A 72089-nucleotide genomic window follows, 5' to 3' on the forward strand; every position below is an offset into this window, starting at 1 on the left:
TCTTCCCTCACTCAGGCCCTGCTACCAGCCTGCTTATTTGTCCCCTTCAATTGAGTGTTGAGAGTCACTATAGCTGGCACAGAACAGCAGTCATGAGTGAAAGAAGAAAACGCCCCTCTGGAGCAGCATTCAGAAAAAGAAAGAAAAGAAAAGCATCAGAGTCTCTTTACTGGCAAAATGTTTTGAAACGGCTCATTGCCATTGTGAGAATGCTTGCTACCCAAAACCTAGCACTGCATGGCACTTCAGATCAGCTGTATGTGCCAAACAATGAAAACTTCCTTAAAATTGTGGAGCTGATGGCTGACTTTGATGCTGTATTCCAGGAGCATCTAAGAAGAGTCACCACCTAAGAAATGTGCACACACCACTACCTTGGAAAAACAATTCAAAATGAGATCATACAGTTACTGGCAACAAAAGTCAAATAGAAGATTGTGGCAGATCTGAAGTCATCAAGATATTACTCTGTTATTCTGGACTGCACACGTGACATCAGCCATACGGAACAAATGACTTTAATGGTGCGTTTTGTAATAACAACAGAACCTAGTGAAAATGTCCCTGCAGTGGTGACTGTCAGAGAGCATTTTCTAGAATTTATTGACGTTGATGATACTACAGGAGCTGGTATGACAAATGTGCTTCTTAAAAAGCTGGAAGATATGGGAATTGCGATAGCTGACATGAGAAGTCAGGGCTACGATAATGGTGCCAACATTAGAGGAAAGAACAGAGGAGTGCAGACACGGATCTGGGAGTTAAACCCTCGAGCTTCTTTTGTCCCATGCAGTTCTCATTCATTGAACTTGGTGATCAGTGATGCAGCATCAGCTTCTAGTGAGGCTGCTGAATATTTTAATGTAATTCAAAGCATCGATGTATTTTTCTCTGCATCAACTCATCGATGGCAAATTTTGAAGCAACATCTGGGAACATCCTCTCTGACACTGAAACCACTGAGTGCCACATGATGGGAAAGTTGAGTGGAGGCAATAAAGCCTATCAAATACCAAACTGGGAAGATAGATGATGCCATAGTTGCCATTATGGAAGATAATGCTATGATCTGAAGTGTTTGTGGGAGGACAGTGGCAGAGGGAAATGGAATCACCAGAAACATACAAAACTTCAAATTTCTGTGTGGCTTAATGTTGTGGCATGACCTACTGTTTGAAATAAATGTTGTAAGCAAGAGACTCGAAGGTATTGACCTTGATATATCTGGAGCAATGGAACAACTGGACAAAGCAAAGTCATACCTACAGTCTGACCGGTCAGATGAGGGATTTTAAAACTTTCTGAAGAGTGCACAGAAGTTGGCAGAGGAACTTCACACTGAAGCTATTTTCCTACCCATTCAAGAGTACAAGAGTCACCGAAGAAGAAGAAATTTTGATTACGAGGCATGGGATAATCCCATAAGAGACCCCAAACAACAATTCAAAGTTGAATACTTTAACCAGGTGCTAGAGTGTGTGATACAGTCCAGTTGAAAGACGTTTCATGCAGCTCAAGGAACACAGCAGTATATTTGGGATGTTGTATGATATTCCAAAACTCCTCACTACACCTGAAGAAGACCTACACCAGCAATACAGGGCACTAGAGACAGTGTTGACACATGATGACATGTGCAATATTGATGCGAGTGATTTAGGTGATGAACTGAAAGACCTTTCAAGATACATTTCAGCAGGATCAAGTCCAAAGGCTGTTCTGGAATATATGTGCACATATAAGATGACCACCCTCTTTCCAAATGCTTTCGTTGCTCTGCGCATAGTTCTAACAGTTCCTTTAACAGTTGCCAGTGAAGAATGCAGCTCCTCCAAGCTGAAGTTAATAAAACACATCTACGCTCCACAATGACACAGGAGAGGCTGGTTGGCCTTGCAACCATCTTAATAGAGCATGAGCTGGCCCAGACTGTGGACCTTCAGGAATCAGTTCAAATCTTTGCAATCAAGAAGGCATGGAAATCACCACTTTGATTATTCAAACAGATAAAAATGCCAGTGTTTACTATGCAGACAAGAAAAGTAACATTAACTTTCAAATGCCTGAACAGCAAAGTGTTACTTAAAATTTTTGAATAAGGCATTTTAAGTTGTTAGTTCTCCTTTACTGGGAGAACTAACTTTACTGGGGTAGGTAGCAGAGCAGTACCATGAGAGGAGTAGAAAAGGAAGAAGGCAGAATTGAGACCTTTCAAAGTTTTGGCCCAAGCGAGGGGACATGGGGGCATCATTTGAGCTCCCTGCCTCAGGTACCAAAGTGTTGTGGGCCGGCTCTGGTCCAGACTGAGACAGGGATCCAGTTTGAAAAGGAATATAACTGGAACTCTGAACCACAGAAACTTTGCAAACTGCCTGCAACAATATCTAAGTTGAGAAATACTATTTGTAACCAGTTTCTTTAGTGAAACTAGCTTAGTTTGCATGTTTTGTTTCATTTGCTTAGTAATCTACTTTGTTCTGTTTGTTACTGCTTTTGCCACTTAAAATCTGCCTTTTATAATTAATAAAATTTGTTTTGTTTATTATTAAACCCAGTTTCTATAATTTCTAACTGGGGAGGTAAGAAGTGTGCACACCTCTCTCCACATTGAGAGAGGGGGCGAATTTCATAATATATCTTTGAGTCTGCACTCCAAGGGAGGTGGACATCTGAGTGCTGGAGCAAATCCCTTAGGCTGAGTCTTCCAAGAGCTGATCTGCAGTTGGGTGTGGCCCTGCCTGTGTGTGTGTTAGCGGAGGCTTTAATAGCCTGGCTCAGCAAGACAGGTTAAAGGGGGCCCATGCTGGCAGAGCAGGTAGACTCAGTGGTATCTCAGCACATTCGGTGGCTTCCCAAGGGGTCCAACTCAACACAGCATGTCAATAGGACACTACACTGCTAAAAATCGGAGTGCAGATGGGGCGGCACAGCTTGGGCAAGTAGAGAGTTGGGTAGGCTATGTACCTGAGTACATACCCACGCTCTTCAGGTGTCTCTTTACTTGCCTAAGCTATGCCTCCCCACTACATTGCTACTTATACCTGTGCTATGTACACTACAAGCTGTTGAAAGAAGCATGCAGTATAGATGCACCCATAAATAAATGGAGGAGAGTTCAGACAAGGGCACCAAAAATGATTAAGGTGCTGCAGTGATTCTTATATGATTAAAAACTAAAAGACCTAGACTTACTTAAACTGGATAAGCCACAACTTTGTACAAGCATTGGAAACACCAGGAAAGGAGAGAAAATGTTCATCAGTGAAGAAGGTATTGTAACTAGATGTGACGGTCCTTGCATGGGTGTTGGTTGGTAGGGTAGTGTCACTAGTGGTCAGGGCTTAGGCCCATGCTTTGCAGGGGGGTTGTTGATAGGGAAACTCAAGCCCTCCCTGCTATGACCCTTCCCAGAGGCTCCCACGGCTTGCTGCTGCTGCCTGGGGTGAATCTTCCTCCTCTCCTCTCCTCCACCTCATCCCCTTCCCGCCTTGGAGATCCCTGCAGCTGCCAGCCAGGTCTCTCCTCATCCCTTCCTCCCCACAGGGAGTGGCCGATTTGAAGACTGAGTTGAGACCTCTAAAAATCTGGTGCTCAGTGTCTCCTCTACATTTTTTTGTTAACCGAGTAATGCTTTCTGTAATGAAGAAACTAAAATTTACATGCCTGATAATTGCTTTGCTGAAAGGAAAAGGCTTTGGAGAGTTAAAATGGAGGTCAAATATAATAGAAGTTACCAAAGGATGGGATAAAAGGCAGCTATGCTGTCAGAATGCACCACTTCTTCCTTGAAAAATATGCTCATCACCAATATTTAATGCAACTACACCTTACAATTCAAGTGCCCTAGTCACATGGTAACTAAAAGGTAGTAAGATCTGCTTTTACTCCTCCTCAGAAACCTAGCAGACTCTGATTTTTTTTACTTTTATGTCAAACTGGACATTTTCTTTTGATAAATCAATGCTTATGAGTTGGTGGGTTGAATGCAATGCCTTTGAGTGTTTTAGCACATTTCTCAAAAGGATCACCAAGCAATGATGCATTAATTCATTACGCTGATGATTTCTTCCTCAAAGGTCCATTATATTCAGATATGTGTTTAAGGACTCAGAACATTTTCAGGCAAAGACCTCACACATTATTAGTTCCAATACCTGAAGATAGAACTAAGGCTCAGCCATATTCTTGTTGATATGGGAAGGTGTGCAAAGTGATCTGATTCCAAATTTCCAACCCCTGTAGCTTCACATCACTGCAGGATTTGGGTTTTTTTTAAGACTTCTGTTGACTTCAGTAGAGTTGCATAGCTAATGCCCTGTGCAATCTTTGACAAGGTATAGGTGTCTGATTACTCTGTTTTATTAGCTTAAAGAGTCATTGTGTCCCGTGAGTGCAGAGCTGTTTTCATTCTGCTATATGAGCATCGGGACTGGTGGAATCTGGATTGGGGCTTCCTTCCTTCTGATCACAGAAAGGTGATTTCAGAATTGGTGTGGGGAGAGATAGAGGTGTTGCCACTGAAACCATAAGTATATAGATCCACTGTCCATTCTTATGACAGGGGAGTGTAGCGACCACAAGAGGTACTTGACAGCAATGAGGAAGTGGCTTAACTGTCATTCTAGGGAGCTAAGGAATAATTTCTTTTCACATACTTCTCAGTAGAGCGGGGTGGGAAATGGTTTTCCTGTCCCACAACAGTTTTTGAGATTTTCAAATTTTTTCCCATCCTAAATCAGGATGAAAAATCAAAATCTTGAACATTTTCGCCAACTGATAATCTGAAAACAAAAAATCAGATTGGTCAATTGAAATGTTTTGTTTCAATTATTTCAAAATGTTCAATTATTGACCTTTTTCTATTTGTAATCTTTCTTTTGGTATAAATTAAAATTTCAGAACAGAAGATCATTTTGAACTGAAAGACGAAATGTTTCATTTTGAAAATGTCAAAACTTCCCATTACAACAATTTTGAATTTTTTTTCAAATATATTTTGAATTGAGAGATTCATTGAACAGTTTCTCTATTTTCTGAGCAAAAAAATCCCATAACATTTTGTTGGAAAATTCTCAACCAGTTCCACTCACCACATGTCCAGTTACTTGCCAATGTGCTGAAATGAATACTTGCCCTTCAATGTTACCCCTAAAGACTCTGAATGAGTTTTACTCTTTTACAGTTCCCTTACCACTGAATTTGAAGTTGTGCTCTTCGCAAGGATTTTGTGAAAACGTGAGCCATTTTTAATTCTAACACTAAAAATATAGTCCTGCTTTACATTGCTCACCATGCATTTAATGGAGTAACTGGGTTGCAAGTGATAAAATCTGTTTAGTAAAATAAGAAACTGCTAAACTGGTGGATCTAGTTGAATAATGTTATTCAGTTTCTCCTCAAGTGTCAGTAGTAGTTTATAGTAAGAGATTAACAGAGAATGAAATGGCATTTTACTGTAACAGTATAAATCTACTCATATTAAAGAAGATTATGGGGTTGTTTGCTATATTGCCCGCAACCAAAGGCCATTTACAGAAAAGAAAATGGGAAAACATTAAAGTGTTAGATTGCATATTCTTTGGTATTATTTCATAGTTCCTGTTTATGAACGTTGGCATATGAAGGTGAATGATACCCTGTAGATGCACTTGAATCTCTAGAGTTTCTGTGAAGACTGGGACTAAAGGAGTCAAAATGACAGATCTGCTGAAATATTTGATTTTATAATCTTTTCCTATTAGGGTTAATAGGATATTGCTATCTATCTATCTATCTATCTATCTATCTATCTATCTATCTAATCAGTTAAGGTTTGCTGGGCCGAAAAAGTGGGGACACATATAATCCCCACTTCCAATCTATAAATGTGTGAAAGAAAGTCATGCCTCTTTATAATTCTTCAGAAGCTGTAATATGTGAATGCATATATTTTTAATATTTCAATTTCAATATTCTGGTAAAATTAATAAATGCAATTATTAGTTAGGTTTGATAGACTATTCAATTTCCTGATATTTACAGCAATAACTCAGCATCACTAATCTGTTTGAATAAGAGAAGTTTTGGCAATGTAGTATGAAGTAAACTCTTCTCTTGATCCATGAAATCCTTGTAGGATTATTATAGTTTCAATCTAATGTACTGGAGACAGACACCTCTTTCTACACATGGACTGAAAACCATTAACTTAGGTTCCTTGGTGTAATAGTTCTTGGGAAATCAATGACCATCTTGGGCATAATCCATACCAAATTCTCCATTTAGTCTTGTATGAGATGAACAACTATTAATTTTCCAAATCACCACAATAGGTAGTTGTAGGTCAGTTATATATAAACTGCATCCCTATCCCACCGGTAAACAAAGAACAATGGTAATAATAAATATAAAAGATGTCATAGCTCTGCTGGTTGGCCTTCTGTTTTGATTTGCAATTAAGGAATATTTATTTGAAATGTCTGTCTGCATTTGTGAGCAATCTGGGTATTTAGAATGCCAGAAAAAAATTGCATTTCTGATGCTAAGTATAGGTGAAATTGTGATTTCTCAGATACCACTGTGAAATAAATGTTAACAGTGACCCAAGGACATAATGGCTTGGTTACTTCTAAAATGATGAAATTATTCTGTATGAGCAAGTTTACATACAGTACATATGTATGATCAAATCCTACTCATTTTATTCATATAGTTAGTCCAGGGAATCATAGTGAACAGCAGAAGTGGTCCGTAATTTTCCATCTAAATATCTTGAAACTTTTGATTTTGCTTGAAACATTTCAGTGTGTTAAATCAAATCGAAACAATTTCTTTTAGGTCAGTTTGATATTAATCTGTGTCCGCCTGAGCTGCCATGGTGCCTCACGGAAGCTGTATTTCGGGTGCCTCATGTCCTCATTCTTCCCTGCTCACTGGGCTGTCTCATTGAACTACAGTGACAGTTTTTTTGTTGACTTCAATGGGCTTTGGATCAGGCTCATACATTCTGAGGTCCAGCGTGCAACTTCAGACTGCATTGGGATTTAACATGCAAATACTCTGTTCTCAAGCAACCACCTGACTGCAAAGGGAATCTGCATGTGCTGCTTATGGGAAGAGTCCTGAATGACCGGTTTGATACCAAGTTCAGGGTGGAGGAGCACTGGATGGTGGGATAAATTATTTCTCTAAAAGTTCTGCAGTGTAAGGGACTGATGCTAAAATAGCCTTAACTGAGGCTGCACAATGCTTCACAAAGAGGTACTCATCACCTTATAATGTAGGAGCAGGTACTACATCCTGGAATTTAGTTATGAAAGTCCATGGTGTGAATTATTTATATAAGCAATTAACTTTCCCTTGATGCAGAAATGTTTCATGTGTCACAAATTAAAGAAGTATTGTATTGTATATATGAAAGTAATATTAACCATGTTGATTTAAAAGAAAAATGCAAAGGTTTATGAAGTTCAATCTTATTCAGGATTGATACCAGGACACAAGCTTACCTGGACTTGTATTACAAAAGCTAACATAAATTTGCTTCTTCCTTTAAAAAATGTAATATTGAATTCATTCTGATAAGCTTAGCATTTCTACATAAATTTTCAGTCTGGCTAGGAATAATTTTTTTTTAGGATTATATGAATAATACCTCAGAATCAAAGTTAGAATGAATTTCTCATTATAAAAGAAATAGAAAGTATTTTGCAGGGTAAACATAACTGTCCTGCTTTCCTTCTGAGTAGCGAAGGATTAGGTATATTTGAGTTGATGATTTATTCTTTAATATTCATTTCAATCTACTGTTGATTTCTCAGAACTGCAAAATACTTTTTTTCATTTTCATTTTTTGTTGATTCATGATCTTTCAGATAAATGTGTCTAAATTTCTTTGTCCACAGACAAGATTCAGTAGATGCCCCAAAGCTGCACTGGTTTCTGGATGGAGTACACTGTCTGAGCAGAACAAAAATGGACCACAGAGTACATAAAATTGGTTTTGAGGGATATGTATATAATCTATTAGAGTTACATTTAGGGTGTACAAAAATACTTTATTTAGCACTTCAAACGGATGGTGTAGTGCTGACATTATGCAAGTGCTGACCCTTATTATGCAAGAAAGAGCCCTCATACCTTCCATGATTCCACAAATCACGCTGCTCCCCTCTGCACTAGTGTAGATGACTTTGAATGCAACAAAAAGCAAGGTAACTTTACCTTATAGTAACTGGAGTTCTTCAAAATGGGTGGTCCCTGTGGGTATTCATCATGGTGTGACACACTTCATGAGCCTGTCACTAGAAATTCTTCAGTAGCAGTGTCCATTGGTCTGCTCGTGCATTCTGCATCTCATCCTGCTTCTATCCAAGGACCTAAAGAGTGGCATGGATCACTCATCCCCCAGTTCTGATTCTATCATGAGACAGGTTGACCTCAGCACAGGGGAAGGAGGGCACATTGTGAATACCCATAGGGATTGCACACCTCATAGAACCCCTGTTACTATAGGGTAAATAACCTTTTTTTCATCTTCAAGTGCTGGTCCCTATGGATATTAACAGTGAGTGACTCCCAAGCACTGCTCACTGGAAGGAAGTACGCTGTACACCAGATTGGAGAACTGCTGAGCTAAAGGACACATCTGCAGCCAAAGCGTGCACCAGATTATAATGTCCGGTGAAAGTGTTCACACAGCCCCATGTGGCTGCTCTGCAAATGTCCAAGAGGGGTATTCCCTACCAAGAAGCTACCGAGATCATCTGAGTTTTTGTAGAAGGGCCCTGACCATTTCAGGATGAGGGGCTTTCATAATGTCTTAGCAGAGGGATATGCAAGAGGATATCCACTTAGAGAGTCTTTCAAAAGAACCAGCATTCCCTTTCATTCTTATGGTGATAGCAACCAACAACCTTGGAGGCTTCTAAAAGGATGCCATTCTGTGCAGATAGAAGGCAAGAACCTTGGACAAGGGAATGGAGTTTGCCTCCTCCAAGCTTTGGTAAGGTTTAGTATAAAACACTGGCAGGTGTACAGATTGGGCAAGTTGAGACTCAGAAGGTATCTTAAGTATGAATAGAGCCCTACCTTCACGGTCCATTTTGGTGAATTTCACAGTTATGGGATTTTAAAAAGAGTACATTTCATGATTCAGCTATTTAAATCTGAAATTTCATGGTGTTGTAGGAGCCCTGACCCAAAAAGGAGCTGTTGGGGGTCGCAAGGTTATTGTAGGGGGGGTTGCGGTACTGCCACCCTTACTTCTGTGCTGCTGGTGGTCGTGGTGCTGCCTGCAGATCTGGGCAGCTGGAGAGTGGTGGCTGCTAGCCACCGGCAGCAGCACCATAGAAGTAAGGATTCTATTCTCTAATGGAACACGTACTCGGGAACATATTTGTTTCAAAAGACAGTTAGGATATCAAGACAATTTTAAATTTAATTATGAATCAATATGTATTAAGATATTCAATAGTGAGTGTTGTTTAGCATTTTAAAAAAGTAATATTCAGTAAATATTAATAAGTTTAAAGAGGTTCAAATAGGAAATCTTCATTTCTAAAATGCAAGGCATCATTTCTGCTTAGCAAAACTGACAGCCTCTCTGGTTTAGTGATCAAGACTAATCTTGTTTAGACAGACTTTGTTTTCTACTGTTTTCAAAATGACTAAACTGAAGGACAAAGTGAATCCTTTCTCATACCATAAACTCTGATTGCAAGAGTGTTCTATACCAGAATATTTTATTATCTATGTCTCTGAACCACTTAAAACTGTTACTGACTTGGTAACACTTGAGATTGTAATGGATCCTTCTTTGTAAAAGATACTGCAGGAGAGATTTAATGTCTGAAGTTTGAAAAGAAGCTTTAACTTCTGCCAATAATATAACGGGGCTCAAAAGGGAGCTAGATAGATTCATGGAGGATAAATAAATTGGTTAGTCTCTAAGGTGCCACAAGTACTCCTTTTCTTTTCATGGAGGATAGGTCCATCAATGGCTATTAGCCAGGATAGGCAGGGATGGTGTCCCTACCTCTGTTTGCCAGAAGCTGGGACTGGGTGACAGGGCATGGATCACTTTATGATAACCTGTCTGTTCATTCCCTTTGGGGCACCTGCCATTGGCCACTGTCAGAGGACAGGATACTGGGCTTGATGGACCTGTGGTCTAACCCAGTATGGCCGTTCTTATGCTCTTAAGTACTTCGCTGATTTAATATGCTGGATACGACAGGCAATGTTTACTGGGCTTGATTCTCCCCTGACCTATGTAACTCCTACCTGCAGCACCCCACATAGGTTACATAACTGCATACAGTTAAATGAGGAGGAACTCCAATAAAGTAAATGGCATTACACTTTTATAACTGAGAGAAAAATTACCCCTATTCTCAATGGTACTTGGCTGTACATTGCCATGCCAACAGAGCAGCTTTACCTATTCAGGGGCCTATCTTCTATCTAGCTCAGGTATTTATATCACCCCCATTATCAAAGTATCTGAGCATCTCATAATTTTTAATGTATTTGTCCTGAGACACAGAGAGACAAAACGACATGCCCAGGATCACACAGGAAGCCTGTGGCAGAGCCAGGGATTGAACTTGTGTCTCTAAATACAAGGACAGAGCCCTAACTAGACCAGCAGTTCTTAACCAGGGTCCAGGGATCCTAGGGTGCCATAAGTAGGTTTCAGGGCCCAGGATCTTATAAGCAGGGCTGGCATTAAACTCACTGGGGTCCAGGGCAGAAAGCAAAGCTATGCTGAAGCCTGGGGCCCCGAGCCTCACCACCCAGGGCTGAAGCCAAAGCCTGAGCAACTTAACTTCCCGGGGCCCCTTGTGGCATGGGACCAGACACTAAAAAACAACTTTCAAATCTGAGGACAGGGACATGAATGAGCTGAGCCACAGTATTTGTTTCATATGTCTTTCAAGGCTGATAAATAAGGACTTCTTTATAAATAACTGGAGGAAGAAACGTTATTAGATGAGAACTAACATGTACTTTACATTTGAAAGATTATCTTCTGGAGTTTAATCTACAGTACTTACATTGCCCCATTCACTATAGTATCTGAGTGCCTCTTGGTCTATAATGCATTTATCCTTACAACACCTCTCTGAGATAGCAAAGTATTATCCTCTTTTAATAGATGGGAAAGCGAAAAGTTAGATACCTCGGCAAAGTAACACAGTCTGTGACAGAGCAGAGACGTGAACTCAGGTCCTGGAGGATCAAAACCAGTGCTCTACCACCAGAACAGCCTTCCTCTCAGTTCCTTCTGCTACAAAAGCTTTGGGCTCATGAATTGGACCCTGGAAGCTTCTAAGTTCTAAATTCAAATTTAAGCCCCAAACTTTGAATGAGATCCATGCAGCTAGACTTCTGTGCCCTTGTGGAGTTCTGGATGGGTGCAAGGGTTTGTTAACTTGGGTCTTGTTTAAGAATTGGGGTTTTACAGGGAAAAGGTCAGTTGCAATGGTTGAAAAATACGTTCAGAATAGAGAAAAAGAATAGGTTGTCCAAAAGATGAGACTTAGAACACAAACATAAACTGGAAGACAAGTGTAAGAAATGAGAGGAATGCAAATATTGCTGATTGAAATAAATACATAACAAACCATAACTAAATAGCAGAATTTTTCAGGCTGAGTTACTAAATACAGCAGGATGGGAAAGCCCAGTTCTTGCTAAATCAAATCATCATACTTAATTTTTTGTAAAAATTTTTCCATGGTTTGTAGAGATTGTTCATCCACACCTTTCTAGCTTGTCTGTCTAGGATAGATGCTCAGCCACTAACAGGTATAGTGAGTACACTCGTGTGTCTGACCCAGTTTTATGAGCATTTGACCACTATCAAGTACATTTTTGTTCTCATCTGTTAGATGAGAAGAAACTTTTGTTCCTTCACTGATCTATCAAGAATTCTTTCTTCATCAGCCCCAAGTGCAACATAATAAAGGTAACAAAGAAACAAGGTCTACATGCTTAGAAAAAATATAAAGGGCAAATGTATATTGTACAATCTGATTCTACATTCTGATTCCAGATATGGCTTATTATATATTCTGTGTGTGTGTGTGTTTATGTATTTAGATTTATAAAAGCCCACATCAAAGAATACCTATCCAGACCTCTGAGCCTGGATATATTAACACATAAAAAGGAGTTAGTCTTATAAAATAAAATCAATTAAAGCAACAGCCTTTCTCCTCTTCCCCACTCCCCCTGAAGACATCTCACACTAATCAAGACAGCATATCTGGTATGGCTTAACCCTCCTACCTCAGCCTTTCCCAGAAATCACAAACCCCACTGAGTTTCTACTCAAACAGATGGGCTTTGCAGCATGCTCAGAAGGAAGGTCAGGAGTTTCCTGCTATTTCGCACTGGAATGTGTGTGTGGGAGGGGAGATGTAACATCACAAAGCAAAAGGACCCTAACAGGTAATGGTGTGCTGACAGGCTCCTCTCTGCTATACGAAGGAGTTCCAGTTGAAGTACACCCACTAATGTCCGCTGCATTAGTACAGCATGTAAAGAGAATCCATAAATGGTTTGATAGTTGGTAGTCTGTATTACAGTAATCTTTCCTTAGCAATTAAAGAAAGAGAGGGGACAGCATCCCCTCCCTGGCTAAAAGCAGAGGGAGAGCTCCCCCACCTCCTTGGCTAGTGCAGACTGAGCTCCCCCTTTTTTTAACCTACTTTAACCACTTATAATTTAATAACCATTCTAATAATCTTTTTTACACCACAGCTGTTTAATTCAATGTTTGCAACAATGAACTATCAGGGGCTAATTTTATCTCAAAACAGTCAGTAACTTCTGCTTGTACTTGCATATCTGAAGACAGAATTGGTCCATTTTCTTAAACAAGGTGACAGAATTCAGACTCTCAAAGCCATGTTGTGAGCCTTCATCCACTGGCTGTTTTGGAGGTGGCGAAGAGGTGCGCAAGACAGAGTCAACGTCCTTCCACCTCTGCAAACACTTTTTGAGGTTCTTTCTCATGAGACGCCAGCTACACTCCTTTTCCCATGTGTAGTTTCACACATTTCCGCATGGGCTGCACCTAGTGGGACACATAGCTGCATCGTTTATTGGTTGGAGTTTATATTCTTAAAGGACTCATAGAAAAAATACATCATTAATCTCTTTAATGGGAAAATCCTTGCTCCACTGGAGGTGCATACTGACCTGCCACAGCCAGTGGAACAGTTGTAGCTCTGTTGTGCTGAAAGGGGAAGCTGAATTTAGTAAAGCCTTACGGGGTTTGTTCAGTGGCATTTGTCCAAAACAACCTACTATTTGGTGTCTGTGCAAGATTTGTCCCTGGAGAGAACTGAGCATTTGAAGACTATGCATTTATTTCTATAGAAGCCCACCTCACCCCACCATCCCAACCTGCATTATCCTCAAGCCAAACCAAGACAATGAAAATCATTGTGTGCACATGAGTAGCTCCTTGTACTTCAATGGGATTGGTCACATGAGAAAAATGAGAAGGCTATTGTCCCTATCGTTCCACTTAAAGTCCCTCCCTGTGATTTGTATAGCTAGCTCAATCAGTTCTCAAGCCAACAAAAGTTTTTCTAACTGCTGACACTTCCAGAGCAACCTGGGGTCTTAAAATCAAACTATGCTCTTTCTGCTTCAAACATCATCTCCAGCAATAAAGATTCTGGAATCAGAACTTAACTGGCAAATCTGCTGATGATGGATGAGACAGAATAGAACACAGCTTGCCCATCTGCAACTATATTGGCTCTACATTTGCTGACAGGAAGATAAATGTGTTTTTGTCAGTAAACTGGACACGCATGACTCAGAAGATGCATAAGGAGCAAGTATTTGCAGTACCTAAGCAACAGTTTAAACAGACACTTTTTCTGACTATAGGCTTACTGCAGTCTATGTCTAGGGACTTATCAAATATGTGTGTGTGTGTGTGTATTATTACTGAAGTGTACCCCAGGAGAGTATTTTTATATTAACCTTTTACTAACTTTTCTATTGATATATTTGCATATAATAAGGAAAGATATTGTCAACCTAGTTATTTTTTCTGTAAACCTAAGGAGCTATCACATTCACAACATTAGATGTTATTTTTATAATTACAGGGGATAGGAAAGTCTGATTGCCACAGGGTGTATCAGGGTCAAACACTTATCAAAAGCAAACACATAATGGGATAAATTCAAAAATAGAGGTGCAAAGAGAGTATAAATTAAGCGCACACATATATTTAGGGCCTGATCCAGCAAAGCACTTAACTATATAACTTTAAGCATGTCAGCTGTCTAATTAAATTTAAAGAGACTATTCATGTGCTTACAGTGGTTTGCTGGATTGGGGCCTTAGTCATGTTTCAGGGTATAAATGCAAGGTGGGATTTTGTAAGCAAAAGGAGGGCACAGATCTGCAAATCCTTGCTCACATAAGTAGTTCTTACTTACACCATTAGCCCAGTCAAAGTCTCTGGGGCCCCTCATGTGAGTATACATACAGGACTAGGTAATAAGTGAGCTGTAGATTTCAGGAGCAGTGGGGGAATGGGTAGGAACAGTGTGATTGATGTGCTAGGATTGTTACACAAACCAGTGTGCAGAGGTTTTCACAGTCACAGCAGAGAGGGCTTATGACAGGCAGGAAGTGAAAGGTAAAGGAATCAGAGTAGAGAAAGTTAAAAAAACCTTTGAAGGTGCTAATTCCGTCACATGAAGGAACCACATTGAGAGTCACAAAGATTGTTCAGAACATAACTGCTGCTGTACGGAAGAAAAATGTTGAATGATGATTCTGCTCAGTCTTCAGTGGAATTACTCCATGGTGACTCTGGTGAAAGCTCTGAACATTGTGTTTGAAATAATATAACACTGGATCAATTTTATAATACGTAAAGAAATATAAGGAATATAGGTCCTTTATTACTGACAATACCTATACCAATGATAGAATTTTTTACATGAAGATATTATATGTATAATATATTGCTGATATATGAACCTGTTTAACATATGTTCAGTATGGGCCTAATTCTGAACCATTAAAATAAATGAGAATATAGTAATTCTCTTTAGTGGGAGCAGAATCGGATCTATACTCCTTATATTTCTTTACGTATAGGGGGCCTCCTATGCCTCCTATTCTGCAGTGCCTGAGGCAAGGGGAAAGTACAGGCCAAGAGAAGGGAAATAACTGGTCACATTCCTACAGTATATATAAAAATCTCACACTAATTTTACACTGGTGTTAATGTCATGAACTTGGGTGAAGTTACTCCTATTTTAAACTGGTAAAAATTTCGTATTTTTTTAAACAGGAAATCAAGTTCACTGGGCCAAATTCTGCTCAGCTGAGGGGTTTATGTAAATGACAAAAATAATACACAATCTTGTGCTGCACAGGAGTGAATTTCACCTCAGTGGGTGTAATATATGTAGCTCCGCTGACATGAGCTGAATGGATTTACACAAGCTGAGGATCTGTCTCTGGCAAGTACACATAATGTTCACTACACTAATTCTGAATTTCTGTTAATCTCACTCTATGTGCTGGGTGCACAAGGAGTGCAATTTCATATATATATATATATGTTTAGTACCTTGGGAATTATTTGGCTTGGCTTGGCAATTTCATATATATATATATATGTTTAGTACCTTGGGAATTATTTGGCTTGGCTTGGCTTGGGTGGAAAAGAGGTCATTTTTCTTTGAGGCTTGGGTGAAATTGTATCATTAATATTGTGTACTGATGATTTTTTATGAATACAATAAAGAAATCATTAAAAGCAAATACAAAAATATTTTGTTTCTGTTTAAACTTCTCATACTAACTGTTAAGCTACAATTTCCTGAAATGAATATGAACCATTCCCCTTCTTTGATCTTCTTAGTATTAATATTTTCATTCATTTCTCTTTAAATTATACTATCTATAACCCATGCTTAAAAGTAATTTGTATCTGACTGAAATTGAGAGGAGTAGATTGGAAAAGATTTAAATCAGATAAAAAACAAAACAAAAAAGAAAACCTCAGGTGAATTATGAACACTACAATTTCATTCAGTGTGATGACAATAAATCTCTTTCTTAAATGAAGCCAACCATGTAGGTATCTGTTCTACTTTAAGTGAAAAGAATGTGATATAACAAAATACATGTTGGAAAATAAACTTGCATGAGACCAAAATAGCCAAACAAACAAGTACAAGAGAATATCAAAGTAAAAAACAGTTTACAGCAGGTATAATTGGAATGAATGACAAGTTCTAAACAATACACTCTGCTGCTTATTGTGCAGAATTTAAATTGCTCCAGCAGAGGAAACATTCTCTGTCTTTTCTGTAGTAATTAGGAGGATCTCTGTGGCTGTTTTCTAAGAAGGATCTTTGGGCCAGATTTGCTGATATGCTCTAACTGCTTTGTGAAGCCCAGGTAACTCAAAGAACCTGTAAACTCCATTTAAGCAGTCAGTTAAGGCTGCTGTTTTGCTTCATAGGAACAGCTGAAAGCCTAACCCTAATATCTGACAATCTTGTTATCCATATCATAGAATATTAGGGTTGGAGGAGACCTCAGGAGGTCATCTAGTCCAATCCCCTGCTCAAAGAAGGACCAACACCAACTAAATCATCCCAGCCAAGGCTTTGTCAAGCCAGGCCTTAAAAACCTCTAAGGATGGAGATTCCACCGCCTTGCTCGGTAACCCATTACAGTGCTTCACCACCCTCCTAGTGAAATAGTGTTTCTGAATATCCAACCCAGACCTTCCCCACTGCAACTTGAGACCATTGCTCCTTGTTCTGTCATCTGTCACCACTGAGAACAGCCCAGCTCCATCCTCTTTGGAACCCCCCTTCAAGTAACTGAATGCTGCTATCAAATCCCCCCTCACTCTTCTCTTCTGAAGACTAAATAACCCCAGTTCCCCCAGCCTCTCCTTGTAAGTCATGGGCTCCAGCCCCCTAATAATTTTTGTTGCCCTCTGCTGGACTCTCTCCAATTTGTCCACATCCCTTCTGTAGTGGGGGGGGGACCAAAACTGGACACAATACTCCAGGTGTGGCCTCCCCAGTGCCAAATAGAGGGGAATAATCACTTCCCTCGATCTGCTGGCAATGCTCCTACTAATACAGCCCAATATGCCATTTGCCTTCTTGGCAACCAGGGCACACTGCTGACTCATATCCAGCTTCTTGTCCACTGTAATCCCCAGGTCCTTTTCTGCAGCTGTTTAGCCAGTCGGTCCCCAGCCTGTAGCAGTGCATTGGATTCTTCCTTCCTAAGTGCAGAACTCTGCACTTGTCCTTGTTGAACCTCATCAGATTTCTTTTGGCCCAATCCTCCAATTTGTCTAGGTCAGTCTGGACCCTATCCCTACCCTCCAGCGTATCTACCTCTCTCCTCAGCTTAATGTCATCCTCAGACTTGCTGAGGGTGCAATCCACACCACCATCCAGATCATTAATAAAGATGTTGAACAAAACCGGCCCCAGGACCAACGCCTGGGGCACTCCACTTGATACCGGCTGCCAACTAGACATCAAGCCGTTGATCACTACCCATTGAGCCGACAATCTAGCCAGCTTTCTATCCACCTTACAGTCCATATCTAGATCATCTTTCCAAAGAAGTAAAATTAGAAATTCTGGAGCAAGAAGATATTGTGACTATATGCAGATTTAGGGCCCTGATCCTACTCAGATGTTGCAATGAAAGTCTCTCTAAATGGAGGATGTTCTTCTCAGCTTCAACTTAAATATTGCCTTAAAGATCTATTTGTGCATAAATAAACTGGTGCAATTTCCTTTTGGGATTTTTCTTCACAAAGGTTGAGTTCTCTTCTTGTCTATGTTTCTGTCCACATTTCCCTGCACCCCAAAAGATAATTCAGTTGTTGTGATCCCGATCTTCAAAACTCTCTGTGCAAGGAATTCTCATGGTATTTAATGCAGGATTTGGCCTTCCCTGGAGCATTTCAAATCTTCTAACAGTCTTCTCTTCCAGTAGAATAAAGAAGAAGGCTGACATGAAAATGGCACCTCTTTGCTCTTTAACAAAAACTGAAGAGTGAAATAGGGTAGGGTAAACCCCATTTCTCATACTCCCTGGAGACACTGTAAGGAGCAAGATTGTTTTCTTGATTTTAAATTCACTGGAAGCTGATCTTATTTTTTTAAAAGTGTGAGTCACATTGATTATAATCTCATTGGACGTCTAATTTTCTCACAGGCTTGTTCCTTCTCCACTGAAATCAGTGGCAAAACTCCCAAGAATCAGGCCCATACTTTGGAGCTTCAATTGTTACATCATTCTTCAACAGTTTGAGGGGATAAAGTCATCCCCAGCTCAGTGGATGAAAAGGTCCCCATAACGCTGCAAGGTGGAAGCAGTTAGCTTTTGTGAGGACTGCATAGCAGCATGCCAAAAGTGGGGTGAAAGGATTCCGCAGTGCACTGTTTCTCTGGTCATCCACCCTGCACCAGAAAGCTATCAAAACAGCTAAGGCTACTTAAGCTATTGAGCTAATGTGACCACTGTGGAAAAAGAAAGAAAGAAAGAAAGAAAGAAAGAAAGAAAGAAAGAAAGAAAGAAAGAAAGAAAGAAAGAAAGAAAGAAAGAAAGAAAGAAAGAAAGAAAGAAAGAAAGAAAGAAAGAAAGAAAGAAAGATCTTATTATAAACTTCACCCCACAGATTCCTATTTTAAAGTAATTCTTTCAAATTGGAATTTGTTTTCCTGTCTGGAACAAAAGCCCACACATTTTCTGTGACCTCAACTAAGGAGATCATTAAAACTATCTCATCATCACTGCAAGGTTATATAAATTACAAAAGGGATTATAACATATTGAAAATCAGAATGGGAAAAAGAATTAAAGTGAATAAAATGATCTTAATCGGGGCAGTTTCCGTGATATTTACTGAACCATGAACAGCATCTGCAGTGTTTCAGATCCTATCAGAATCACTTCAAAAGGGCTCAAAGCCTTACATAAACAAGGCTTAACTCCAGAAATGACAATCCTAGAACTATCCTTTTTTCATGCCAGGAAGGCATTATGGAATCAATTTTTATGAGTTCTCTCCTGAATCATTCTGATTTTCTTCTTTGTCTACACTATGTCTACACTAGCTCTTTTGTCGGTATAACTTATGTCACTCAGGGGTGTGAAGAAACATCCCTTTGAGCAACATAAGTTATACCGACAGAAGCATTCGTATGGACCGGGCTATGTCCATGGGACATGCTCTCCTGCCAACATAACTACTGCCACTTGTTGGAGGTGATTTAATTATGACTACGAGAAAGCTCTCTTCAGTCGGCATAGAGTGGTTATGCGAGATCTTACAGCAGCACGGTTGCATCAATACAGCAGTGCCGCTGTAAGCTCACTAACATAGACGTGGCCTTAGTGAAGCTCTTAAGTAGAAAATTCATTTAAGTTAGAAATGTCTGTAAAGTATAATATGTGGGGATGAAAGCCATCCACACGAGAGTGTGAATATAGGCCGGAAGGAGTGAATACAAATAATGACTGATTCTTCAGAAAAGTAGTAATTTGTTGGGATTTGTGTTTCCAAACTAAAATCTGTCATTAGTGTTGTATTAGTCTGAACCACCTGTGAAAATAGTAAGTTCAAAAAGACCCAGGAAAACTTAAAAGTCTTGTCCTACCAACAGCAAACTTCAAAGGGGTTAATGGAAGAGATAACTCTAAAAAAACCTATATATCAGTGCAAGGCAAGACTCGCTGGCCTTACAATGTGGAGAATAGTACAGTGCTTTACTCACTCAAGTTATCTCAATGTACAATAGGGACATACCACACATGGAGGGCATGGAACCTCTGCTGCAATAACTATGTAAATTAAACAGTAGAACTAGATAATCATTCACACACAAGGGGTCACAACCCTGGGACTAGAAACTGCTCTATTAAAAGACACCCAAGGTGGGTGAGGTAATATCTTTTATTGGACCAATTTCTGTTGGTGAGAGAGTCAAGCTTTTGAGCTTACACAGAGCACTTCTTCATGACTGGGAAACTTACTCAAACCATGTCTACACTACAAAATTAAATTGACCTAACTTACATCAGCATACAGCCACCAGAGTAATTACATTGCTTGTGCATGTCTGCACTTTGCTCCTTGTGTTGGCAGTGCACATCCTCCCCAGGAGCGCTTGTATCAACGATACTGGCAGCGTGGGACATTGTGGGATGCCTCCTGAAAGCCAGTAATAGTTGACCCAAGCAACACAGTGTCTACACTGACACTGTGTCAGCCTAACTACATCGATCTTGATTCTACACGGTTCAAGAGGTGGAGTTATTAAGTCGGTGTAGCAGGGCAGTTACATCAGCGGGAGTGAAATTTAAGGATAGACACTTCCATACTTAGGTTGACATAAGCAGCTTTGCATCGACTTAACTCTATACAGTAGACCAGATCTCAGAATGTCACAGCTAAATACAGGATGGAGCAGATTGTTTAGCATAAGTAGTTAACACATATTTCAAGGGATCATTCAAGGTGAAGTGGCCTATTAACACCCCTCCAGGGGAGGGGGGAGCAGCTGGGGGTGTTGGTGAGTTAGAGAGTGTTGTAATAAGCCATAAATCCAGTGTCTCTATTCAGTCCATGATATTCAGTGTCTAGAAAAGTTATGAATTTAAACTCAATTTAGGCTCAACTTTTGAAAGTGGTATGCAGGTTTCCTTTAAGGATGAGGACTTATAGGTCACATATAGTGATTGCTTTGTGAAAAGTGTTAACTCAAAGGTGTTGTGGTGTTTTTGTTTTTTATCATTTTCCTGTGTGAGTTTATTCAAGGTTGTAGTGATTGTTTGGTTTCACCCACATAGTAGCTATTGGGGAATTTAGTGCACTGGATGATGTACACTACATGTTGTGATAGGCAGGTGTAAGTCCCATTGATCTTGACAGACGTGTTGTGGGGGGTGTTGATCTTTGTAGCAGTGGAGATATGTCTGCAGGTTTTGCAGCTGTTCTTCTGGCAGATTCTGGTGCTGCTTTGAATTGGTGTGTCCTAGTCCCTGGGGAACTTGCTTCTGATGATGAGCTTGGAGAGCATTGGGAGGTTGTTTAAAGACCAGAAGAGGGGGTTCAGGAAAGATTTCTTTCAGAATGGGGTCCCCATCAAGTATGGGTTGTAGTTATTTGGTGATACCCTATATGGGTTCTAGTGTGGGGTGGTAGGGGACAACTAGGGATGTGCGGTCAGAGGTGCTTTTATTTTTTAATTGAAGCAGGTTCTCTTGGGGGTTTTGGGTGGCCCGTTCCATGATGCAACCCACTTCTCTGGTGGAGTGTCCTTGTTTGGTGAAGGCTGTTTTGAATGTGTTAAGATGTATACCCAGACTTTCTCCTCATAGCATATTCTGTGGTATCTGAGTGTCTGGCTGTAGATAACAGATTTCTGGGTGTTTTGGGGGTAGTTTTTGGATCTATGAAGTAAGGTATGGTGATTCATTGGTTTCTTGTACATAGTTGTTTGTAGGGTTACATTGTTGCAGCTGATTGTGGTGTCCAAGAATCTGATGCTGGTTTGGGAAATGTTCCAAAGAGAGCTTAATGGACATGTGGTGGTTTATATCCTTTATGGTGTATAATTTACATATAGTAGATCCAAAATAAATGTAACCTATAATATAGAGAATATGGAAAATCATGTGTGTGCCCTTTATAGATGTATGGTTTACTCCATCACTAGTTTGCAACCAATGCATGGTAATTACCATGTAATTAAACGGTCAATAGATACAATATAAATGAAGGAGCAATTTTGCATTTTTATATTTGACACCCCCCCATACACACCTCCTTCTAGCTTCCAAGTATTTTAGGAAGGGTATCATTGCAATTCATTCCAAAATGAAATAATTTAGTGCTGCTTGATAATAAGAGATCATCTGGCTTCAGCAAGGCTCGCGTGATGGAGTTTAATAAAACATTTGATGAAATCCTGATTAAACCACACAATGCTTGGTATTTGGGAAACATCAAGTGTGATTTGGGCTTTTATATAGTTCTAACCCTAATGTCCCTTGTGCTGAATGAAATAATCAGCTTAAATGCATGTACACTAATGATGTGTTTGTCATGAAAACACAGTACACAATTCCTTCATCAATGTCACAGGGAAGTACAATTGATTGATTTAATTCACTGCTAGTTACTAAATATTTTTGTGATGGGATGCTTTAAGAGCCCAGATACATTTGAAAAGCTCTTTTATGTATAATTTGTATAGACTGTGGATGCTCTGCAGGGTTTTGCCCTTAATACCTTTGTTATTCTTTGTTTTATATTTCAGAGAGGAGATAAAGAATACATAATTAGCTTTAATAAGCAAAGGCCTGTGTGGTTATAAAAAATGGTGTAAGCTCATAATTACTGTGGCCAGCAGTGCTCTATCTCACCAGTCAGTAGCCATGTATTGCAATATTGCGGTACATGTATTTTTATGATATGATGAAATATTAGCACGGGCTAAGTCTGTTCCACATCAAGTCAGGGTACCCTTGACATCCATGGGAGTAAAATTAGGCCACTTTGAAAATTTGACCCTTAGATATTAAACTGTTTACCTAAAAGATGTGTTAACAAATGTTATAATTAGAGCAGGTTGAAAACTTTCCTACAGAATAATCTTCCATTGGAAAATTCCATTTAGTCAAAATCTAAAATGCCTGCAGAATGTCAATTTTAATGACATTTCATTGAAAAAAATTAAAGTGAAGCATTTCAATAACATGAAAATTTTCCATTTGGCTTTATCAGAATGGAATGTTTTCATTTTTCATTTCAAAATGACTTCTTTCAAGATTTATTTTTATTTTATAATATAATATAATATAATATAATATAATATAATATAATATAATATAAAAAAGTCAAAATCAGAATCAAATAGTTTGAATTTATTGGGGAACAAAAAAACAAAAACATTCTGATTAACCCAAACCAAAATGTTTTCAAAAATTTCATTTCTCAGGAAATTTCAAAAATATTGGTTATCATTTGGAATAAAATGAACATTTCAGTTTGGAACAAAAAATAATTAAAACTGTCAGAATTTCCTGAAGAATGGAACGTCTGACTTTTGACAAGCTCTAATTATAATCTATTTCCAATCTCTTTAGATGATTTTAGTGATTTTTTTCTTTTGTACAATATATTGTTTATACTCTCTCAGTATTTGCTTTTTTTCATATTAACAATAGAATAAATTGATTGATTGATTTAGTATCTCATCCCATCTGGCTCTTTGGGTCCTATTAGAATATTTTATAGTGCTCATACTTAGGATAAAAAAAATAAAGATCGAGGAAAACAGAGATGATACCAGTCTCAGAAAACTTGACATTTTCTGTGGAAAGAATCTGAATTTCATGTAAGGCTAGTAAGGACAAACCCATACTCTCTCATATGGTCTTAATGCTTTTATGGTCTTAATGCCTTTTTCAGCAGTTCATAGTCTTCCTGATCTTTGCCCTAAATGGTTCAGGCCCTGTCTCCTCTCATTTGGTTCTTTGGCAGTTGCAATTAATTGAAAGTCATGAATGAATATCTTCCCTGTTTAAACAGGGAATAATTGGTAGAAGAGTTTTTTCCGTGACGGTGTCTTGACTGTGAAATTTACTTTCTTCTTGATTGGAAAATCTGGACTTGTAGACTTTCTGAGTACATATCAAGGCCTGTTTTCTCAATATTTTCGTGGGTGGGGAGATTTAGTGCTGGGGAAATGAACGAATCTAAGGGAGATGTGTATTATTTATTTAATGAAAAGCTCTTATGGTTGGTAGGTGGTTTAAGGGAAAATATTTTTGATGGGAGCGAAATTTGTGTGTGTAAACTTGCATGTGCTAAATATGTTGTTAAATATATGAAGTATCATATACATTAAACCTAAGTGGGAGCTTCTGAACCCTTAGTTTTTTTAATTTAAAAATGTTTTTTGGTCCAATTCCTTATATTCTGATAATTCTATGAGGTCTCCTCATGTTCTGGTGATAGGGTCCAGCAACAGATGGCTCTTATTTGCCAGCTACTAGGAAGCAGCCAACCTACTCTTCTCTATTGTCTCAAGATGGGTTTCCAGAGCTAAGTATTGTTTTTGGCTGGTCCCTTCCCCATTCAAATGCTGAATATTGTTATTTATAAGGTGTGAGCTCCTGGACTTCAAGTTCTTCTCATTAAACATCTTAACTTTTGTAGGTCAATGTGATGAGGATTGTATCATGTCATCATAATGTTTAATTGGGAAGATTGACCTAGAGAGCAAAATGCTTCTTGTCATTACAACAATAGTTGCTACTGAAAATTCAGTTTTTACCATGTTAGGATAATTTACTTTATCAAGAACAGGAAATACAGCAAATGCTTCAGTAAAGTAAAATACATTGGGAAGGTAATTATTGAGGATCTGGGATCTGATCCAGTGGCCACTGAAGTCAACGAGAGTGCTTCAATTGACTTCAATGAGATTGGATCAAGCCTTCAGTGACAACCCCTATATAACTGCTAAATTGAACTTGCAATATTAGGATACTGTTTGTATTGAAGCACAATCAGATCTCCAGCTGAACCGTTCAACCAGTACTAATACAAATATATATACATGAAAAAGAGGCTGTGGTAATATACTTTGTAAAATATAAAAGAAAGAGTAAGTTTGTCCATTTTAAGATTTATTATAGTGGGTAGAGTAGATTCTGGAAACCACTGAAGCACTGCTGAACTGCAATATGTATGCATCTATGTATGTATGTATTAATATTAATTTTCTCTTTTTATTCGACAATACCAACATTTTCTTGCTGTGGAATACCATAAAATGCCAAATAATTTATTTTTGCTGTATTCCTAGAATTATAACATTGTTTAGGGAAAAAAAAACATTGTTGGATTATTTTTGCTGTGATTGTTGTTCACTATTTGGAGGAATTCACCTGTGCTGGCAAAAGACATATGCCCCATAGCTGTAAATGGTCAAAATATAATAAAAATCCTAAGTATCACTTTCAAAAGGTCTCAATGTCCCACTGAAGTTGGTAGGAGCATTGACTTCAGTGGGAGCAGTGATAGGCTAATACCGAATACTTTTGAAAAATGCCGCCCCAAAAGTCTAAGGGTTAGATTTTGCTCCTATTGAAGTCAATGGCAAAACCCGTAATGGCTTCAGTGAGAGCTGAGTCAGGCACTAAATACCAAGATGAAGATTTTACAAAATGGATGCCTAACATTAAGCTCCCAAGCCCTTAACTAGCACCCAGATTTTCAAAATTTCTGAACACCCAGCAATGCCAACTGAAACACTTTTTAAGAGGTTCACAGTTCCACTTAGTTTCTCCATTCCTAGTGGCTATGGTTTTTGGTTATAATTCACAATTACTTTTGAAAACAAATAACGTAAATGAGAGCATTTGATTACCAAAAGTCATGAATTAGATTCATATTCATATCGGTAATGGCTCTAGAGTGTTTGAACAGAAAACGTAAAACTGACAGCTTTGCAAAATTAATTGTTAGCTGTATTCAAAGGACCAAAGGTGAATGTATCTTTTGACCTACTCTTGATCCCACCAATGCTAGCACTATTACTTAATTGAAGAGTAACGCTTTGCCATTTTACATATGCATCAACATGCTGCCAAATGTGATACAGGATTTGGATATAGCGTACCACAATCCAAGAAGAGACCAAGTCACACAGCTAGTACAAGCCAAAGTGCTATGATTTCGTTCTGTTTTCAATGTGTATACACTGTGAAATGTTATTTGGAAACTTGTCTATTAAATAAAAACATTATTTTCCTGCTGACAGCACCCGCAAGTGGAGAAATAGTATCAAGTATCTTGCTGAAAGTGACAGTTTGTGACATTGTGGCAGCCTGATGAAAGCGTTTGTAAACAAATTTAACATCAAAATTTGCTGTGTAAACCTGAAGATCTCTATTGTGGCTGTTAAGATATAGCTAATAGTTAGATGGGATTTGTAGGTGCACCATTCTGGCGCAAACTCCCGAATGCCCCCTACACAGGCATTTTTTGAGGATTCATGTACAACACTGACCTCGTACTCTGACACCTCTGAAACACTGCCCAACGTGGAGTTTCTCTTATAATGATATGTTCCTCTTAGGCCACTATTGTTGTAATTTGAGAACCTCAGTAATATTGGAAATTAGCCTGGTGTGTTTGTTTGGCTCCCATCACCACAGTAACTGAGTACCGAGTGAAGACTGTAATCTTACAATATGCTCAGAGTGAGCAGGGCATAGGTGCATGGCCTCAGGAACAGAGACAGGTCCTTTCTTCCCTCTTGCTCTGTAGGGAAGAAAGCTGCACTAGGCCCTTTCCTGGTAGATCTTACTTTCCTTGCCTTACTGGGTTAGATGCACTGGCCAGTTTTATTGGGAAGGACCTAAGGCTCTATCTATTCCCCTCTCCTCTCTACCCATTCCCCTGTCACATGCATGGAAGGGAGAGAAGTGTCCCCTGGGCAGTGATGGCTTTCCAGTACACACTGTTCCCCGCAATATGGGTAACGAGCTCAGGAGAGTGTGTGGGTTCCTTATGCAATATTACTCTGCTGCTTGACACACAGCAAGAGTCACCACTTGGCCTCTGCAGAGTGAGGAGCAGAATGCTGGAATTCTGCTAATAAAATAACCCTCAAACCTCTATCTCCATGTGCGTGACACTACAACAGGCGATAAGTTTGCTGAGAAAAGGAAAAGACAAAACAGATGCAAAGAGTAAATAAAGTGAAGAAGAAAGAAAACACAAACTCAGAGGTCCCACAAATCTGCACCCAGACAGCGCTACTCCCAAAGAATAGGATGCCTCAACCTCCAAAGAGAAGAAGCAAAGAAGCAGTTTATTCCTTACCCTAATAAAACAGAGGTGGAAATTAATTGGCTGACTGGTGTGTATAGCCATTGACTTTTAAACTTTCAAACATTATTACAAGGAACTTAATTTAGTATCCAAATTAAGTGTTGGAAAGAGGTATGTGAGTTAAGAGATCACACAGTCTGAGATCTCATGTGACCCACTCATTCCCCCACTCTTTTACAGTGAATACTATTTTGTGAACAGAAGGAGTAATTTTACAGCATCTGCAGCCTGATTCTGTATTTAGACTCGTTTTACACCAATCTAACTTAATTAACAGCAATGGTATTTCTCCTGATTTATGCCCGGATATGTGAGAGGAGATGTAGACCTACAGAGGCAATGTCTAATCAATCATAATAAAGAGGTACTTTCAGCATGGATGGTGTAATATTCATTTATAAAAATAAATAAATTTTGCAACATTCAAAGGTTAATTTGTCTCTGAACCCATTTCTCAGCCTATTTCTGATCTGTCTTTCTTCTGTCCCAGTTGTGTCTTTTCTGATGTCCTCTGATCTATTTCAGATTTCTTAGCTATAGAAGTGCTTAGGTGATAATATAAAGCAAAAAGCAGTATGTGAACCTCTACTCTAGCACATACCAGATGGCAGACTCACACAAAGTCCTCAAAATATATTCACATAACAACAGTGTTAAGGTAAGAGCTCTCCAAAATGACAAGTAGGCACACAAGCCAAAAGAAAAGATATTTAAAGAACAGATTGAGATTCCATTGTGGGTACAGCACCATGAGAACATTAGAATGTCCATAGTGGGTGACACCAATGGTCCATCTGGCCTAAAATCCTGTCCTCCAACAGTGGCTGGTACCAGGTGCTTCAGAGGAAATGAACAGAACAGGGCAATCATTGAGTAATCCAACCCCTGTCATCCAGGCTCAGCTTCTGGCAGTCAGAGGTATGGGCATGAGGTTGCATCCCTGATCATCTTGGCTAATAGCCACTGATAGACCTAACCTCCATGAACTTATCTAATTCTTTTTTTAACACACTTATACTTTTGGCCTTCACAACATCCCCTGGCAATGAGTTCCACAGAATGACTGTCCATTGTGTGAAGAAGTGCTTCCTTATGTTTGTTTTAAACTTTCTGCTTATCAATTTTGAGTGACCCCTAGTACTTGTGCTGTGTGGAGAGGTACATGACATATCCTATTCATTTTCTCTACACCATTCATGGTTTTATAGACTTCTATCATTTCCCCTACCCTTAGTCATTTCTTTTCTAAGATGAACAGTTCCAGTCTTTTTAATCTCTCCTCATATGGAAGCTGTTCCATACCCCTAATCATTTGTGTGCCCTTCCCTGTACTTTTTCAGATTCTAATACTTCTTTTTGAGATGGATGACTAGAACTGCATGCAGTATTCAAGATATGTTCATATTATGGATTTATATAGTGGTATTATGATATTTTATGTCTTACTATCTATCTCTTTCCTAATGGTTCCTAACATTCTGTTAGCTTGTTTGACTGTCGCTGAGTGGATATTTTGAGAGAACCAGCCACAGTGACTCCAAGATTTCTTTCTCGAGTGGCATCAACTAATATAGACCCCATCATTTTGTATAAACAGTTGGAATTATTTTTTTCCAGTGGGCATTACTTTGCATTTATCAACATTGAATTTCATCTGCCATTTTTATTTCCCAGTCACTCAGTTTTGTGAGAACCCTTTGTAACTTTTCCCAGGCAGCTTTGGACTTAAATATCTTGAGTAAATTGTACCATCTGTAAATTTTGCCACCTCCCTGTTTACCCCTTTTCCCAGATCATTTATGAATACGTTGAACAACACAGGTCCAAGTGCAGATCTTTTGGAGGAACCCCAGTGTTTACCTCTCTCCATTAACGACTAACGACTTATTCCTAACTTTTGTTTCCTATCTTTTAACCAGTTACTGATCCATGACAGGACCTTCCCTTTTATCCCATGACTGGTTATTTTGCTTAAGAGCCTTTGGCAAGGTCCCTCACCAAAGGCTTTCTAAAAGTCCAAGTACACTATATCCACCGGATCACCCTTGTCCACATGTTTGTTAACACCCTCAAAGAATTCTAATAGCTCTGTGAGGCATGATTTCTCTTTACAAAAGTCATGTTGATTCTTCCCCAAAAACATTGTGTTCATCCATGTGTCTGATAATTCTTTTCCATACTTTAGTTTCAAGCAATTTGCATGATACTGAAGTTAGGCTTATCAGCCTGTAATTGCCAAGATCACCTCTGAAGCCTTTTCACTAATAATAAAATAATAGAATCACATAACTGGAAGGAACCTCGAGAGGTCATCTAGTCCAGTCCCCTGAACTCCAGGCAGGACTAATTATCTAGACCATTCCTGACAGATGTTTATCTAACCTGCTCTTAAAAGTCTCCAATATGGAGATTCCAAAACCTCCCTTGGCAATTTATTCCAGTGCTTAACTACCCTGATAGTTAGGAAGTTTTTCCTAATGTCTAACCTAAACCACCCTGCTCCAATTTAAGCCCATTGCTTCTTGTCCTATCCTCAGAGGTTAAGAAAAATATTTTTTCTTCCTCCTCCTTGTAACAACCTTTTACATACTTGAAAACTGTTATCATATCCCCTTTCAGTCTTCTCTTTTCCAGACTAAACAAACCCAATTTTTTCAATCTTCCCTCATAGGTCATGTTTTCTAGACCCTTAATCATTTTTCTTCCTCTCCTCTGGACTCTCTCCAATTTGTCCACATCCTTCCTGAAATGTGGCGCCCAGAACTGGACACAATACTCCAGTTGCGGCCTAATCAGAGCGGAGTAGAGCGGAAAAATTACTTCTCATGTCTTGCTTACAACACTCCTGCTAATACATCCCAGAATGATGTTTGGTTTTTTTGCAACAGCATTACACTGTTGACTCATATTTAGCTTGTGATCCACTGTGACCCCCAGATCTCTTCAGTACTCCCCTGCAGTACTCCTTCCTAGGCAGTTATTTCCCATTTTGTATGTGTGCAGTCATACTGAAAGTAACACCAGTTGTCTTCTGAAGCTAACTTCAGTTCATAGACTGTTCTTGGCACAACTTAAAAACAATTTTACCTATAATGCTTCTTCATTATTTTAAACTTTCCTCCTTTTGGTGCACAGCCTGCTGGTATGCCTACTAATTCTGAGAGCTCTTAGTAATTTCACAACTGTAGTAATTTCCATTTGGGTTTGAAGGTTAAAACACAGGGCTATGCTTGTGAGCCTGCAGTTTGGTATGTGTCAGAGGAGTGGTTCATATATATATATATATATATATATATATATATATATATATACACACACACACCCAAGAACTTTGGATCTGAGCAACGTACACCTATCACAGTTGTGGGAAAGGGCAACATGAAACCACCATGGTGGCTTTAGTGCATTCTCTATCATTTGTCTAGCTATATACATGTTCATCATAAGAAACCTAGCTACTTAATTTTATAATTCCCCAAAATCAGACATGAATTTGCTATTTTTGCTGTCTATTTTTCTTTTTTAAAGTAAAACTACCTATTTTCCAAAATATTTCAAAAGCTGTTCTCAGCAGGTTTTTTTCCCTTATTCTAATTCTATTCAGGATCTTTTACCACATCCATCCCCATGCTAACAGAATGGCATTTAGTACCTTCTGTGCTATACATTTTCAATGCAGTAATTCATTGTCTCAGCTGAAAGAATATTTTAGCACATTAACTACTTATATGTCGTAGATTAAGCAGATATAGTTTTTCCCAAGGACAAAGATGATATATGCTATGGAAATAATATATCTTAACTAAGTGAAACATCCAAAATAAAGTACAATGGCCAATCAAATTAGTGTGAAGATGTTCTAATGACACCTTATTGTAAAAGCAATCTTAATATTAAAGTCTTTTTTCCCCAGGGCTGAAAAATGACCATGTTTCAACCATTGTTTTTTTTCGTCCGTGTAGGGGCAAGGTTGCGGAAGATTAGCGAGGAGCTAAGTGGTGGACTGAGTACGTGACTGAATGTAAGCGTAGGTTGCAGGCAGTTTCAATGAACTTTGTCCGACAGACCCTACCAAAAGATATCTTAGCATAGCTCAGCATACGTTTGCTTGTAAACAAGTTAGTTTGTAAAACAAGCAAAAATCATACAAGTAAGAATATAACCAGCTGTTGACCCCATGTAACCCCGAGATAAGCACGGAGAATATAGCACCGCAGCAGACTCCCCCCGGTGGAGTCCTGCCTGGTCAGCTGTCCCGAATGGCCAGAGTCCCCTGCAGCCCCTCTGCGCATCCTAGGGGCTCCCCGCGCAGATTGGAGCATAAGTTCTTCCTTCCTTCCTTCCTTCCTTCAATAAAACGTAGTTTATTATTCTTAGGCCTGAGTGTCCTCCTTTCGCTGGTACCTCCCCGCCCCCCCCCCCCCCCCGCCCTTGCGGGCACAGTCCTTAGTATGTGATTCATACAGTATTTCTTTCCTTTACAATGAATTATAGGAAACACAGAGGGGCCATATCCCTGGCTGCATAGCATGGCTCTGGGTTAATAACATTCCTGTCATATGACAGGAATGATCATTAGCTTGCTGCAGTAGTTACTATTCAGAGCAGGTAAAAACAGGTGGAAAATATTTTCAAAAATGTTTCGTTTCTTGCAGAAATGTTGCCTGCTTCCATTACGGTTACAGAAGTGCCAGTGATACATGTCTATCACTGGCACAAGCAGTGCAAGGTTCTCTGTGGAGTAACTGCCACATCAGAGAGAGAGAGAGAGAGGTAAGAGGGTATCTTTCCTGGCTACCTATGTCAACCCCAGATTTAAAACCACCAGGGCTTCTTTTTTGCCTTGGACTGTAAAACATAAATCACTGACAAGGCAGGTGGATGCCTTCAAGACAGACTTAATCCAAATGACAGGTGTCAACATGCTACTTGCAGAGAATCGCAATGGTGGCATAGCAGCAATGGCAGTGCAAATGAAGGAGAACAGTTCAAGAGAAGTTGGTGTGGAAAACCTGGAAGTCTTTGGCCTTTTAAGCATTACCCCCAGGTCCACAACTGAGATGAAGCCACCAAGTATCTCTATACAGAATAGGGTATGGTCCATAGTAAACAAGTTTAATGAATAAATTACTTTACTGGAGACAAAGCAGAACTCAAGTAGTTTGGAGGCCTGGTGTGTGTGTGTGTGTGTGTAAGTGGTTTCTTTTTTGAGGACTGCGATTCTCTATAATAGACCATACAAATGGGAGATGGCTATCTCCAGATTCAGGTTGTACCTGAACATACAACTGTGTTCATAAATGCAGACCCTTTACTGACTTGACAGCTAAAGAGGGATCTGTGGATGGATGTTTTAAAATACAGTGCATCAAATTTTCAGTTGGTGTAAATTGGTACAGATCTGAAGTTAACAGAACCGCACTGTTTTACACTAGATGAGGATCAGTTGAACTTTTACAGATAGTTTTGTAGGTTCCTGACACTAACTAAAGTCATGTTATTTGAGAACAATGTCAGAGAATGAGTTAATCTTAGGATTTAGAAATAATAGCGCAGTACATATATTACTAAGAAAGCTAATGTCCATGTCATACACACACATTTTTACCCTTCGTAAACCAGAGCTTATCACCATTGTATTTCTATCTCTGAAATGAAAAGGCCCATATTTTGTTACACTGAACCCCACTGTAAACATCATCTTGTTTTTAGATACATTTCAGTCCCTAACGTGCTCACTTCCTATCATGTCAGTAATTTGTTTACTTTTAGAAACATTCACTACTTAAGGAGCTACAAAGAATTTAATTTTGCTGGGTAGTCGAAAACACAATAAGTAAAAACTTCTCTTAAAAACAGTGGATAAGCTTCACTGAGTTCAATGTGTAAATTGACATGTCCCACAAATGCTATACTTCATTTGCTCTTATTTTCTCATCTCCAGATACTTGCCATAGGTCTCATTTTAAATATATTTGACACAAAATCTTTTCCTTCTTGCTGCTACATCTCTCATTTCTAAGAGAGCATTCAGCAAACACCCTATTTTTCAATTTTAACAAGAAGGTGTAACGATGGCGTGTAGTATGTAGCCTTTATTTAAATTTGAATTGATAGTTCTGTGTTAAACGATAGTGTCCCTAGGGGAGTGAGCTCCGCTCCTGTGGTGCTACAGTTTCAGATCAATAGGGTGAAACTAATACTTTTTCATTTTCTTTGGTTGGGAAATTCATATGAGCACACGAAGAACGAATACAGTGACCACAGAGTTGCAAGTAAAAAGTCTTGTTTGTATTATAAGTGATCAATTACTCAAAGAGTCATAGAATCATAGACTCATCGGACTGGAAGGGACCTCGAGAGGTCATCTAGTCCAGCCCCCTTCACTTATGGCAGGACTAAGTATTATCTAGATCAGGGGTCAGCAACCTTTTAGAAGTGGTGTGTTGAGTCTTCATTTATTCATTTTAATTTAAGGTTTCGCTTGCCAGTAATACATTTTAACATTTTTTAGAAGTTCTCTCTCTATAAGTCTATATATTATATAACTAAACTATTGCTGTACGTAAATAAGGTTTTCAAAATGTTTAAGAAGCTTCATTTAAAATTAAATGAATGATCTTACGCTGCCGGCCCGCTCAGCCCACTGCCGGCCTGAGGTTCCGTTCACCTAGGCCGGCAGCAGGCTGAGCGGGGCCTGAGGCCGGGACTCCAGCTGGAAAGGGGCCGGCAGCCAGAAGCCCAGACCAGCAGCGGGCTGAGCGGGGCTGGTGGCTGGGACCCCAGACCGGCAGTGGGCTGAGCGGCTCAGCCCGCTGTCGGTGTGGGGTTCCGTCCACCTTCTCCTGCCAGCCAGGGTCCCGACTGCCGGCCCCGCTCAGCCCGCTGCTGGCCTGGAGTCCCAGCCCTGTCCACATACCTTCTCCCTGGTTCTAGCCGTTCTCTTCCTCTCTCTGCACTGAGATGAGGGTGGGAGTGTGCTGAGAACAGGGCTGGGGGTGAAGGAGCGGGCTGGGGGCTGGGGTGCAGGGTCTGGCCAGGAGCTAGAATGAGGGAGGGGGCTCAGAGTTGGGACAGCAGGTTTGGGTGTGGAGCGCTTACCTGGGCAGCTCCCATTTGGTGTGAGGGGTGCAGGTGGGAATGTGGGATGTGTGTTCAAGAGCTCCCGTTTGGTGTTCAGGGTGGGAGTGGGGATGTGGGGGTGCAAGAGTCAGGGCATGGGGTGTGGAGGGCAGTCAGGGTCAGGGCAGAGGGCTGGGGGTCTGTGAGGGGGGGTCAGGGTCAGGGCAGAGGGCTGGGGGTGTGTGTGGGGGGTCAGGGTCAGGGCAGAGGGCTGGGTGTGTGTGAGGGGGGTGCAGGGGTCAGGGCAGAGGGCTGGGGGTGTGGGCTGGGCTCGTGGGGGTGCTCCCAGCCCCCTCTCCTGAGTGGCTCATGGCAGGGGGCTGGAGGGGATATGCCCTGATTCCACCCCCTTCCCCAAGGTCCCCAGAGCAGAGAGCATGCTGCGGCTCTGCTTTTATCTCTCCTGCTCATAGCAAGGGCCCTCAGCTGATCGGCTGCAGGGAGGAAGAGAAGGAGGGGCAGGAACCCAGCACGCTGGGGGAAGAGGCGGGGGGAGGGGGAAGCTTGCCTGCCCTACAAGGAGAGAGCGGTGGGCGGGGGGCAGAAAAGAGCGGGCCGGGCCGGGCAGGATTTTTAGTAGCACACTACTGTCTGCCAGGGTCCAGCAGACAGCATCATGCCATTAAAAATAGGCTCGAATGCCGTGTTTGGCATGCATGCCATAGGTTGCTGACCCCTGATCTAGACCATCCCTGAGAAGTTTGTGTAATCTGCTCTTAAAAATCTCCAGTGATGGTGATTCCACAACCTACATGTCCAATTTATTCCAGTGCTTTACCACCCTGACAGTTAGGAAGTTTTTCCTAATGTCCAACCTAAACTGCCCTTGCTGCAATTTAAGGTAATTGCTTTTTGTCCAATCCTCAGAGGTGAAGGAAAATAAGTTTTCTTCCTCCTCCTTTTAACAACCATTTAAGTACTTCAAAACTGTTATAAAGTCCCCTCTGAGTCTTCTCTTCTCCAGATTAAATAAACCCAGTTTTTTAAATCTTTCCTCATAGGTCATTTTTCTAGACCTTTCATCATTTTCCTTGCTCTTCTTTGGACTTTCTCCAATTTGTCCACATCTTTCCTGAAATGTGGCACCCAGAACTGGACACAATACTCCAGTTGAGCCTTATTAGCGCGAAGTAGAGTGGAAGAATTATTTTTTGTGTCTTGCTTGCAACACTCCTGCTAATACATCCCAGAATGATGTTTGCTTTTTTGCAACAGTGTTACACTGTTGACTCATATTTAGCTTGTGATCCACTATGACCCCCAGATCCCTTTCTGCAGTACTCCTTCCTAGGCAGTCATTTCCTATTTTGTATGTGTGCAATTGATTGTTCCTTCCCAAGTGCAGTACTTTGCATTAGTCTTTTTGAATTTCATCCTATTTTCTTAGGACTATTTCTCCAGTTTGTCCAGATCATTTTGAATTTTAATCCTATCCTCCAAAGCACTTACAACCCCTCCCTGCTTGGTATTGTCTGCATATATATATACATGTAGCCAATGTTGGGTTCATACTCACATATCCAAAGACCTTATAGAGGTGGGTGGATCTCTTAACAGGTTGGCATCAATGGAGGGGTGGTTTCTACTGGGTTCCCCAAAATGCGATCTTCTCTGTGGGTCTTTCCACCCTATCCATCCAAGCAAACCTTTTTTGTTATGACCACTTCTAACTCCTTATGCAATAAGAAAAGGAGTACTAGTGGCACCTTAGAGACTAACCAATTTATTTGAGCATAAGCTTTCGTGAGCTACAGCTCACTTCATTGGATGCATATGCTTATATGCTCAAAAGCTTATGCTCAAATAAATTGGTTAGTCTCTAAGGTGCACGAGTACTCCTTTTCTTTTCGCGAATACAGACTAACATGGCTGCTACTCTGAAACCTGTCCTTATGCAATATGCATATACATGAGGATTTCAACCTTCCTTTTCCTTATCTGAACTTCCATACCCCAAGCATTTTGGGGTGCCCTTCTTTTCACAGGTTGTTCTCTTTGTTCCCCTTTTCTCATTAACATCTTATTAACATATGCCTAAACTTGTTCCCATGTGGTCAGAGCAGAACTATCCATGATGTTACAGTCAGGTGCCTTGCAGTCTAAATGGGTATACTGCAGTCTATTTTTTTTGGAACATCACCTACTGGCACATTCTCTATAGCAGTCTTGTAACCTTACTGGCATAGGGCCATTCCTGGTCACCGACTCACGTCAAGTCTAGATAAGCCTGAGGCCTAGTGTGAGAAGCTGAAATCTTACAGGTGTTAGTCTATAGGCCTTGCATTACTGCCTTACCTTACTTATATACCTAATATACACTCATCATTCTAAATACTTATCTATCTTATACATTTATTATCCTATCCGACTGATATCTAGACCTACAACTTAAATCTATTCATCACACATTGATTACATATGGAATAATGTAAGAGTTTGCCACAACAATAGATGATACAATTAAATGATAAATGAATCAATTGGCTACAGGTATGAAGCTTTAATTAGCATGAGTTTGGGAGTGACCATATTACTTAAGAGTTAAGAAGTCATAAGGTCATTCTAAACAAGTGTTGACAATACCTTTATACAACATCACCCCATTCCCATGTATTTTACAAATGTTATTTAAAACACAAATAAGAGTACCAATATTTTTAATCCCTCTACATTAAAAGCAGGTTTCTTAATATCATGCATCCCCCTGCACAAAGCTCAATGGAGAGATATTTTAGAAACCTCTGAACATTCCTTAAGATAGCATTTCTATCCATGAAAAGGGCATCATTTAAAAAGTGAATTTTTTTCTGGGCCTAACAGGACTAGGATCAAGAAGTGTACAACACATTGGAAAACTGGGAATCTCCCCTTTTCTGTATAACAGCTGTCATGTCTTCAGCCCTGCAGCGTTGCAAGATATCAGATATTCAACCTGTGTCTGGTGCATGACTGAATGTTGCTGGTATTAGGCCAGAGAGCAGCGTACTGTTCAGGGAATTTCCACATTGATGTGGACATGGAAGCAATGAGATGCAGACACCATACTATGGTTAAATACAGAGGCCATAGTTTTATTCAAACTTTTATCTAACTGGGGTAACAATCCCAAATAACCTGATGAAGTTGTTCTACTGTTGTTCTCAGTTGGCACCACTAGACTCTAAACCTTATGATGGGTATGAAGGCCAGGTTCCCTCTATACCCTCAGGCCTGCACAGGAACCCTGACTGGAAGGTCCAGCCTGTTCCTGTCCTACACGAAAAAGGAGAAAAGATTAGATGAAACACCACAAGCTGCATGAGACAGAGGCAAAATTCCTCAGCAGGCAATACCATGCTCAGGAACAATATCCAGGCAGCCCACTGAGTTATAGAGACCCTATTAAGACACTTTCTAAGCACTCAGCCACCCTGGAATTTCACTAAGTTGTGACAACTATAACAAACTCTCAAACAAGATCTCCTGGATGAAGGTTGGAATTTAAAAATTCCATGCACAACAGTTTGTCAATTTTCCCATGTTGGAAAAAATTCCCTGCAGACCCCCAAAGTGGCAATCAGCCTAGCACCTGGCATCACCAGAGATCCAGCAACTAGATCAGTAGTTCCCAAACCTTTTCATGCTGCAACCCCCGTCGGTCTCACCTCTGTTACTGTGACCTCCAGGGTAGGCCTCAAAGTTGAGAGTGAGCCCATCCTGCCAGGACTCCCCCAGAAATTTTTTTCATGGTACACCAGGAGTGGGGGGACAGGTGCTGGAGTGTCTGGCTGGGCTGAAAGAGGCATTAGGTGCATTTGGGAGAGCAGAGAAAGAGACTTGTTGGGTAATGGGGAGAGGGGATGGGGTGAAAGAAGTTGCTTGGTCTTCTTACTGGATTCAGAGCTTGCCAAGCCAATTTTGCTGTAGCCTCATCAGCAAAGTGCAGAGCCCGCAGACCACCATCAAATCTGGTCAGAGGACAGTCATCAGGGATGTGTGACATTGTCAGTCTTTGGCCACAGCCGCATGGCTCTCTTTGGCTGCAAAGGTTGGCAGCACATTGACCCAGGCCCATTCAAAGTTGGTTCAGAAGGGCCCATAACCAGTGTGGCAAATCAAAGCTGAGTACACGCACAGTCAGGTCAGTTATAAGACACTGGCTTGCTACATCATCTGCGGACCATTCTTCATGCCACATCAACATTGCAGAGAAATCTGAGCAGGGCTAGTGGGCCGGCAACGACAAGTGGACTCTTGTGTGGTCGAAGAGGTCTGTGTAGTGGTAGCCTCAGGTTTGCCCTGATCTTCTCAACCATTCTGGCTGTAGCAGCCTCATGCCTGATGTGTAGAGAAGTGATGTTGTTCAACATGGAGAGCCATGGTACTGCTGTGGATCACATCATTCCAGTTACAATGCTCATGGCTGAGTGTACTTGTGTGTCAACCAACTTTATATGAGATGAATGGAGCCAGATCAGAGCACAGTATTCTGCTGTAGAGTGAAAAAGAAAGCGAAGCTGGATGCTGCTGACTATGACAACATATTGCCAGAACTGCCTGGTGAGGTGGGGAGAGTAGAGATGAGAGGATATAGGGCAGCCTGGTGGAGGAAGTGGGAGTAGTTGCCTGGTATCAGCCAGGCTCAGGAAAAGGCACCAGGACCCGTTGCAGGCAGAGCTGAGGTAGACAGAAGGTACATATTCACGCTGCATGTGGCTGCTTGCCATGTCCCAGATCCGGAGGCACCCACCCGGCCTGGAGAATGCTCGGTGCTCTCAGCCTGGCCCTCTGCTCCCAGGGGTTGTGGCACAGCAGCAACATGTTCAGGCGCACTGGCCTGGGATGGGGTCCCTTTGCCAGGGGAGCTCACCAATGAGACATTGAGGAACTACCCTGTGAGTCTCCCTGTAGGTTTTGGTGCCTCCCTCCCAGCCCAGCTGGCAAAAATGGTTTGTACTGTGCATGATGTGCATATGGCTGCTGGCACCATACGATGCCACTTATGTTTGGCACATCTGCCCCTCCATACATTTTCAGCCTCTCACAACCCTTCCCCCGTGGGTATCCTTTGGGACCCACAGTTTAGGAGCCATTGAACTAGATTAAAGGGAGAGGAAATTGGGGCTGAAATAGAGAACTCACAGTGGCTACTCCACCTAGGAAATATCAAACAAACTCAGGTTCTGGCTCCTCTTTAGTGGGGATAATCACCCGGCTTTGCACCATCCTGTCAGGTGACCAAGATGAAGGTGGTCTACCCTAGTGGTCAGAGCAGGCATAGAAAACCAAGTGTCAGAAACAGGGATTAGGGTCAGAACCAGAGTCAGTAGCCAGAACCAAGGGTCAAACCAGAGGGTAGGAACTGGATACCAGAGTGAAGGGTCAAAGCCGAAGTCTGTAGTCAGAAGCCAGAGTCTGGTCAAGCCAGAGGTCAGGAAGTGAAGCAAGCCAGGTAACAGGTAAGGAGGGATTAAAAGCAAGGGCAGCACCAAGGCAAGGCTGGCTGCAAAGCAGGAGCAGCAGGAATGAGATAACGCAGGAGCATTCACATTCATGGGCACAAGCACTGAGCAACCAGAAAGCAGCTGCTGCTGCTGGCTTGCTGACCTCTCCAGCCAATCAGGTGGCATGGCCAAACAGGCAGCCTTGTGCAGGTCACTTGTACTGATGAGGTTGCCCAGATACTAGTTATATGGCAGGCCCTGATTCTTGACACACACATCCCACCGCCCAGTGGCAGCAGCACTGGGGTGGCCCTTTTGTAAAGGGACTACTCAGTGCAACAAAGTAAATCTACTCACAAGACTGCAGGCTGGGAAACTGCTGCTTTATTTATTTGTATCACAGCTGAGTGGGAGGAAAAACTCTCACTAACAATGCAGGAAATAAGGGAGGGATGGAGCATGGCTCTGATCCATAATATCTGGTGTAACCCAGCTAACCCCTTAATAATTACTACTATAGAGACAGGCCATAGAGTTCTGGCCCATATGCAACATGGGACTCTCCCTGCTGCCCGCCCCAAGAGGTTATTGTTTTATCTAAACTAGTTCGGCTCTTCCTATTTTAAATGCCCACTTTAGGATGAAACCAGAACAAAGCTGTCAGCGATGCTGTCAGCAGTCTTTCTATCATTGGGGTGATCCATCGAAGAAGCAAGGTTTTTCAGAACACAAGCCTAGAAGCAAAAGGGAGAGGAAGGCGTAAACCCAATTTTAAAAACAGGAGCCCACATCATTTCACCACTGAGGTGCAGCCATCTGGGGAATGACTGGCTGCAGTGCTGCGGGGTAATAGTCCATTGTTAACATAGTTGTTTATTTCCAAGTGTAAGCTCCACATTTGTACAGAATGTAATAGCTAGCACAGGGAGGTTAAAAAGCTGTTCTGCTGTAATAGGGTAATTTGTTTGTTGGCCATTAAATGAGAATGCTGGGATTTTAATTCCACTATTTGGTTTCCAGCATCTACTATAATTAATTTTCTCTTATTGTGTTGCTATAGAATCAAATGGAAACTAATGATGTGGAACCTAAAGTTGTCAAGGCAGTGATGAGCTTCCTCTACATGGCGGGAAGCTCCTGCTTCTGACAAAATGGCAGATGACTTGAGTGGTTACCAGCAATGTTGGGGTTCTTTGCCTGGTGGCTATGTTCTGCTTGCATTAGACCACCTAGGGCCTGCAGTTCTAAAGCAAAACAACTTCAAATCCCTTACTCTGTGCTCTCTTTGACAACTTCATAACATGTTACTTATCCTCAGCATTCAGTTTCTTCAACGGACTCCTTTAAAAAGCCGCAAACCCGCAATCAATTTAGAAATATTTATTGCTATGAGCATGGCGATGGTACAATAGAACTGTAAGGAAACCCCACTGAAATGAATGTAGGGTTGGGAAGTGTAAATGGTTTGGATGAAAGTTGCCATCTGACGGAGGAGGGTTCAGTTGTAATTGACTGCCCCAGTGACTGCGCAAGTCAGGGCTATAAAGGCTCTTTGCCATCTCAGTCACTGCGCCACGCTGCAAAATATGTCATTTGTAAAAGGCCATTTTATCAAACAGTATGAAAAATAAAAAACGTGAACTACTGGTTTAGTGATTTTTTGAAAATCTCTTTTAAACATTTCAACTCTCTGATTCAGTTGGTTTTCTCTCCAGTGTTGTTGCTGACATTCTGAGGAAGGGGAGAAGGGTTGATGCCACTTCATGGTAGACTCTATGAATGAAGCGCAAAGGCTGCTTTTAAAGCAGACCTTCCCCACCGCTGCTGCTCTCCCATTCTCCTTCTCTCTCACCTACTTGTCTGCGCTCCTGTCCTCTACCCCTCGGGGCTTGTTGGGCAAGGAGCCCAGTTCCCACAGAACTCAATTGTAACTTTACAATACAGTAATGAGCAACCTGTGGCTCAGAGAGTCACAATTCCTCCCATTACCTTCTTACTCTGGTGTGGTGGGAAGTAAGTTACTTCACACTTTGTCATGAAGCAGTTTGAAGGGCTGAGTAGAGTAATAAGGGGGGAAGTGTACTCCTCCGAGTCCCATGCACAGCCAAGTAAGTGCTGTAATCTAGCCTACATTGTAGCAAAAAACTTTAATGTTAATGTATTTTTGCTGCTGTTTCAGCGATAGGGCCAAATCCTTATCTAGCTCTGCAAGAGCAGCTGTGAGGAAAAACTGTGACTGATATTTTTTAAAATAAAAATGGTGTTTAGGTATTTTAAAAAAGCAAGGGTGGAATCAAATCAAGGTGCAAAATTCACATCTGGTTTTCAAACTTTCAGGACCTGTTAAAGGCCTTCTGATGTCACTCGATTGGGTTCCCTGGCTGGTAGGTCCAGAAATCAGCATCAGTGACCAAATCACCCTGCCAGGTCATCTTAGAGATGGTGGTGATGATGGCGGTGCAGGTGCTGGTAGGAAGGTTAGTCCTGTGAGCTCAAAATAAGCAATGCATCCAAAGCTGAAGTGTTTGATAAGAACAGCCATACTGTGTCAGAACACTGGTCCATCTACCTCAATATCCTGTCGCTTACAGTGGCCAATATCAATTGTTTCAGAGGGAATGAAAAGAACAGGGCAATTCTGAGTGATCTAGCCCCGGTCATCCAGTTCCAGTTTTTGACTGTTGGAGGGTTAGGAACACCCTGAGCATGGAGATGCATCCCTAACCATCTTGGCTAATAGCTATTGATAGACTTATCCTCCATTAATTTATCTAATTCTTTTTTGAAACCAGTTATACGTTTGATCTTCACAACATCCCCTGACAATGAGTTCCACAGCCTGACTGTGTGTTGTATGAAGAAGTCCTCTTTTGTTGGTGTTTTAATCCTGCTGCTTGTTAAATTCCTGCTGCCCAGTTCTTGTGTTATGTGAAGGGAGTAAATAACACCTCCCTATTCACTTTCTCCACACCAGTCATAATTGTATAGACCTCTATCATATTCCCCCTTAGTCAGCTCTTCGCTAAACTGAACAGTCCCAATCTTTTTAATCTCTCTGTGCATGGAAGCTGTTCTATATCCAAATCATTTTGGTTGCCCTTCTCTGCACCTTTCTCAATTCTAATATATCTCTTTTTTTGAGATGGGATGACCATCCTTGTAGGGGGAAAATGCCAAAGAAACCCACCACAGTAGCATTTAACATCAAAAAGAAGAACTAAACAAAAAGAAGGAGGCTACTTACACAAAAATGAGAAGGAACAGTCACAAGAGTGAAATGATTTTCAACTACATAGAGATTATGTAAAAATACAGCATTAGAGGCTTAAATTAAATGTATACTACAAATTTAAAAAAAAAAACAGTAAGAGGACCAAAAAATGCCACCATGGCTAAACAGCAGAGTAAAAGAGGTGGATAGAAGTAAAGCGGCATCGTTTAAAAACTGGAAGTCAAATCCCAGTGACGAAAATAGGAGCGTATATTCTGTCGAGTCAAGTGTAAAAGTATAACAAGGCAGTCCGAGAAAGAATTTGAAGAGCAACTAGCTAAGGACACAAGGAGTAACAGCATTTTTTAAAAAAATACAGCAGAAGCAGGAAGCCTGCCAAATAGTCAGTGGGGCCACTGGATGATCAAGGAGCATTCAGGTAAGACAAGGCTGTTGCAGAGAAGCTAAATTAATTGTTTGCATCTGTCTTTACTGCAGAGGATATGGGGGAGATCCCCACACCCAAAACATTCTTTTTAGGTGACAAATCTGAGGAGCGGTCACAAATTGAGGTGTCATTACAGGACGTTTTGGAACAAACTGATAAATTAAATGGTAATAAGTCAACAGGATCATCTGGTATTTACCCAAAAGTCCTGAAGGGACTCAAATATGAAATTGCAGAACTACTGCATGTGGTATATAACCTATCACTTAAATCAGCCTCTGTACCATATGACTGGAGTGTAGCTCCTATTTACAAAAAGAAAAAAAAAGCTCCAGAGGAGGTAAGCTTAATTCCAGTACCAGGCAAATTGGTTGAAACTGGAGTAAAGAACAAAATGATTAAACACATCGATAAAAACAATTTGTTGGGGAAGAGTCAATATGGCTTTTGTAAAAGGAAATCATGCCTCACCAATCTATTAGAATTCTTTGAGGGTGTGTGATGGGCATCTACCCCACATAAGGCCTGAGTAAATAAAAAGGGCCAATTAACCATGTGTGCCTGCAAGGGCTGGGGGGGAAGATACCAGCGAAAGGAGGACACTCAGGCCTAAGAATAATAAACTATGCTTTATTGAAGGAAGGAAGAACTTACGCTCCAATCTGTGCAGGGAGCCCCTAGGACACGTGGAGGGGCTGCAGGGGACTCTGGCCATTCGGGAGAGCTGACCAGGCAGGACTCCGCCAGGGGGGAGTATATATTCTGCACTATAGTCTCCGCGCTTATCTCGGGGTTACGTGGGGTCAACAGCTGGCTACATTCTTATATGTATGATTTATGCTTATTACATAAACTGACTCGTTTACAGGCAAAAGTATGCTGAGCGCTGCTACAATATCTTTTGGCAGGGTCTGTCGGACAAAGTTAATTGAAACTGCCTGCATCCTCCTCTTACATCCAGTCACACACTCAGTCCACCCCTTAGCTCCTCGCCAATCTTCCGCAACCTTGCCCCTAAACCCTGTGACAGGTTGCACCTGGAAAAGGGTCAGGGATGATAAATGATTGATGATGAAACCTAGCTGGGCAGGGGCAGGCGGAGTTGGTATAAAATGAGGAAGTGGAGCACAAGAAGTGGGTGCAGCAAGGAACACAGCAGTCACTTCCCTTGAGAGGAGAGGAGAGGAGAGGAGAGGAGAGGAGAGGAGAGGAGAGGAGAGGAGAGGAGAGGGTCGTTGTTATCGTCATTGTCGTCATCCTCCTCCTCATCATCATCCTAGGGAGGAATAAATTCTGGGATCATGCCTGGGAATACCGACTCTGGTAAGAACCTGAGAGAAGGTGAAGTAGCTACAGGAAACAGAGGAGATTCCAGTGCTAATCCAGGGGTGGGGCAGAAGACAGAGAAAGGAAGGTAGTAGAGAGACCAGGGAAACAGCAACAGGGTCTGGGATTGCTAAAACCATAGTGTCTGGACATAGGTTCCCTTGGTTGCAACTCAGAGTAGTGGGTGGGCTTGGGTTCCCTACTACTCACTAAGGAAGTGGCATAGTGGGGCAGTGGAACAGCATGCTGCCTGAGACAGATCATCCAGATCAACCTTACTACCTCAGAAAGAGACATCTATAGTGACCTAGCTAGTGGGCCAAGCCATGAAGAGGGAGCAATCAACTTAAGAGACAGGGAGAGAGACCATAGGGCAGAGCAACTGACGGCAATAGACTGGTTGAGAGCTCATCCCCAAATGAGCCATGAGGAGGGACCCCATTGGTGAATAGTCAACCCCATGTGAACAAGTCAATATACTATACTTGGTCTTGAAAAAGTCCTTTGACAAGGTCCCTCACCAAAGGCTCTTAAACAAAGTAAGCAGTCATGGGATAAGAGGAATGGTCTTCTCAAGGATCAGTAACTGGTTAAAAGATAGGAAACAAAGGGTAGGAATAAATGCTCAGTTTTCACAATGGAGAGAGGTAAATAGTGGGGGTCCCCCATGGATCTGTACTTGGATCTGTGCTGTTCAAGATATTTATAATTTATCTGGAAAAAGGGATGAATAGTGAAGTTGCAAAATTTGCAAATGATACAAAATTACTCAAAATAGTTAAATCCAAAGCTGACTAAAAAGAGTTACTAAGGGATCTCACTAAATTGGGCGACTGGGTGATAAAATGACAGATTAAATTCAATTTTAAGTGCAAAATAATGTACACTGAACAAAATAATCCCAACTGTATATATAAAATGATGGGGTCTAAATTAGCTGTTACCACTCAAGAAAGAGATCTTGTTGTCATCGTGGATAGTTCTCTGGGAACATCCGCTCAATGTGCAGTGGCAATTAAAATATCTAATGAAATGTTAGGAACCATTAGGAAAGGAATAGATAATAAAACAGAACATATCATAATACCACTATATAAATCCATGGAACACCTACACCTTGAACGCTGTGTGTGTATGTCTCTCTCTCAGCACAAAGCTTGAAGTTCATACCATATGGCTCTGGAGCATGAACAATAAACATCACACAAAATCATTCATCCAGGCCTTCTCTGTTGCAGCTGTGGCAGCATTGCTTGACTGGCCCAGCCAACGCTCCACATTTCTGGGATGCCCGGGTTTGAGTTTTGTTTGCGAGTAAGACCGCTATGATGACTGGGGCCATTTGCAAGATTCAGATTGAAGTTTCGACTTCTGACACCCTACACATGTTTGAGGTTGTTCAGATCCAGAATTTTCTTTCAGTTTCTTCTTAAAACTCTGTTAACGGCCCATCTCTTTTTGACAGAGGAATTATACAACAGTCAGACCACTGGTATAATTGACTCACGCATATACTTATATTCACCTTGACTCAGTACATTTTCAAGGATCCTTTTGATCTTTTTGCCATATGCTGCATCTACATCTTCAGTTGTGCTTCTATTGTGAAAGTGTGTATGGGGGGGGAACAGCTCTTTAGGGCCCCCTACACGTGGTACTGCAGTTGCTCCCCACCTTAGTCTGCAAGGTTTGGCTGCCTCCTTGGAGTAAGTAGCCTATGCCATGAGCTTGGCATCAGTCTCAAATCAAGTAACAAAATAGCAACTGATGATTCAGCTGTCTGTGCCTTTAAACAACAACAAAATAACCTTTCAAATGCAATACTTAGTTGCAGTGCTTAGGGCAAGACCCTCACCTGGGCCTGGGTTCCAGATTAGCCCTGAGACACTCCTCTATCCCAGGCTCACCCAGCTCTGCCCCTGAGCAAAAGCAGGCAAGCCTTCTTAACTGGCTTGCTGGTTTTACACTGGTCAGTATTTCCTTCTAGGCCTCTGAAGGACTGTCTTTTTAGTTGTCTTGATCTGAGTGGATTTTTCTTGAGTGGGCAATGTCAGGATGCTGATATCTCCAGCAGGGGGCAGAGAAGGCCTGGGAGAGGTGTCACAAAGATCTATTTCTGTGTTGTTTTTCTTTGCTCAAATATTAACTCAATAGATATTTTCCCCAAAAATATATTTTAAAACAATTTATAGGAGGTTTAAATACAGTAAGAAAAAGAGCAGTTGATATTTTTTATTTGCTCATAGCTAAAAGCTCACAGCTCAATTACATCTGCTCTCACACTTTTTTTGTAGATGGAACAATTTAGTATGCTGCTTTGTCCTTTCATCAATTTAAAGTTTATTTTGAATTTAGGTGTGCTATGAAAAATATTTTATTCTATGGAAACAATTTTAATAAGATTTTGGGCCACTGAAGCCCATAACAGAAAAAGATGATTCTGTAACCCTCTACTGAAGTTCACTCTATACTGCTAATTTCTCTATTTAGCTCTGAGTGGAAAATAAGGGGTGAGGAACATTTTAGCAGATTCACAGCTCTTTGCTGATGACTCCTAAATCTACCTTTCAACACTTATCTCTTAATATCTTTCTAGTCCCAGATGTCTGCTTGTCTCTCTGATATCTCTTCTTGACTGTCCTTCTGTGAACTCAAGCTTGATACATCCAAGACTCAGATGATCATATCTCTTTACAAGACCCACCCTCTTCCTCCTTTCTTTGTCAATGTTGACAGCACACCTGGGTCCTTTCAATAGTTCAGGTTGCTATATTGGGGAACCTTCAACTTCTCTCTCTCTCTCTCTCTCCTTTCATCAAATATTGTTACTTTAAAATATGTCCACAGTTTGCCCCCTTCACATAATTCCTACCACTAAGACTATAGCCCATGCTTTAGCCATCTCCCATCTCCCAGTAAATATTGCAGCCTCATACACTTCAGTTGTCTTCTTCTCACCTCTTGCTACTATAGGCCATCCCAAAAACTGCAGTCCATATCATTTTCCTTTCTCATCAGTCCAACATTATTTGTTCAGTACTTGACTGTCTGAACTGGCTCATCTTCTAATATAAAAAACTCAAGCATCTCCTCTTCAACATCAAGAAACCAAACAAATCTTCAGTGCCCTCCATTCCTTCTCTTTTCTCCTACCATACCCCTTCCTAGGTATGCTCCCCAAATTTTCCCTCACAAGTGTTCCCTTCATCTCTTCTGCCTCTCATATCGCCATGTATTCTTTCATACTGCTACTTACAGCTGGAAGAGTTTGCCAGTGAATGTATAAGAAGCCTCCATCACCACCTCATCCAATAACCCCATAAAAACGCTCCTGGTTCTGGGGAGAACTCTAGCCACAGAGATCATGTGTTCAGGGTTGAAAGTAATAGGGAGTGCAGCTAAGTGTGGAAGAAGAGCTCCCCTTCAACCTAAACTGGTGCTGCCAAAGGTATTAGTGAGAACTCCCACTCCTCCATGTCTAGTGCAGTGGGGGCTTCCCGTTCTTGCTTCAGTCTACTTTAACCACTGTAAGTATTGCTCCGTGATTGCCTATATGCCTCTTATCTGTATTGCAATGTCTTTATATTACTCATACCATGAACCTGTTAGTTCCTGGGATTACGATATTTGGAAGACACAGTGATCAGTTTTACAGTACTGTGCATACCTACCAGTACAACAGAATATTGATTATTATAAATTATTGTATTCGTGATAATCAGATTAGTCACTCCATAGGAAGCTTCAGATTACCACACAGAACTGTATTAATTTCCCTTGGGAATCCATAAACTGTTCCCAGTAGTGTTCCATCTGGGAGAGAAAAAAGATTCAGTTACAATGAATATAAAGGAGATTGTTTATTGAAACTTGTGGATATAGACAGGACCCTGGAGTTTTCTTTGATTCTCTAGCACCCACAAAAACTAAACACAACCTGTGCTGCTTCATGCCACTGCATACAGTCTCAGTGGTGCCTCCTGCCACATGCATATTGCATGCAGTGCATACCATTGGCATGCTCAGGGCTCTCCAGAGGTGTGGAGGAGAAACGGGAAATTTGCCCCCGGTCCTCCATTTGAGAGGGCACCCAAACCAAGTGCCATTGTGACCTGGTGCTCTAGCTCGCAATGCCATTCATTGAAATTTGGCCCAGCAGCCTTTGTGATGGAGGGGCTGCGGGGCCAAACCACAGTGGTACTGCAACCCTGCAAGCCAGGTTGCAACACCTCTCTCTGAAATTTGGCCTGGCAACCAGAGAGGCATCCACACTAAACCTGAGTGACTCCATGCTAAGTAAAAGCGAGAGTGGCTCAGTTGTACATACAATGGGGAAAGTTTTGGGGGATATGCCTGCAGAGTCTCTAAGTCCTGTATATTGCTTTAGCTATTTTTCTATTTTTTATAATGGGCAGATGATTCATAGAATCCAAGATTCCAAGACCAGAAGGGACCACTGTGATCATCAAGTCTAATATCCTGTATAACACAGGCCATAGAACTTCTCCAAAATAATTCCAAGAGCAGATCTTTAAAAAAAAAATTGATTTAAAAATTGTTAGTGATGAGGAATCCACCATGACTCTTGGTAAAATGGTCCAATGGTTAATTACTCTCACTGTTAAAAGTCAGCTCTTTATTTCCAGTCCTGAATTTGTCTACCTTCATCTTCCAGCCATGGATTGTGTTATACCTTTCTGTGCTAGACTGAAGAGCCCACTATTAAATAATTGTTCCCAGTCTAGGTATGTATAGACTGTAATCAACTCACCCCTTAAACTTGTCTTTGTTAAACTAAATAGATGGAGTTCCTTGCCTCTATCACTATAAGACATGTTTTCTAATCCTTTAATTACTCTCATAACTCTTCTCTGAAACCTCTCCAATTTATTAACATTCTTCTTGAAATGCGGACACCAGAACTGGACAAGTATTACAGCAGCAGTTGCACCAGTGCCAAATACAGAGGTAAAATAAGCTCTCTACTCCTACTTAAGATTCCCCCGTTTATGCATTTGTTCCTAGATGTATACATTTACATTTAGCCATACTAAAATGTGTTGGTAAGCTGGGTGCAAGTAAACAAGTATCACTGGGGCCAGTGCATCTCCCCTGGCTCCAAAGCATGAGCTATCACACCCAGTTTCAGTCAAGGTTAACAAACAAACGGAATGAAGTCTTCACTCAATCCTTGGCAGCAGACCTCAGGGACACCTCTCCCAGAGATCTCTAGCACTCCAGCTCTTGGCAGCCTCCCAGTCTCAGCCAGCTCTGCTCTCCTCCTGGAGCAGTAGCCAAAGGGCTGTGCCCCAAGCCCCTGGCTCCTTGCTCCAGGTACCCACCACATGAACTAGCTCCACTCCAGTGTGGCTTTCCCTCTCCAGGGTTCAGTCTGTCTTAGTACTTCCTCCACAGGTGCAGCCTACCTCAGTCCTTCCTCCTTCCAGCTGCCTACTAGCAGCTCCCTATAGGCCTAGTTTTAGCTGAGTTAGGGTTACCTGCTCCAGTCCAAAGTAGCTGGGCTCAGTGTGGCCACAGACACCAGCTACCCTATGAAACCAAGTGATCCAGGTCACTCTGTATTAAGGACTTGTCTTCATTATTTACCACTCCCCCAATTTTTGTGTCATCTGCAAACTTTTCTGATTTTATGTTTTCTTGCAGCTTATTAATAAAAATGTTAAATAGTGTAGGGCTATCCCTGAGTGACCCTCCCCCCCACTAGAAACACATCCTTTCCATGATGATTCCCCATTTACAGTTAGATTTTGAAACCTGCCAGTTAGCCAGCTTTTAATCTATTTCATGTTAACTTTATAACTTTCTAATTTTTTAACCAGAATGCCATGTGGTAACAAGTCATGCAATACCAAGTAACGATAAACAACTTTAATTAATTAAAATGGAGATTTTTAAGACAGTTGTATGAAAACTCTGCGGGTGAAGCTCTGTACGTATTGAAATTAAGGTCAAAACTTCCACTGGCTTCAATAGGGACAGAATTCTATCCTATTACTCTACCATTGATACTACAGATGAACTCTTCAAACTCATAATGTAAATGCACCTTTTAGGACAAGACATACATCACAGTTCCCACATGGAGATGCACCACCTCAATGAAAGCTGCAGAGGTAACAATAGGATAGGGAGAAGTCACAAGAAATCTCCCTACCCACACACCTTCTTGTGCCCCTGCCCGAGCTGACCCATACCTGACGAAAGTGGGGTGGAGGAGTGGAATGAGGGCAGCCATTTTCGCAGATCTTACTGAGCATTCTTGGTCCATGTGAGCATGCTCAGTACAAGCCAAGCAGCAACTCAGGGGCAGGGCATGTGATCCCATGTGCCCCCCACCCACAAGTCACCTCTGGGCCCCTTGCACAGGTCTTAGTCACAATCCCAGTCCCTGGATTCTCTGAACACAAGTACTGCCTAAGGCAAATGAGAAAAGGAGGAGCAAAGATGCTGACCAGTGAGGTTGGCTCAGCATGGAGGAATCACATACTGCAGCCTTTGAAAGGATGTAGCATGGATCACTGACCTGTGTCAGTGAGCTTTCACTGGGGCGATACACCTCCATGCATCCCCTAGAGCAGTGTTCTCAAACTTTTGTACTGGTGACCCCTTGCACATAGCGAGCCTCTGGGTGTGACCCCTCCTTATAAATTAAAAACACATTTTTTATATATTTAACACCATTATAAATGCTGGAGGCAAAGCGGGTTTGGGATGGAGGCTGACAGCTTGTGACCCCCCCAAGTAATAACCTCATGACCCCCTGAGGGTCCCAACCCCCAGTTTGAGAACCCCTGCCCTAGAGGGAGCTGTGGCTTATATGTCTTGCCCTTCCAGGTCATTCATTTATGTTGCACTAAATGTAGTGAGTTTGAAGAGTTCACCTTAATTCCCCTGCCCATTAGACAATAGTGTATGAGAAAACATCCCAGTACATAGCTGATCATTACCCAGCAAGACTAACAGTCTCCGCTAACACCCAGGACTCATGTGTCATGCAGCATGATATATTTCTAAGGGTTAAACAGAGCAAAGAAATGCAGCTCTGACCTATGGATCGATATGGAACTTACATCTCTAACACTGTGAGGCTCTTAATCTTCATGAACAAAACTATGGCCCTCATTTATACCAAAATAAAAGGTCATTGATGTGTTTTCAGAGGAAAGATTGACAACGTTCCTAAACACCTACATTCCTAATCCTTGCACTCTTTTAATGAGCAGGAAATGTACAAGAGGAAGCTCTTTAGACTTAACAATGAAATGAAAAAAGGGAATGGATATAATTTGGAACAATTTCTTCAGAATCTAAGTTAACAAAACTGACCGGAACAAAAACTTTTGTATCCAGATTCTTTTTAGAGCCAGTGATGTTTTGAACTTATCTTGTGCCTACACTAGTGGCTCTGTTCTGAGAAAACAGATATCACATCAGTCTCTGGAATAAAAGACTATTAAAAACACTTACAGTTTAAAGTAATATTCTTCTGAACAAATGTTGTGGCTCTAGACAGTTTTAATCTCATTAAATATGAAATCACACTTTATTTTTCATGCCATCAGTAAATCTCTGAATCATAACCAGGATATTTCTATGTTCTTGACATAATGGTATTATTTAAAAAGCCAAGCAAAACCGGTAAGATAAATTAGCATGTAACAGTTATGTCAGCAGTGCCTGTAATGGGTTTCAGATTCACTGTACTGGGAAAAACATTAAAAAAAGCACCTACCTTCACACAATCAGGACCAAATTTTCAAGACCTTCTCAGTATTACTTACTTCTCACTATGAGAGTTTCACCTGAGTAGGATTTGGATTAGGACTTCAAGATCTGATCCAAAGAATTTAGAGATGGAAGAAAATACTGGAGAGCCTGATGAATCTGAGAACTGGGGTGTGTGAAATATTAGTGTAAAAGATATTGCACCACATATTGCTTAATTTTTGGTTGATATCACTGGGAAGTCTTCACTAGAAGAACACTGCACTCAGTAACCAACACAGGACAAAGATAAAAGGAACTTGGATATGTGAACATTACTCTATATAGTACATATTAGGCTATAAACCTCTGTTCAGTCTGCATACCCAGTTTGTCTTAGCCTTAACAGAAGATCATGGTCAGAGAACAACACACCCACCATCTACAAAATGTAACATTTCTGCTAATCTGCATTTAAGCTAAAGAATAAAATGGATATCCAATAATTCTGATCAGGAATTTCAGTGAGCGTGGAGAGGGACAGTTAAAGTGTGTAAAGCGACAGAGACAAATGAAGAATGTGAGTAAAGGGATGAGGGTTAAAACAAGAGAGAAAGAAAAGCTGAAAAGCAAGTGAAAGAAAGAAGTATATAGAGAAGGGGAATAAAGGGAGATGAAGGGGAGCAAAATTAAAAGGGGAACTTTGAAAAGTTATTTTTTTCCACTGGAAATGAGTTGATGAATAAAGCCACTTTCTACCGGAACTCATTCAGTATAATTAGTTAATGTATAAATACATTCATTATACTGTTAATTTGTTATAGTTAACACTAAAGTCCACATTGTGTCATTAAAGCACAAGATTGGTTTGGAACAGTAAATGGCCACACTGGCCTAAAAGAAGCTCTAAGGAGCTATCCCATTAGCTCCCTGGCACACAGGGGAAGTATGAATACTCTACTATTCCTCTGAATATATCCAGCCAGATCTGCAGACTTCTGTGGTGAGGGGAAAGAAGCCATGGTCCAGCGCCCCATCCTATTTGGGGTGAATTGCGTCCCAGCAGGACTTAGGAGGAAGCTTTCTCAGTGCTGCTTCCAACAAAAGGACTTCAAATTTGCAGTTAACTCTGGAGTGCCTGGGGAAGGAAGCTGCTTGTGTATCCATTGTATGGCCTGGCACAAGATGCCCCAAAATAATTGTGCACTTACATATAACACAGAGATGTAATGAAATAATTATGTTAAAAATAATGTAAACTTTTCCTCATGACATATAAAATTTGAATTGCAAAATGATTACATTGTCCCTAATTTTTCACAGAATAATACATATAACATCCCATCTGGTTTGAACCCCTGTAGGGGTTGTTTTGTTTTTTGGTAAATGCAAGAAAAAATGTATTTTTTCTTTTAATCATCCTTGAAATATTCATGTTACATTTCTTTGACATTAATAACTAAACAGAGCTAGTGGATATCCTGTTAAATAGAATTGGACAAAACAAGGGAGTGGGAAAATAGTGTACACTCTCAAAAAAATCAGTAATTTTCAGTTCACAGGTTTTGAAAAAGAACATATTTTCATTTATTCACTATCTTTATTGAAAGATTTATTATTGATTTTTTAAAAAATCAGGGGGTTGCGAGTTTCTTTTTTTTTCTCCTTTCTAACTTCCGCCTTCTTTTTTCATTTTTTCCCTATCACATGGAAAAAAGATGAGAGAGGGAAACTGATCAACTGAAAAACCTAAGCAAAAATAAACTAAAAAAAGCATTAAAAATAAATAAAAATATTGGCAAAGTTTTAATTTCTGAATTTGTTTCCAAAGAAATGAAAATGGTTGTGAAAAGTTTTGGAAAGATTCTGGAAAAAGTTCAAACTGTTCTATTGTTAATACATATGTCTCTTCTCCTGACTTAAACACAGCATGTGGAAATCCCATAGTGTCTTCAAATAGAAATCAACAATCAATGAAAAGGAAAAGCTCTTCCAGCCATCTAAAGAAACATATATTGTTAGATGTACATATTGGTGTGTGTGTATTTATTGTATTTACATATATATATATATATATATATATATATATATATATATATACATATATATATATATATATATATGTAAAATTTATATTCTGTATGCAAATCATATGTATTTCCACTAACTGTATATGAGCAAGTGGGGTGTCAATCAATGCATGAAATCATTTTGATGTAAGTATCACTGATCTAATCACTTCTCATCATGTTTTTAAAGGTTGCACATGGCTTCTTTCATTTGTTCTGTTCTATATGAGTAACAGCTCTTTAGAAGTAGAACACTGTCCATTCAAGTATCCTACAGTGAGATCAGCCACTTCAGCGCTGTGGCATATCCCTCATGGACCCCCATCTCTCTCTCCCATCATCCCAATGGAGGGCAAGGTTTGCAACTCTCACGGAAAAGGCAGTGGGACAGCACCAAATCTGGAAGGGGGAACCTAAGTCTCTCCTGTCAGTCGTAGTAATAATGCCTTACTCTTATATAAGCACTTTTCATCAGTAGAATTGAAAACTCTTCACAATCTTCGTAATGTATTTATCCTTTCTTGTTCTGTGTGGAATGAAAAGGAAGATATTGTGCTCTGTTGTAGCTCCATGATGACAATAATAGTTTTCAATGTCTGGACATCTCCTCCTCTGTTATGTGTTACGTGACAAACCAAATACATTGCAACATGGCAGTTGCCAGCTGGCCATTTCAGGTGGTAACCAGGTGCCGGATAAGACACAAAACATGGCTTATCTTTAATTTAATCTTTTTGTTTTGGTTATTTTGCTTAGCTGGTGGGAAACAAAAGGCAGAACTAAAACAATCCATAAACAGTTAACATAACAAATTGTAGTTAACGCAATCACAGAAGAAATCCAGCAACTGGGCAATGATGAGTGGTGAACAAGCAGTGTATTCTAATTTACAGCCCACCGTGCTGTGATGATCAAAATATGAATTATCCTCTCTCTGATCTAGAATCTCTGCAGAGAATCATTTTCATTGCAAACTAATCTTAACAATGTTATACTCTCAGCGTTGTCAGGGTCACTAACCCTGCTGAACTGCTCTGGGTGTTTGCCGCCAAAGAGAACAATGCTTCATTGTTTGACAAGTGAGAGCAGGCCTTAATAACTAGACACACTGGAACATAAATCCATTCCCAGAGGTGACCGTGACCCAAACCCAGGGCAGGACCTGAACAATGTCCACTAATAGGTGAAATTGCTGTTGCTCCTGCTGTTTAGTCAGAATAGAGAGGGTTGCTACTGCCATCTTTTCAGTGCCACTGACTTTTGGTGAACTATTCTAGGTTAAAAGGAGATGTTGTTCCTTTTATTCTCTTGCTTTTGTTTTGTTTTGTTTTGTTTTTCATAGCAGTAGTTTATGGCCTGTGCCCAAGAATAGGATATGGCAGCATTCTCTTATGGCTGCCCTTGGGTCTTCCACCCATCATGAAATTCATGGAACAGAGCTCAGTTTTCATGGATCTGTTCCATGCCCTGCAAGAGTAGCAGCTGGGTTGTGGTGTTTGGTTTGAATAGGAGATTGGGAGTCAGGACTGCTAGTTTCTATTTCCAGCTCTGCCAATTAATTGGTCTATGAGGTGCCTTCAGATGTTAATCAGGCCTACATTTTGAAAGGATTCCTATAGACTCATAATTTGTATTTAGTAAAAATGGTCTTCATTAACAAAAATAATTTTTAAAAAGCCTGATCTATTTTTGTGATGCTGAGCACCCAGAGCTCAGATTGACTGAGCACCTCTGAAAATCAAGCCACTTATTTAAGTGACTAAATGTAATTTTAGGTACCTGACTTCAAGCAATCAAATTTGACAATTTGGCCTCAGTTTACTCATCTGCAAAATGGAAATAATATCAAGGATATAATATTTACCTTCAATGGTGTTATAACACTCAGTCAATATTAATAAAGTGTTTTATATGCATTTTTATGGAAGATTTTAAATATACAAAAATTATAAAGAGACTCAATTTTTCACTGGTCTCAACATTTTGTTGGGACATTACATCCTGTCAGTCATGATGTTGTGATGTTATTAATGTAAATACCATGATGTGACATTATGATGCAAAAAATGTTTTCCCATATCACATAAAAATGATAATCCTGCTTCCAGGTTTGGCCTGTTGAGTCCTTTCCTCTTTAGTAAGCTCCATATCTATGGCCAGATCACCGTACACATACTCACTGAAGTCAGTGGCACCATTCACCTGATAGAGTGACCTGTAGGGTGAAATCTCATCCCTTGGGTGAAATTTAGCCCTCCATGAAGTCTCTTGGCTCCTTGTTGATGTAACCTTATCCAGTGAGTTTGGGTTTGTCCTTGGTTGTTTTGTTCCAGTCTCAGATCAAATGTATTTTTGAAGATATAGTATATAAAAACATGGGATGAAAAACACCAATTTTATCATTTTCATTTCAGAAACTGTATCTCCTTACGTAGAAAAGGGGGTCAAACACTGAAAACCCAGGAACTTTAGGTAAATCATGCAAATAGTAGCATCCATTCAGCTTTTCACGAAGCTTGATTCCTTTTATGAAGAGACTCGCTGTACCATATTTTACATGAAACACCAGGAAGAGCAGTACCGTACTCCCCAGGAGATTCAAGGAGGTTTTAGGTTTCAGAGTGGTAGCCGTGTTAGTCTGTATCAGTGAAAAGAACGAGGAGTACTTGTGGCACCTTAGAGACTAACAAATTTATTTGAGCATAAATGGGCTAAAACCCACTTCATCTGATGCACACAGTGGAAAATACAGTAAGAAGATTATATATATATATACAAAGAACATGAAAAAATGGGGGTTGCCATACCAACTATAACGAGAGTAATCAGGTAAGGAGAGCTATTATCAGCAGGAGAAAAAAAAACCCTTTGTAGTGATAATCAGGATGGCCCATTTGCAACAGTTGACAAGAAGGTGTGAGTAACAGTAGGGGGAAAATAAGCATAGGGAAAGAGTTTTACTTTGTGTAATTACCCATCCACTCCCAGTCTTTATTCAAGTCTAATTTAATGGTGTCCAGTTTGCAAATTAATTCCGATTCAGCAGTTTCTCATTGGAGTCTCGTTTTGAAGTTTTTTTGTTGTTGCAGTATTGCGACTTTTAGGTCTGTAATCGAGTGACCAGGGATATTGAAGTGTTCTCCAAGTGGTTTTTGAATGTTATAATTCTTGACATCTGATTTGTGTCCATTTATTCTTTTACGTAGAGACTGTCCGGTATGGCCAATATACATGGCAGAGGGGCATTGCTGGCACATGATGGCATATATCACATTGGAGGTTTTATTAAATCTGCATTTGAACAGCCAAATTTTGGCCTGACACTCCAGGGACCTCAAATTTGGCACACAGTAAGGGCCTGAACCCACCAAAGGTAATGGCAAACCTCCCAGGGACTTCAAGGAGAGGGGCATCAGGCAGAAAATCTGCAAAACCAGCAGCAACATGCATCAGTACTCAGATGCACAGCATCCACACTGGGACTACGCACATACTTAAAATTATGCCTGTGCATAAGCATTTTGTTGGACTGGAGCCAGAGTGCTCAGGACCTTGCAGCAATGAATAATGGTGAATAATTGTTAAAACTACATTTTGGGTTTGACAAAACACCCATTGACTTCAATGGGGCCAGGCTTTCACAAATAGCCACCTTCTATCCTGACCTTTTTCTCAATTTCTTTCTTCTTATATCTTTTGTCCTGTCCTTCACTCCATCCCATCCCAGGTCTTTCTGTTCTTTCCTTTGTCCCTTAACATGTTCCACAAACTAGCAGTTTATATTTGAAAATTATTTTCTGTACTTAAAGGCATCTCATAATATTTTTACATGTTTTCTGCCACGATTTTATTATGTACTTTTTTGCTCTCTCTTTCGCCTTGTGACACTGAGCAAGGAACAATAATAAGGATGTAAAACCTATTTTTATAAGTGTATTGCAGTCTTGCCTGTGTGATGAAGCTATTAATTTAAAATAGCTTCAAATGCTAAAAAATCACCAATTGTTAATGTTACGCAGTTTGTGAAAACTGCATTTACCTCTCAGCTTGTCTCCCTGTATGTAATTGCTTGTTGCTGTATGATGCCTTCTACCTCTTAGATTTCCATATAGAATGAAACAATAAACTCTGATGAATCTTTGGTTCACAATTAATTAGTACAGTAAGGGGTTTTGCTTTTGGCTTTGTCCTTGTTAGTAAATTGTGATATAACATCTATTTCTTATTTGCTGTATGTGAGGCTCTGCACAGCTGGTTTTCATGAAAGAAAAAATTTGCTCCTAAAATAATTTTAGGGCAAAGATAGGGTGATTTCAGTGCTGAAAAGAAAAATATTATGATTAAAAGCAGGTGGTTAAAACTTGTGGTTTTGCCCAAATAATCTTTTCCCCATACAAGTTATTTATGGTAATCTTGTATCCAGTGTTTGTCCTCTAATTTCCCCAAGAAAGAAATCTGTCCCGGAAACCTATAGGGCTGCATTGTCATAGCCTGGTTCTTGACTATGGAGGGGGAAGAATTCCCTCATTATTCCTCTGTTCAGGCCAGCTCAGATTCTGACTCCAGCAGTGAAAAATTCAGCTTTGGTGGCACTGAAGTGTTTTGCAAATTCATGAAAGTTTCACTGAATTGTTTGTTTTGGAAAAAAGAAAATCAATAAATTCCAAAACTGTCAAAATGTTTCATTTTGACATTTTTAAAATGAAACCTTTCATTTTTTTCAGTTTGAAATTACTTTCCCCACCCCCTACCCCCCAGAATTTCCTTTGTTTTTATTGGGGAAAAACATTTTAAAATGGTCAAAATAACTCCTGATGCTCTTTCTTCCTAATGCTACCACAATAGTCTAGTCTTCATTATCATTGGATAATATAATCTGTGATAGAAAACCCTACTATGTTACAGGCAAACATTGAAGCTCTTTAATGTTGTCTTACCCTTCTCATCTTACCCACTTCATCCCTAACTTTTACCATTTTATCCTCAATAGGCCAGACTTCCTGCACCCATGTATTGAGTGTGATGCTAATATACATGATGATGTCCATAGATCCTTCAGTTTCCTTGGGCACTAATGGCACACTGAGCAGATCTGTCACACTGACAAAAGCCCCCAAGTTAGATTTACATTTAATAACATTTCTGCAACATTGTTATTTCATATCAGAAATGTGTATTTTTTTAAAAAAGTCAGACTCTGTTGGCTTATCTTCATACATGAAAATATATGGAATTTTACAATGCCATACATCTCTCCTGTGGAAAAGAAACAATAACCATTTACAGCATACCTTTATGGTTGTCCCTTTGATAGTTATTTACGATCCTTTCTTATATGTAGCACCACAGTATAGACTTTCACTGAACATGCTTTTAATTAACTTACCAATCAATAGCATCACGAAAACAAAGTGAACAGTAGTGCGGGTTACAAGATCATTTTCTTATATGCACAGAATGTGCAAAAATATTTCAAATTCTTAAGGAATTTCTTAGGTTTACAGTCCTGTGTTTGTTCTTAAACATGTATAAAGAGGTTATAAAAGAAACCAAGGTTATTAATGTCTTATATCAGCATCTAGAAGCAGACTCTGGGAACTTTTAAAAGTATCCTCTTGGTGAATTATTTGTAGCATTTTTCAAAATGGTCCTTTTTCTAATCTCATTTTCTACACCTATCAATTGACTAGTACAAGGAAAGTCTCTCTTTTTTCAGCCAAGAGAAAGAAAAAAGAGCTACTAACTGATGTTTGGAGGAATGGAAAGCAGCAATGCTTTGTGTCAGTCCATCTGAGAGCAGATGAAGAAAAAGACTGAAAAAGCCAAGTTAGTAATATTGTCTCACTATAAATTATCCAAGGCATGACATTATTCAAGATTAGTTAATGTATTTCTCCCATTATGTAGCCTCTGGGAGTTTTAAGGAACCCAGTTCTCTCTCTGCAATAGTATAGAAACCTAGTGAAACATTTTTCAAGCTCATTACCAGTCTGGTGAACATTAAAGGTTCATGCATTGTCTAGCCTGAGTAAATCTGAATTCCAGACTAATGAGACTGTTTACTGTGCTAGGGATTTTGTACATTTCAGTTTGTGGTGTAGGTTATTAAAATGACATAAATAAATAGCAGAACCAAATACTGGTTGTCAGAGAGCTAAATTCCTTACCATCTCTACCACAGACTACATGAGTGTTACAGGGCAAATCCCGGAGGGCCTGATTCTGCAAGGGAGGCTGGAAATCAGGCTTATTATGGGAAGCTTGTTTAAATCCTAATTGTGGAACAGCTACCAGTTGTCCATAATGAAGACTTTGCTGTATTAGAAACAGTTATTCAAACAACATAATTAAGGAGTCCTAACAAAAACTACCTGCAATTTTTAATTGTTTTTTTAAAATTGCCAGGTATTTTCAATACAACAACTGAAATGACAAGTACCTTTAAAGACCTAAATATAAGCATCCCATGCTATTATACAATGAGGGTGAAACTGCTCAGAAAAAGCTATTGATTAATGACTCTGATAGTCAGACCTTAATGGCTATTGACAAATGTCTAGAAGTACTTAAAGTTACGTAAAATGGCAAAGTACAAATATGCTATTATTCAAATTCTCAACAAAATGAGGTCAAGACAGAACCAAAAAGAAGTTATTAATGAGATCAGAACCAAGGAAGACCATGTGAAAATAGCTCTGAATAAATAATAATTGTTATTTTCTTGTAAGGAAAATTCCAGTATTAAGGTCAACACTGTGGCTTCTAAGAAGCTGAAGTATGAGCTGTAACGTCCTTTAAGAAGCTGTAGAATGTTCTCCCCTGCACAGGCTCTACTCCACTGCCCTGGGTGGAGCGGGGCTGGGTGCATAGTCCCGCTGCTCCCTGCATTCTATGGGGAGTCTAGTGCTATCATTTGACTAAAATCTCATTCTCTTTGCACTGATGGTCTATGAGAACTGGTATTGGGGTTAGCCACCACACTTTGATACAAAGGAAGGGTTGGGGTTGGGCTCAGGGGAAGATTATAAATGCTTGTGCACTTTGCACAGCGGCGGATTAGGGCATGGACACTGTAGACTCTTGCCTAGAACTCCGTATCCCAGAGTTTTGGGATTATATTAGAATCTCAGCTTCCATAAAAGAAAAAATGTAAGTTTCTACCACTCCTGGCTGTAAGGAAAAGCTTGAAAATGTGAACTAAGCACAACTGATGAAGGGCCAGAGTTTGCAGCGGATGTGCAATAATACCTATTAGAGTACACTTCCCTACACATCCCAAAGGGGTGTTAACTCCAACCCCCTCCTCTCTGGGCCCTGACAATATCATCCCAATAGAGAATTCTGTGTGGCAGAAGATGACAAGTGCAGCAGGCTCAGGTGACCCATACGAACAGATACACCCTGGCTGTACTAGATAAGTACTAGAGGGTGTCCTGTTTCTCTGTGAGGAGGAGACAGGGCCAGATTAAAGTTGCTGGTGGCCCTGTCCACAACACATGGGCCAGAGCTGTGGCCCTGCCCCCCACCATTTAGACTGGCTGTGACAGGGGACCTCCACCCTCCTTTTCCAGAGAGGCAGTAACAGCAGCATCTGATTCCCTTCTCTCACCAAGAAGTAGCAGCAAAGTCAAGAGCAGTAAGGGTCCCTTCTTCCTAGTGAAGGAAAGGGGTAAATGCCCCGCCCAACAGCCATGGTGTAACTGCTTGGGTGTGTAGGATGGGCCCTCTGCACTCCCCCCTCCTGATAGAGAGTGCTGTGTTCACATAGGTTTGGCAGAGCCTCCCAAAGCAGTAGATTTTGGAGTTAGCACAGGGCAGTCCACAACTTTCAGAGCTGTTGTTCCTGGCTGTCTGCAGACTCAGGCAGATATCACTCTTTTGGTTACAATCAGGTGACATTTTCAGGGTTTTCTTTACAACCACCAAAGCTGAACATGTTCTTAAAAAAAATGAAAGCTGAGATTCTGATATAATCACATAACTTCAGGAGCTGAGGCCCTAGTTACAAGCCTACAGTGCCTGGGGAGAGCAAACCCCTACTTTCACTTCTAAGGGTCATCTTCTAAAGAAATGTGAAGCTTACCAAGCCAATTTGCAGCAGCCTCATCAGCAAAGAGAAGAACCCTTTGTTCACAATCAAGTCTGGTCAGAGGACAGTCAACAGTGATGTGTGACATTATCTTTGGCCATAACCGCATGTGGGATCCTCCCATTGGCCTCAGATGTGGTGCCTAGTTGCATATTGACCCTGGTCCATTCAAAAATGGTTCAGAAGGATCCATGAGTGGCATGGCAAATCAAAGTTGGCTAAACACATTGCCAGGTCAGTTATAAGAGACTGGTTTGTGATGTCAGGAGCAAAGCATTATTCACACCACATCAATGACGTAGAAAAATCTGGGCAGGGAAAAGGGGACAACAGATGCCTTGATGACAAGCGTAAGCTTGAGTGGTTGAAGGGGTCTGTGCGGACCAGTAGGCTCAGGTTTGCCCTGATTTTCTCAACCATTCTGGCTGTAGCATCTCATGCTGGATGTGTAGAGGAGTGATGTTGCTTACCACAGGGAACCACAGTACTAGTATGTGTCAAATTGTCTGAGTTTTGATGTTCATGGATGAGTGTAGTTGTGTGTCATTTTGACATGAAACAAATGGAGCCAAACCAGAACATGGTATTCTGCTGCAGAATAACAGAAGGCTAAATTGGATGGTCAGAGAGTTTGAGCATTTGCTTCCCAGGAAGTTCTGGCCAATTTGCTCATAAGGTTGTTACGCATCCTCATCTCAGCAGCAGTTTTCCTCAGGAAGTTAAGATATGAGAGAGATCTATCTAGGGTTACTGTGGGGTACACTGTGTGAGATTTGTGTTTCATGCTGTCATAAATATAAAGGGAAGGGTAACAACCTTCCTATATACAGTACTATAAAATCCCTCCTGGCCAGAGGCACAATATCCTTTTACCTGTAAAGGGTTAAGAAGCTCAGGTAACCTGACTAGCACCTGACCAAAAGGACCAATAAGGGGACAAGATACTTTCAAATCTGGAGTGGTGTGGGTGGAAAAGAAGGTTTTTGTCTGTCTGTTCTGTATGCTTGCCGGAGACAGATCAAAAGAAGCAGGCACTCCAACTCCATTAGAATTAGTAAGTACTAGCAAGGAAATGCATTAGTTTACTTTTGTTTTGGCTTGTGATTTTCTCTGTGCTGAGAAGGTGTATTCCTAGTTTTCTTTTTGTAACTTTAAAGTTTTTGCAGAGAGGAAAATCCTCTGTGTTTTAAATCTGATTGCCCTGTGAAATTAGCTTCCCTTCCAATTTTACAGAGGTGCTTCTTTTACTTTTTTTCTTTCCAATAAAGTTCTGTTTCTTTTAAGAGCCTGACTGATTTCTCTATTGTCCTAAGACCCAGGGGTTTGGGTGTGTAATCACTTTGTGACCAGTTGGTTAGCATATTATTCTCAAGCCTCCCCAGGAAAGGGGGTGTAAGGGCTTACAGGAATATTTTGGGGGAATAAGAACTCCAAGTGGTTCTTTCCCTGATTCTTTGTTAAATCACTTGGTGGTGGCAGTGTACCATCCAAGGGCAAAGAGTTTTTGCCCTGGGGAAGTTTTACCCTAAGCTGGTAGAAATAAGCTTAAGGGGTCTTTCATGCGGGTCCCCACATCTGTACCCTAGAGTTCAGAGTGGGGAAGGAACCCTGACACACGCAATATCCACCGAGAAAGGCATTCAGTTGGTCTGCTCTGGCATTGTAAAGGTGGTACACAATTGAAACGGTTTTGGTTCCACTTGGTTGCAAATGCCATTGACTACAGTATTTGGCCATTTTAATCAAGTCAGGGGTTAGGTCGTCTGAGTTCTGTGAATGACCCGTGCTTGGACACCTAAGCAAATGTCATCTACATAAGTGAACTTCTGAACTGGGTGAGCAGAAGGTTGTTTGTGTTCAGGCTGAAAAGTGCTGGGGGTAGACTACTGGTTTGTCTTTTCACTCACTAACTGTCTCCCACGAACATTTGGAAATGTCTGTTGCAGAGGAGATGGTCAATGATGTTGACTATCCATGCTGAGAGACATATCGACAATTTGACTAAGAGCCCTGTGTGCCAGACCATATGATATATTGCTGTCAGGTCCAGAAATATAGCTGATCTTCAGATTTTTCTGAAAACCATTTTCAATGAATGCTGTCAAAGGCAGAACTTGATCGCAGGTGCTCTGACATTTCCAAAACACTGCTTGCTTGATGCTGATATTGGCTCCATTTCTGGGGAGATGTGCTGAAGGATGAGATGTTGCAGCACCTGGAATGGCATAGACAGAGATCAGTCGATAGCTTGCACCATTATGCGAGTCTTCCCCACTTATAAGAAAGCAATGACTTTTGACATTCACCATGTGTAGGGGTAGGAGAACATGATGTCATGTCACTAATTCTCTCTCTGGAAAGGAGGTGCCTCTTTGCCACAACTATGCTGAGTGGTGGCAGGACAGCTGGGTTGGGGTCTCAAGGGCCTTTTGTTACGGTGTGCCTAGAACTCTGGATTACCTTAATCTGAACCTGCATCCTCTGCACTGAGCCAGCCACTTTCCATTCTAAATATCTGAAGGACAAATTCTTAGTTGATTTTCTGCTCTCCCTGCATGTATGGAGAGCATTGCCAAACAAATGTAGAAGGAGAATTGTGTCTACAGTTTTTAAAAATATTCTGCTTTTTATTCCCTCTTTGGACAAAATTTTCTTCTGAGAACGTCCTGACAGATTTGGACTCTGATATTCTTCTCTCAGTACCGATGCTATGTCTGAGCAAGTAGGGATAGTAGAATACTGGAGTCAAGATCCACCGTGTGGCTCAGAGAAGAGGGTTTTTTCCCCCCTATGCAAACTCCCATTAGTATCAGTTGGAGAATGGTGTGTATAATGAGATGAGAATAAACCCATTATGACCAATTTAAAAACATTATTTTAAGCCAATATACTTTGGAAAGGGAAAAAATCTTTCTGGCAGTTTTTCAAAAGGCTGGAAACTGCAGTTATAACATTTCAGCTCTGTTTCAGTCACTTATCACTCCTTTTCATTGTACTTAACTGACTTCAGTGTTCATAGTGAAAGGTGAAAAGCTAACAACCTTGGGGACCAAAGTCACCACCCACAGGTTGCATACAATATCAACATTGTCTGTGCAAGGTCAAGTTTCCTCACTAGTTGATTTGAAATCTAACCTAAAAGGACCACTACTTTTTAAAAATAAGAAGGTAATATCTGTGATGTGGATTCCACTCAGAACTAGACTGAGACCACCAACTCATCATAATAAGGTACAGAAGAGCCATCAGTTCTGAGTGACTTGTAACCTATTCAGAATGGACCAAATTCTGCAGTCCTAACTTAAGCAAAGTGGTCCTTGACATCAGTGGGAGTTCTGATCAAGTAAGGACTTCAGAATTTCACACTGTTTGAACTAGCAACCTAGATTTTCAAGGCTCCATATCTTGTTATAATGTATTGTGGACATTTTGTTGCTGTCAGAAGTTCATTTCTGATCCTATCTTTTCTTAATTTGGTGTAATTCCCTTTCAAAAGCAGAAAACTAGAAACAGTTGAGATGTGAAAAACATAAAAAAATGTTTTGTATCATAAAAAGATCCACACATTGCAAACTTAACAGTGCTCAGTCCAGAGATTTTGAAAGATAATTTCAGCTGTCCTCAAAATAACTTGGACATCTTCCATTTTCTTTTCTTTTCTTTTTTTTTTTTTTTGGGGGGGGGGGAGAAGGAGGAAGGCCGGGTTGAACTCATGCATTCATATTTCAGAAAATACAGTGGCTTGGCACCACTGTTAATTAGCTCTGTGATTGAGAGGGTATATGAAAATGAAGTGGATGTAAGGTAATGCTGTGTGTGCACCTAGCTGATTGTGATCAATTGTTACCTATATGAGAGACCAAAACATAAATTAGCCACAGTTCATATCTCAAAAATTCACATGTATCCCTGTAACGGAGTTGCACTCACCTCTCATGAAAGCCCCCGTCGACTGCATGTGCCTGCCCTCTCTCTCTACCTGTTTGTGATGGTCTTTGGTGACTCAGACAAAAGCAAATCCCTTTTGGGGATCAAGTCAAACAGGGGCTTCTCCCAGTGCCCTCTGTAATGTTTCTCTCCATTTGTTCCTGCTCTGGAATAGAGCGGTGCCCCAAGGCTCCTTCCCGGAAGGCAATGTCTTCACCCTCTCAGGGTCTTTCTGGTCAGTTCTTTAGATGGGCCATTACAGCTCAGTCCCCATTCTGGGGTCTCAAAGTCCAGGCTACTTTCACAGCAGCTGGTGGCAGTTGGTGGTGGGAACCCAGCCCACCCACTACTCTGAGTCCCAGCCCAGGGACCCTATATATAGCAGCAGTCCACCCTGTCCCTTTAAATACACTGCATTGCTGCTAAAATTCCCTAGGCCACGTCCCCATGGTTCCAGCATATTCTTCACCCTTACCTCAGGGCCTTGTCCCTGTGGAATCCCAGCAGCCAGCCTGGAGCACTATCCACTCTTCTCCAGTTCTAGCAAGGAACTGATCTCAGGCTGGCCCTGCAGCTCTTATACTAGTCTTCTGGCCCCTGATTGGCTGTTTCCCACACAGACACTCTAAGCAGCTTGGAGGACCTCTCTACTGCCCTTTTCTGAGGCAGGTGTGGTAGGGCTGCAAGGCCTCCATCGGGGGCCTCACGGCGTAGTCCACCCCATCACACTCCCCTAAAGATACATGGAAAGTTGGCAGCTTTGCTAATTCTGTACATTAAAAATTAAATGGAAGTGAGACACAATGTATACTATATGCACACTTAGATATCTGTCATGTATCATGTAACATACCTCTACTGTGAACAAAGACAAATAAGATTTAATAGAACATTTTACCTACATTAACAACACATACCTCACACAATATGGAGTCTTGCATGTCTTACCCTGAGATAGCCTCTAGCCAGTGAGGGCACAGTTGCTTCTGCATAGATTTTTTGTGTTATAATGATCACAGGAAAATGTGAACTGGAAGGTCTTCTGTATCTGCTCTTCTATACAGTCATGGGAGATGAGAAATTAGAGATGGGGAGGAACCATTAAGTCATCCATTCCATCTTCTTGTCCATACAGACCTCTTCCTTCTGGTACATTTACACAGTGCTTTGTCCAATCATATTTTCAGTGCTCCACATGTGAATTTAAGAGCTTTTTCAGACATTTCAAACTCTGCTTAATCTTGTGAGTGCTGGTGTATTCAGTGACTGAGACATTAGGCTGAATGGGACAGTGAGGATATGCAGCATCATGTGCCTACAGAGCAGTAAAAATACCAAAATTGCACATCCTGTGGTTACTCTTCCAGGCCAGTTGCCTTTTGTTTCTGAAGGTGAATCCAAACACACATTGCATCTAAATTCACATGGCTTCCATTTAAATCAGAGAGGTTTCAGTAAAGTTGAATTATACCTTTTTAAAATAGAAATTAAATTGCTCATCTCCTAAAATACTCAAGCAATAGGCTGTTGAGAGGCTCTAAAACCAGTGAATGTAGAAGTAAGTGGTAGGATAGGGAGCAACCTCACTAGAAGCCATATATATTTAAAGAGCTTCTAAGAATCTATCTTTTGTGGTAGGAATCGCACTCTTGTTTATCCCACAAAATAATTTCTTCATTGTACAGCTGTCAACTTTCTCATATTGGATGTTTGTTTCTCTTTCATATTTTTGTTGGCTAAAAATGATCTGCCAGTGGGGACTCTCCCTTGTCATGACAGGAGAAGACTTTTGTAAACTCAGCCTTCTAGTCATGAGTATTAATTTGCATTCCAAAGGAGAGCATCTGGCTTGTATCTGAAATAATAATTATCTTCTTCTGACACATTTATGAGTTTTCTCTTCATTAATTTTTATCTAGGAAGTATTCATTGTTATGGTAGGGTAGTTTTAGAACAAACACCTGGTTTCTACAACTCTTATTGGAACTCTTCAAGGTTTCAGTCTGGAAAGAGGTTGCATTTTGTTAGGGAAAATGTTTAACCCTTTGCACTTTCTTTTGGAATGGCCCACTGATGTCCTTTCCAAGAGTTTTTAAGAGTAAAGGTTTCCTTTACTTTGTGAATGTTTCACGTTTTCTTATCTTGTATGACATAACCTAGTGCTACTACTACTAGAAGTAGCAAGTGAAATATGGTATGGAAATCTCTCTGTAAAACTTCAAAGATTTGGAGTAAAAAGTTATCCTAGATCATTGTCTTTCCTACCGCAAAGACAAAATGAATTTACAGCCTTTGCATCCCTCTGCGGCCAAACCTCTGAATATCTCTCTATATCCTTGTTAATATCCTCTTTCAATGAAACCTTGAAATGTGCTTGAAAACCTTGAAATTATTTATTTCTCTGGTGGTTCACAACAGCTGGCAGTGTCTGTTAAAGTTTTTCAGGCTAAGTCATCCCCTTAATCAGTCAATGTACTATGTGAAAAATGCAAATAATTGTTTTGTAAGCAGAACAGATTTTAGTAAAATTATTTATCATTCCATAGAACATATAAAATAGTAGATAAAGTTCTTTAGAAACTGCAGTGAAAACAATTTTAAGCTGATGATAAAGTGTACTTTTTTACTTCATCCACCTTGGAAAATATAATGAGAGTAAAAACCTCTCTTAAAGAAAGGATCCCTGACCAAATAAAACTACAGAACATATTAAAATGATATAAGCTTTAGTACACACAGCCTTCTAACACATCCAGACTATGATAGCATTCAGCAATACCTCACTTCCCAAATTTATTTCTATCTAATCTAGCTATTAAACTGCATAGAAAAATATTACGTAAAAAGAATATTAAGGTTTCTGAGTCAAGCACTGAAAAGCTGGGAAATGCCAGGATTAAAGTTATCCAAATAACCTTAATTCAGCCCCCCTTGTGTGTATAAATTATTATAAAGTCTTGGTCAACAACACCTAGAAAGTCCAGGGCTGAGCTAGCAATATAGCTTAGATCACTCATGTCCTAATTTTGTGTCTTAGGCCAGGTCTGCACTACCACTGCTGGTTGATCTAAGTTATGCAATTTGAGTTATGTTAGTAGCATAATTCAAGTCAACATCGCTTAGATCTACTTACAGCGGGGTCCACACTACGCTATGTCGACGGGATATGCTCTCCCATCGACATTGTTTCCGCCTTTCATTGTGGTGGAGTACAGAAATTGATGGGCTAGTGCTCTCCCATTGATTGAGCGTGTGTCTTCACTAGACCCACTAAATCGATGTTGCTTCCTCGATTGCAGCAGCACCGATTTAGCTCTGTAGTGAAGACAAGCCCTTAGACACATAAATATGTCCTTTATCTTATTGTTACACTTTGCATCATGAAAACAAGATGCCAAAAACACACAGCACATGATCATCTACTGTTCTCCATGTCCACTGAAGGTAGGAAAAGAAGTAATTGGCTTAATTTGCAGCCAGGGAGATTTAGGTTATATATTAGGAAAAAAACTTTCTAGTTGAAAGGATAATTAAAAATTGGAATAGGTCACCAAAGGAGGTTGTGGAATCCATATTTGCAATGGGGAGCATACCTCGCACTGACATGAAAAGAGTCAACTAGAATTAGAGAGTTCAATTAAGGTACCTGGCTGCACTTGGTTGGCAGCCCTAATTGTTGATAAATCCCAGCTCGGAGAGGAGCTAGGATTAGCATGAAAAGAGGAAGTAGGCAGTAGAAAAGGGGCTGCAGGGAGAAAATATGTAGGCACTCTCTGGGATTAGAGAGAAAGAAGCCCAGAGGGCAGTCAAGCTCCATGATCCTCACCTGAGTCCTAGGTTCCATACCAGCCATCAGAGAATGTGGCATGATTCACTTGAGAAGGGGATGAGAACCAATGGAGAGCCCTGAGACAAGGGTGTGAGGACCACAGAGCCTGGATTGGGGATCAAAGACCGTTTGATGAGGGCATTTGGATTGTTTATTTGTTAAACTCTCTTACCTCAAAAGGGGTGGATTAAATTATGACCTGACTGGAGGTCTCAGTTATGGGAAGAGAGACCACTGCAGCACCTTACTGACTGTCAGAAGGGGGGTGACAGACAGGGAGAGAGACACTACTCTACACCTGACCACAAGGAGGGGCTTGAGCTGTGATTGAATCCTCTTACACCATGGTTGGGTATTTTAAAGAACAGTTTAGACAAACATTTTGTTATGGATGGTGCAAGTATACTTGGTCCTGCCTCAGTGTGGTGGGATAGACTAGATGACCTCTTTAGGTCCCTTCCAGCCCTGTATGTCTATGATTCCATTATTCTATCATGATACATACACACAAAGGGGATGAATCAAGGTTGTATTGAGGAATTAAGGAATTTCAATAGTGGCATTTCCTAACTTTTCAGTGCTTGACTTTGAAACTGTAACGTCCTTTTAAAATCAGTTTTAGAATGCAATTTCCTAGGTTTTTTTTAAAAAGCAAATTGAAAAATCCATCACGTCAATCATAATGATATCTCACATGGGTCATCAGCAGGGCTGTAGCCAAAGAATTTGGGAATGAACCTCCATCTTGAAAAGAATCTATTGATGTAGTTCCACACAAAGACATCCTTTTCCTGTACAAATGGTGCTTCTTTAAGCCATTAAATATACACATTTTCTTATCTTTCCTTCACTCACATGTTGTGTTTGTCAATCCAGTGGATCTGAAGACCTCCCAGACATTGCTCGCTGGGGATGAAATTAATCTTTATGCAGCACAAAGCCAATGTATTTGTTAAGTCCACTTAAATCTATTAGACTCAAAACACGTCCCCTCTTCCATGCTATAGATGGCTTGATTTCATTTGCAAAAGAAAAAATTACTTACTATGCACAAAATACACAATTATCAGCTCTCTGAGATTAAAAAAATAAAAACAAAATGGCCTTAACTTTTTGATTAGCTCTTCATTTTAATACACAAAATACATTAAATATAGCTCACTTTCAAAGGATGATACAAAAAGAACAAAAATTAAAGGAGCAGTTTGAGGTCATAAACAAATGTTCCTGGCTTCAATTACAAACAGAAAATGCTCCTTTTAAAGGATCAGTTCCTCCCACCAAAAACTGTGGTTATAAATTCCACTTTATTGTCTCTGTTTCAGTTGCTGCCACTGGACTTGCTTTGTATGGTCATTTTGTTTCATGTAGCTCCGTATGGGACGAGACAGAAACATAAAACCCTGCATAAGTAAACACCCATAGTTTTTAAACCATAAAACTCAGACAACTGGAGATGGCACAATTAGTAACACAATCTGTCAGCTTTCAAAAGAGGATTACGGTATATCAGTTGGAGGCTAGCTCATATATTTAATGTTTTCATGAGTGTTCACTAAATGTAGACAAAACAAAATGTAGATAAAATAAGGATAACTCGTATTAGAAAACTAATACATTAATACTGTCCTTTGACAATCTCTTCTAGCAAAATACATATATTTCTCTGCATCCCACTCCTTGTTAGCAACACACCATCTAAAGTTTTACTGCTATTTATTATAATTTAACATGGACATTATGGTAGTGCCTAACAGTCACAACTCGGTTGGGCCCTATTGTGTTGTACAAACTCTGTTTGTAAACAGTGCTGTTTTTCGATGTTTGTAAAAACTATTTCCAATCCACACCAGTCAGAGAGACAGAGTGTATGTGTCCCTGGAAAAGAACATGGGTTTATATTTTTATCAGAAATCTGGTTTTGGAAGCTCAGAAATCCATGGTAATTAAAGAAAAAAAGAAACATCCGGGCTGAACACCAGCCACACGTG

This window comes from Lepidochelys kempii, chromosome 2 (genome assembly GCF_965140285.1).
Source record: "Lepidochelys kempii isolate rLepKem1 chromosome 2, rLepKem1.hap1, whole genome shotgun sequence".
Taxonomy (NCBI): Eukaryota; Metazoa; Chordata; order Testudines; family Cheloniidae; genus Lepidochelys; species Lepidochelys kempii.